The sequence below is a fragment of the Cetorhinus maximus genome, chromosome 1, assembly GCF_964194155.1.
Source record: "Cetorhinus maximus chromosome 1, sCetMax3.hap1.1, whole genome shotgun sequence".
NCBI classification, from domain to species: Eukaryota; Metazoa; Chordata; class Chondrichthyes; order Lamniformes; family Cetorhinidae; genus Cetorhinus; species Cetorhinus maximus.
In genome coordinates this window covers 151,839,180-151,911,268 of record NC_135879.1, presented here as the reverse complement: position 1 = coordinate 151,911,268, position 72,089 = coordinate 151,839,180, and positions in this window count along the sequence as shown.

Genomic DNA, 72,089 nt, shown 5'->3' with positions numbered 1-72,089 from the left:
CAGCACCACCCCCTGAACCTTCCAGTCCTCAGGACAGCGAATCAATGGAGGAGGAGGCAGCAGTGGAAAAGCAGCAGGGGGAGTGGCGGACGGTGAAGAACAAGAAAAGTAAGAGGGAGCGAAGAAGAAGCAAAGGCGTTTCCCAGAGAAGCGGCAAGAGGCGTCTCCCATCCGACACGGATGACAAGGGCAGCAGCTCTTCGGATGAGGAAGTGCCAGAGCGGCACCGACAGAAGAGGCGGCAAAGCTCCAGGGCGTTGGAGGACGAGACACCCGAGCTCCAGAAAATTGGAGACAACAAGGAGACCAACGCACCCCAACTTTGCCTGCAACCTGAGGAGGCCAGTGCACCACAGCCCCTGGAATCTGGGAGCAGTGAGGCAATCATCGCACCCCAGCTCCAGGAAGCCGGGAACAGCAACCCCCCAGAGGGGGTGAGTTTTGGAGAAGCTTCTCCAGCAAAGGTCATCTCAAAATCCGCTCACTACGTGAACCTCCAGATGCCACCGGAGCAGAACACGGCCAAGGAGATCTACCTCAGCCCATCCAAAGTGAAGGAATTTGAGCTCACTACGGGTATGAAGGAGCAGACTAAAGGTCTGGGACTCTCAGAGACAGTGGGTTTGGTAGGAGAATAAATGCTTTAATATGGGTTTAAAGATTGTATCCATAAATGTGCGTAGCATTAAATCTACTACGCGATGTGTTGCGACCTTGGACTACCTAGCCAAGGTCAAAGCTGACCTGTTGTTTCTGCAGGAGTGTGCGATACCGCACCTCAGCTCCTACAGGCAATGGTCACGATGGTGGTCCCACGGGCCATCGATCTGGTCGGGCGGAAACGACTCTCGTTCCTCCGGCCTGGGTATTCTGCTGCGGGGAGGCAACTTCACCGTCTCCGAGGTCAAGGAGGTGGTGGGCGGGCGACTCCTGGTAGCAGACGTAATGTACAAGAACGCTCCACTCCGGTTAATTAACGTGTACGGCCCGGCACAAGGGGCTGAGCGGCTGGAGGTTTTTCAGCAGCTCCCACTGCTGCTGGCGACCTCCAGGCCGGTCATTCTGGGCGGGGACTTCAACTGCATCATCGATGCGGCTGGACGATCCGGCAGGGCCGGAAGCAGATTGGACGCTACGTCCAGATCCCTGATGGAAACAGTTAAGGATGCCAAGCTGCACGACGTCTTCAGCAACCCTGCAGACGGAGCGCAGCGTAGATACACCTGGTCGCGGCCAGACGGGTCCATTCGTTCCAGGATAGACTTCCTGTTTGTGTCCCGTGCATTCACAGTCAGATCCACCGAGGTCAAGCCGGTGTTCTTCTCTGACCACTGCCTCCTACTGGCGGACTGCCACTTGGAGGAAGACCTGAGGGTGGGCAGGGGGGCATGGAAGCTAAATGTGCAACTGCTGACCCCAGAGAACATTGAGGAGCTCAAGAGGGATTACAAAGGTTGGAGAACCGTGAAACCCCTCTTTGAGTCCCTGACACACTGGTGGGAAGTGATCAAGGGAAGCATCAAGAGGTTTTTCATCCTCAAAGGCACCCAGAAAGCTAGAAAGGAACAGAGGGAAATGTCCCGACTCCAGGAAAAGATGCAGAATCTGCTCCGGCTGCAGTCGATGGGGGTCGATGTCAAGGAGGAGCTCCAAGAGGTGAAGGGCCAGCAAGCCTCGCACTTTGCCTCGGAGGCCTCCAAGATCATCTTCCGTTCCAGAGTCCGCTCCGTGGAGCAGGATGAGACGTGCTCACGTTTCTTCTTCCAAAAGGTACACAGAGAGCGCTCTGTGATCAGCAGCCTGAAGGAAGAAGACGGCTCAGTAAGGTCATCACGGTCCGACATTCTGAGGATCAGCAAATCCTTTTATGCCGGTCTGTATGACGTGAAGCCCACGGACAGCACGGCCTCCCAGTCCTTCCTGTCCTCTATCACGGAGGTCTTAGACCACAGTACGCGGGAGAGCCTAGACAAACCGCTAACTCCTGACGAACTGACTAAGGCCCTCGAGTCCTTCGAGAAGAGTAAAACCCCCGGAAGCGACGGCCTGCCGGCGGAGTTGTATTCGGCTCTGTGGGACTTGATCGGCCCAGACCTGCTAGAAGTGTACGAGAGTATGCTCCTGGCCGGCAGCATGTCAGAATCCATGAGGAAAGGCATCATCACCCTCATCTACAAGCACAAGGGGGAAAGGGAGGAAATTAGAAATTGGCGACCCATTTCACTGTTGAATTTGGACTATAAGATTCTGTCCAAGGTCATCGCCAATCGGGTCAAATCCGCTCTGGAATTGGTGATTCACCCTGACCAGACCTGCTCTGTGCCAGGCAGGAAGATCTCTGACAGCCTGGCGCTGCTCAGGGATACGATTGCCTATGTACAGGACAGGGGTGTGGATACCTGCCTCATCAGCTTGGATCAGGAGAAGGCCTTTGACAGAATATCGCACACCTACATGGGGGATGTGCTCTCCAAAATGGGCTTTGGGGAGGGAATTCGAAATTGGATCCAACTGCTCTACACTAACATCAGTAGTGCAGTCTCAATCAATGGGTGGGAAACAGATAGCTTTCCGATTAAATCTGGAGTCAGGCAGGGCTGCCCTCTCTCGCCTGTCCTTTTTGTGTGCTGCATAGAACCCTTTGCCGAGTCCATCAGGAAGGATCCGGGCATAAGAGGAGTGACGATCCCAGGCAGTGGAGGCACTCAGGTAAAAGCCTCCCTGTACATGGACGACGTCGCCGTCTTCTGCTCGGATCCGCTGTCGGTGCGCAGACTGATGCACGTCTGCGACCAGTTCGAACTGGCCTCGGGAGCCAAGGTAAATCGTGGGAAGAGCGAGGCCATGTTCTTTGGGAACTGGGCTGACCGATCCTTTGTCCCCTTCACTGTCAGGGCTGACGGCCTGAAGGTGCTGGGGATATGGTTCGGAGGGACCGGGGCATGCGTCAGAAACTGGAAGGAGCGAGTGGCTATGGTGAAAAGGAAACTGGGCATGTGGGAGCGACGCTCCCTCTCCATTGCGGGTAAGAACCTGGTCATCAGGTGTGAGGTACTCTCGCTGTTGCTGTACGTGGCGCAGGTCTGGCCCATTCCACACTCCTGCGCGATGGCGATCACTCGAGCCATCTTCCGCTTTATCTGGAGGTCGAAAATGGATCGTGTCCGCAGGGACGCGATGTACAAGCCTCTAGATAAAGGGGGAAAAAACGTGCCCAACATCGCCCTCATACTGATGGCCACCTTTGTGTGCGGCTGCATCAAGCGGTGCGTAGACCCTCAGTACGCAAACACCAAGTGTCACTACGTGCTGAGGTTCTACCTGTCCCCGGTGTTGCGAAGGATGGGTCTGGCCACGCTGCCGCGGAACGCTCCAAGTAGTTGGACCGTGCCGTACCACCTGTCCCTGGTGGAAAAATTTATGCAGAAAAACACCTTTGACCACAAGTCCATCAGGCAGTGGTCAGCACGTAACGTCCTAGAGGCCCTGAGGGATAAGGAGAGGGTGGACCCTGTGGGATGGTTCCCCGAGCAGACTGTCAAAGTCATTTGGCAGAATGCCTCATCGCCAGAACTTTCCAACAAGCACCAAGACGTAGCTTGGCTGGTGGTGAGAAAGGCCCTCCCCGTCAGATCCTTCCTACACGCCAGGAGTCTCACCCCCTCTGCACGATGCCCTCGAGGGGGCTGTGGTGGGGAAGAGACCGTTGTTCACCTCCTTGTGGATTGTGCCTTTGCAAAGAAAGTCTGGAGAGAGATGCAGTGGTTGCTGTCGAGGTTCATCCCGAGCAGTTCTGTGACACAGGACTCTGTGCTCTACGGGCTGTTCCCAGGGACACACACCGAGACAAACATCAACTGCAGCTGGAGGATCATCAACTCGGTGAAAGACGCGCTTTGGTCTGCCCGAAACTTGTTGGTCTTCCAGCACAAAGATTTGTCCCCGACCGATTGTTGCGGACTGGCACAATCCAAAGTCCAGGACTACGTGCTGAGGGACGCACTAAAGCTTGGGGCAGCTGCCGCAAAGGCGCAATGGGGAAGGGTCGCTGTCTAAGACCTTTCTACCACAGCGCACCGAGAGACTAGGAACTGTTTAGAGCCCCTCGGGCTGTACAGATCAAAATGAAAGGCTGTAAATGACTGTAATATTGTTTGTACTGATGCACCTGGTGATACATTTTGTAAAAGTTTAACCTGGATTGTACCCTTGTAATGTTGTTTTTGAAATGGTTTTGAATGTGATTGAAGATTTTTATGAATAAAGTATATTTTTACAAAAAAAAAAAAAAAAAAAAAAATGTGTCAGTAATTGGCTCTGTCTTCCCAGCTTTCATGTTGAATAAGGAATAAATGTCAGAATTGATTGTTTTTGGCTCTTCCACACTATATACTTCATTGGACTTTGTTTGTTGCCTGGAAGACTGTTTTAATCTCGCATTGCAATGTTTCAATATGTGCCCACTTTTGTGACAAAAATAACACTCCACCTTTTTAAATTGCCAATCGTTAGGAGTATGATTGTTTCCCCGTCGACAAAAATTAGTTTTCAAATTTTCTGCTAAGCTGTTACCTTTAAATTTTTGGTTAGCGGGGACTGTTTCCTGCTTCGTGGCGGAGTCCCAGCTTTTCACACCACTTCCAGCTGACCGTTCCCGCCCACTTAGGAAAACGGCGCCATTTTGTGCACCTTGACTCGCTTGTGCGTCCCTTGCAGCGCTTTCCATTGCAAGCATTATTTCTAACGCTTTCTTAAAATCAAGATTCACTTCAGCCAGCAATCTTCACTGGATAGCATCCTCTTGCACGCTACAGACCAAATGATCCCTGAGCATATCATTCAGGATTTCACCGAAATCACAATATTCTGTTGGTTGTTTTAATTTCGCCACATAGGTAGCAAAGGTCTCCCACGGGGCTCTATTCTGTGAATTCAACTTGAACCTCTGCATTGTGACTGAAGGCTTGGGTTGAAAATGTCGCTTAATGAGGTCCACTAATTCAGCGAATGTCTTTGAATCAGAGGCACTGGGGGCTGCCTAGCTTAGAATTAAACTGTAGGTTTTTCTCCCATAAGTACTCAGGAGGATCGCTCTCCTCTTCCTCCCCATGAATTTGTTGGCTTGAAAGTGGAATGCAAGACATTCTATATATTGAGACCAGTCATCTGTGGATGGCTCATAGGGGTTGTTCTGTCAAACTGTGGCATCTCGGATGACTATATCATCCTTTCTTTTTTAATTACCTTAGATACACACAATCACTGGGTAAGGGACTGCATTGGATCTGATTTATCCTCATCACCAGTTTGTTATAGAGTTGATTTTCAAGCAACTTTTATTGGTAGAAACATTGAACATTGGGGAGGCAATGGTGTAATGGTATTGTCACTGGACTAGTAATCCAGTGACCCAGGGTAATGATCTGGGGACCTTGGTTCAAATCTGCCATGACAGGTGGTAGAATTTGAGTTCGATAAAAATATGAAATTCAAAGTCTAGTGATGACCATGAAACTATTGTTGATTGTTATAGAAATCCATCTGGTTCACTAATGTCATTTAGGGAAGGAAATCTGCTGTCCTTACCTGGTCTGAGAATGTGACTCCAGACCTGCAGCAATGTGACTCTTAAATGTCCTTGCCTAGCCAGCAATGCCCACATCCCATGAATGAATTTTTAAAAAATTTACAAGGCAGCAGCTACATGTGTGCATCCAGCTCTATAACTAAAGAATTCTCTCTTCAAGATTCCCCACGCTGCTAACTGATTGGTTTACACAGATCATGTGATCTTACAACACAGGATTGTTCCTAAAAGCTGCAGTCCTACATTTATCAAAACTACACTTACCTAGATTTTTTTACTTCACTTCTAATCTTTTCATTTTCTCCTTATTGGGCACTCCTTTGCTGCCTATGTGCTTAATGCATGTGTCTTTCCTAACCTTCAATTGTTCTCTTATGTCTTTATTCATCCATGTAATGTCACTAGTGTTTAATTTGTTCTTTGCTTATGGTGGAATATATTTTTCCTGCACTCTGTTGAACACTTTTTTCAATGTTTTCCATTGTTGTTGCCAATATAGTTGCCCATTTTATTTTCCTACATTCTATTCTCAGACCCTCAAAAGCAGCATTGTTCTGATCTATTAACCTGGTTTTTGTCATACTTATGTCCTTCTCTATTATTATCTTAAAGCTTATTATGTTATGGTCACTATTGCCCTAGATGTTCCCTTCTTTTACTTATCTCCTCTGCTCTGGTTCATTCCCCATTCCATGATCTAATAGTGAATACTGTAGTGGTAATTATAAGCCTTTTCAGTAATTTCTCCTATTGACAGGTTAGTAGTGCAGGGGAGAACCACCTACCCAAGTAACTCTGCCACTAGCTCACTGCTTTTTCTTCACACGGCCTTCAGCTTCAATCCAGGGTGAGCTAAGAGTAGTAACAATACTATTCATTGGATTACCACCACTGTTAGAGGGAAGTTGAGTGTGGTCACAGAGTGCACCATACAGCACTGGAAAAGGTCAATGACTTCAGAAAGCTGGCTAAGGTAATTCAATTCACATCTTGTATTACTGACGTGGCACCCACTCTCCTCACTACCTCTAATACATTTTCTTCTTTCAATTAGGTGACATAGAAACCTGCTCCTGGAATTCTGTGCCTAACATCATCGTGGGAGCACCATCACCACAAGGAGCACAGCAGCACCACCACCTTCTGAGGTCAACCTGGGGTGGACAATAAATGAAACATTGCCCTCATCAACTACATACTTGAGAATTATTTTTTTCTAAAAAGCCCCCTTAATGCAAGTGACTACCTTTGTAAATACTCAAACATCATCTTAACCCACAAACACTCAGTAAATTCACATAGGCTGTCACAAGGGATCCTGCTAGTTTTGAAGAGTAATTATTTAAAGAGATAATGCACTTTAACCTCTCACCATCATGAAGGCAAGCACTGAAATGAAAAAAAACAAGACTCCCTGCCTTGAAGAACATCTTCTGCCCCACAAACATAAAAGCATTGTTCAACAACTGACAGAGAACTACAACTAGGAGAAAAACAGTACGCCCAGAATTTTAAGGGTAAACATTTGCCTTCAACACATCCTTGCTAATGTGATGCAGTGGACCACCTGCCCCTTATAGAACCTATCTGATTTCCTAAGCATTAACCAGGAGCATCTCTAGGTCTGTGTCTTTTCCAGCAGGTTTTCAAAGTATGTTATTTCCTTAAGGCTCCTGCTAATACCTACACATGAGGAATTTTAATACACCGACCCTTGATACTGCACGAAGAAGAGTCTTTGGCTCTGATAAGCTTAACATTGTCAACTCTGGTTGGATGTATTCCAGATGTTCTGATCACATGATCTACTGCCTCCAACAGCCTTGCATTCACATTCAGGCCTTGTTGCCCAACACATCCATCACCTTTGAAAGCGAACACACACCTGTTCCTGATTAATTTGCCTTACTCCCCATCTCCAATACCTTTATAACTAAAAAATTGTTACGAATGTAAAATTTTATAAGGTGATTATGTTTTGGACTGTCTCTTTAAATTCAATGTAAAATAATAAAATGATAAGGGACATGTGATCTCCAGCTAACTCTGCCTAGCAACAGATCAGGTAATGGTTATCAGAGGTACAGGGGCCCAGGTTAAGACTTACTGAATCCATGTGTCATATTTCACAAAAAACAGAAGCTGCTGTTTTGCCTTGTGTAAACTTACAGACTCCCAGGCATTCTGATTGATAAACTCTAGGCAGTGAGAGGGAGAGAGAGAGAGGGAAAACAACAAGGAACAGCAGCCATTGTGGACTGCAGGGGCAAAAAGACTGTTTTCCCTATTAGCTACTGGACAGAATGTAGGGGGAAGCTTGACAACTGATCATAGGGAAAGAACCACAGTGATTTATGGCCACTGGAAGATTTGCCCTGGCGAGGCAGGGTGAAGTAGTCACCGGAATGCGCCTCACCGCTGAAAGCTAGTTCAGGAATTCTCAGAAGTCTGAGGAAGATGAGCTTCTATGGTCACTGGACATTAAAACTCAATGAAATGGGAGAAGTGAACATGTTGGAAGCTGGGAATAAATTTATACTGTAATTCTGTGAAAAGTATGATGTAAAGTATATAAGTAGTGTGAGGTTTCAGCCGTGTTCACACATTAACAAGGATTATTTTCTCTGTAGTTCAGAGTATTAGTTGCCTACTAAGTAATGTTTTGCTTTTAGTTTATTTGTTACAGTAAAAGCCTTAAACCTTGAAATCTTGTTGTGCAATTCCTTTCAGTTGGTCAATGGGAATTCAAATACCTTTTAAAAGTTATTGGTCTTTGCAGGGATCATAACAAAATAAAAATGGGCAAAGAAAATGAAAAAGATATTTAACCACCCCACTGCTTCACCTCCCAGGTTGCTTGCAGCAGTGTCCAGGAGATTATTTTTTAATTCCTGGAGGCTCCAGGAAAATCCAGGCAAGTGGGCAACTCTATACAGCAACTTTGCTGAGACAAATGCCACCTGAAGCATTCCAGAATCCAAGGGAACCATAATATAAAAGCAAAAGACCACAAATGCTCAGCGTTTCCAATATTTTCTGTGTTTATTCCAAGGGAGCTGTTACATATTGAGAGGCACTTGCAAAAAAGACAGACAACCAAGATGGCCAGGTCATGTGTTTAATGTGGTCATTGTGCACTCACATCACACTGCTTCCTTGTTTTAAAGAATATATAAACTTCTGTTTCACTAGTTGTACAGCATCAAAAGCAAAAGGCACATGAATAAATCTTTGTGAAAATGCTTATTGGCATGATTACAACTGTTTTTCCCTTCTTTTAAAGCATGGCCTGCAACTCAAGTTTAGTATCTGGTTTATGAAGTCTTTCTGATCACCTCACAAGTTTTGGTGTAGAGTCAGGTTTTGGACTGTTTGACCTCAATTCAATAGCCACATAAGATCCTGTTTCTTTTATTTCAGACATTCCTTCCTTTCTCTTTCAATTTTTCCCACGTTGCATGAGATCACCACAATGCTGGTTGATCATTACTTCATCTCAACCACCATTTTTGGATTGGGCGGGTGGTTTTGTAGCCAGGTGCCCTTCTCGCCACTAATGCCCATTTATCTGGCCATTATTTATGCCCATTCACAGAAATGCCATGAGGCTGTGCCCCTTTATTTTTGAAAATGTGATTTTTCATCTTTCAAATGACTGGAAATTTTACAATTTAAAATGAGACAGGACAAACTGCTTAAAAATGCAAGGCCACCTTCCACGGTAAAGGTGAAAAACAAACAAGTTACCCTCAGGGGAGTGTGAAGACAGAGATATTTCCTATAATTCAAAGACTGCCTAAAGAACAGATAATAAAATGCAAAGTGCTGGATATTTAAACAATGGCTGCCACAGACAAACCCACCCAAAACCTCTTGAAAATACACAATGGGTGAAGTATTTCAAGCCAGGTGGCAGCCACTGCAGAGACAGATTACAAGAAAGTTTTCAGCAGAGGAAACAGGCTAAAATCTGGGTTCTCTTTTTCTCTCTCTCTTTCTTTTGAAACAAGTGTATTACCCAATTCAGACACCAATGTTACTGGAAATCTACCAGCGAACCGAGATCTTGTAATAATTACAACATCTTCTACATCTGACCGCATCCACAAAATAAACTAATCCAAATTGGCCGCAATGTTTAAAAACCTATGCCTCAAGGACAATCAAAGGCCACTTAACTGCACATTCTTTTAACTTTTTTTTATTGGACTCTAACTTCCCTTATCTCTGATAAATGTGTGTGTGTGTGTGTGTGTGTGTGTGTGTTGGGGGGGTGGGGGACATGGGGCGGAATGACTGTATGAGGGCCGAATGCTCGAATGCTTGACGTCGCGTTTTTATTATTTTTTAGCTGGTTTCGTCGTTAATAAATTTTGGAAAAGGTATATCCTCATTAAAAATAAACTTAAACCTTTGTTGTGACCAACGGTGGAGGGTGAATAGAGGGGAGCCAGTTCACCCCTTCTCACCTGGTCATACCAGAAGGCTACATGAGCTCTGCTGGTAGAGCACTGCGAGCCAGCTGACCTTGTTCATAAAAGTCTCTACTGCTGTTTGCTGCAAATATTCTTGTACTTTGATTCCATCTCATTGCCATAATCTGATACATATTGAGAGGCACTTACAAAGAAAGACAGACACCAGATCACATGCTTGGTGACACATTGCCACACTGCGCATGTTCGTAACAGATGAATGTATTGCAGGAACCATCCCAGCTTTTTACTGCTCAACCTTGTTCCACTCAGTGAGGCTTCTCACAGAAGTAGGGGACTAGGGATTTCAGTAAGTAACAATGTTGACACAAAGGGTGGAATCGTCCCAGATTTGCACTGAGTGCGATAGTGGGCGGGTAAAACGCCGTTTTACCCGTTGGCCACAACAAAGGGTTTTCACGCCGTATCATCCCAAACCCACCACTTAATTATGAATTCCTGTGAAACATGCCGTTTCCATGGTGAGCAAGCCCCCATTCTCTGCCACGCCATCATCTTGTTGCTTTATCATGCCGGGTGTCATATTTAAAGTGCAGCCGCGTGCACACTTCTCAGTGCTCCCAGCCCAGGACTGCTGCACAGAAGATAGAATGGCCCCGAAAGGCAAAAAGACTGCAGCCACCCCCCGCTTCAGTGATGCGTCCCTCGAGCGCCTTTTGAATGCCGAGGAGGCTCGTTGTGATGTCCTCTACCCCCGTTCTGGCTGCAGAATGGGCAGCTGCACCACCAATCCATCATGGGAGGCGGTGGCAGCAGTGAACAACAAAGAACAAAGAAAAATACAGCACAGGAACAGGCCGTTCGGCCCTCCAAGCCTGCGCCGATCATATTGCTCATCAACTAAAACATTTTGCACTTCCGGGATCCGTATCCTTCTTTTCCCATCCTAGTCATGTATTTGTCACGCTGCCTCTTAAACACCACTATCGTACCTGCTTCCACCACCTCCTCTACTAGGGGGAAAGGTGTCCAAAGGGGTGGTTGTCCAGGTGAACGTGCAAGGGAGGGCTCTGATGAATCTATGACTGCCTCCTGGAGTGCGTGGAATGAAGGATTGGTGAGAATGACCAAGGGCAGAGTGAGGTGGGAGGTTGGGAAGCTGAGGGTTCGACAGTAGCGGTAGAAGGGATGGTGAGGGTGGTTGGTGGGGACTCGGATGCAGACATGGACCCTGGAGGTGGGAAGGAGGAAGTTGAGGGGGTCAATATGGATGGGGGTGGGATTTTCAGGGAGGAACGGAATGTGCACATTCACCTAGACATCCCTGATGGAAAAGGTTTGTGGTTGGTAGGTCATGGAGGGGAGGTGGAAGGTGATGCTGGTGGGGGTCAACAGTGATGGGGGAAAGGAAATGGGTGACTGGGGGAGGTGAAGAGGTGGGGGAGTGCACGAAAAACTGAATTACGATCACGCTGTTTAAATCGACAGTGAAGTGAGCGCCAAGGAGGGCGAGACCAGGTGCTGCATGGGAGTGTGGTCAATGGATGGGCGGAGATACAGGTCAGCTCAGATGGGGAAGGAGCACCTGGCGGGACATCAAGATGCCCTATTTCCCTCTTGTGTTGCCACTGCAGGAACTTACCCGTGGCTATCTTGATGGAGTGCAGGTCTGTGTGCATCTCCACGTTCTGCTGGACCACAGTCTCCATGGCATCTGTCATCCTTCCCATGGAGACCTCCATATGCACACATGTGGGCACCACTTCATCAGAGAGCAGGCAGATGCAATCCTCCAACTCATGTGCCACTCTGTTGAAGGCTTCCAACAGCTCTGTGTGATGTTCCCCCGCCTTCTGCTGACTCTCCACAATGAGTTGGAAGACCGAATCCAGAGGCTCGTCATCTGACTCGGACCCCACAAATGCCTCTTCCCCAGAAGCCCTCTGAGTGCTGGGGAGTTCAGCTGAACCTGCCTCCTCCTGCTGCAGACACGTGTTCATGCGGCGACCACCAGATTGTGAACCCGAGCCTGCTCTAGATCTAGGTCCCACCGAGGTGTGTGTCTCTCTGCTGGTGGAGGGTGTGGGTAAGCACTGTGACAGGTCTTCCAGACTGCTTATTTCCAGCTCTTCAATGGAGGGGGTGTCCTCTTGGCTGGAGATGAGGAACTCCAGATGGAGATGAAGGTGCTGAAGGGCTGGCTGGCTGAGGGTATCAGTCGCTTAGCAGAGCGCCCTGTGAACCAAAGTATAATTACTTCATGGTAGCAGAGTCAAAAGCAGGAGAGACAGCACTCACAGCTGTATTGAGAGAGGGATGAGGTGCTGCAGGATCCTCACATGGGTGTTCTCCGCATATCTCATTGTAGCCACAGGCATGGCCTACATCCTCCCAAGTCAGCGCGATGGCACTCTCCTCAAAGTGAGTGATGGGGCTAATGTGGGCTACTCCACCCCTGCCCTGAGACCTCTCCCTGCTGCTATCAGCCAGCTTCTCCTGCATGAAAACGGATGGAGAGAGTGTGAGCAGGACACATGGCACTGTGTGGAATGTTTGTGTGCTGAGCGGAGCCATGGACAGGATGAGGATGCGAGCTCGAGAGGATATGATCCTGATGGAGATGTGAGGGTGTGTGTGAGAGTTAGTGGTGTTGTCCCTTGAGGTGTGATATCCATGTGGATGTGTGATGGGTTTGTGAGGGTGTGAGTTGAGAGCACTGAGAAGAGTGACTTACCCTGGTGGAACAGATGAGGCCATTCATTCTCTTCCTGCACTGGGTGGCTGTCCTCTTTTGCAGGGCGTTGGCGCTGACCACAGCCTCCCTGGATTGGTGACCTTGCTTTCTGTTCTTCGCCCAGTGTGGGGGTAGAGGTCATTGTGGCAGGTCCCGCTGCATCCAGTAGGCGCTCGAGGGAGGCGTCACTAAATCGGGAGGCAGCATGTTTCCACCATTTGACAGCCATTGGTTCCCAGCAGCTTCCTATCCCTTGAAGAGTGCTAGGGCTTTTCAAAGGCAGCCTTTAAATACGGCACCCAGTTTATTGAAGGCCTGAGGTGACAACAGGACAGGCAAAACAAAGGGCGCCCCGTCAGCGACGTAGCATGTTTTCTGGGCGTGCATAATTAATGAAGCGGGAATGGGATGATATCACACTAAAACCTACCTTTTTGGCCGGTGGGTAAAACGCCATTTTTCCCGCCCACTACTGCACTTAGTGCAAATCTGGGACGATTCCAGCGGCGGTCTCACCCTCTTTATTCCTGTACTCCAATCCCCTTGCAATAAAGGCCAACATGCCATTTGTCCTCATAATTGCTTGCTTAACCTGCAAGTTGCTGCATTCATCCAAGTCTCTTTGAACATCAACATTTATAAGTTTCACACCCTTTAAAAATATTCTGTTTTTCTAATTTTCTATGCTTATGACCAAAGTGAATAGCTTAACACTTCCCTATATTATACTCCATTTGCCATCTTGTTGCCCACTCACTTTCAGACCACATTTGGAATATTGTGAGCAATTTTGGGACCCGTATCTCAGGAAGGATGTGCTGGCCCTGGAGAGGGTCCAGAGAAGGTTCATGAGAACGATCCCAGGAATGAAAGGCTTAACATATGAGGAACATTTGAGGACTCTGGGTCTATACTCGATGGAGTTTAGAAGGATGAGGGGGGATCTGATTGAAACTTACAGAATACTGAAAGGCCTGAATAGAGTGGACGTGGGGAAGATATTTCTATTAGTAGGAGAGACTAGGACCTGAGGGCACAGCCTCAGAGTAAAGGGAAGACCTTTTAGAACAGAGATGAGGAGAAACTTCTTTAGCCAGAGAGTGGTGAATCTATGGAATTCATTGCCACAGAAGGCCGTGGAGACCAGGTCATTGAGTGTATTTAAGACCGAGATAGATGGGTTTTTGATTGGTAAGGAATCAAGGGTTACGGGGAGAAGACGGGAGAATGGTGTTAGAAACTTATCAGCCATGATTGAATAGCGGAGCAGACTCAATGGGCCGAATGGCCTAATTTCTGCTCCTAGGTCTTATGGTTTTATGGTCTTAACCTGTCCATATGCCTTTGCAGCCTTTCTGTGCTCTCCCCACAGTTCACCTTTCCAGCTAGTTTTGTATCATCAGCAAATGCAGATGCAATACCCCCTGTCTCTTCATCTAAGTCATTAATATGGATTATAAATAGCTGAGACCCCAACACTAATCCTTGCAGCATTCCTCTATTCACTGTCTGCCATGTTCAAAAACTGTGCTTATGCCCACTCTTTGCTTTCTATCCATTGACCAATCCTCTATCCATGCTAAAATATTACCCCCAACTCCATGGGTTCTTAAAATGCCTATTAACCATGTGTTGCTCCTTATCAAATGCTTTTTAGAAATCCAGGTACACTACATCTACTGGTTTACACTTCAGGTAAGACTTCAGGTTGCGTTCCCGGCATCATCAAGCCAGTCTGGGATAACATGGTTAGTGGGAAGGTCTGGAAACCTGGAGTCTGCCCGTGCTATGCAAATTGAAGGTAATAGGCTAGCTGTGCTCATTAAAAAGGCAATTAACTGCCGTAATATGTGAAGAATGGAATAAAACGCTTTCAGAGTGGGATTTACGCCAGCCTCTTTCCCCACTTTTTCATGAGACAGGCTGCAACGGTGGGTTAAGTGAAGGCAGAGTTAAATCTTGCATGTTCAGTGTTCTTTGACCACTGGAAGTGCTTCGTGGAAGAAATTGATGTACACTGACTTAAATTCATGATTTAAGAACCTGAGACCTCATGCAGAGAGGTCCATTTCTGCATTGTGCTACTAAAGAGGCCAGAGTGGTTCTTTAAATTACAGGCCGTGACCTTGCTCCAGGTCATGACCGATGAGCTCCAATGGTGGATATTCCACCCTACTGCTCTGATTGGGCAGGATACTCAGTCTGTGGCCCAGAGCCCGCCCATCACTGTCAATTGGCCCAACTGATGCTTTAATCATCATCTTTGGGCAGCGAACTCAGAAGCCTCAATGCCAGCTGCTTCCCCGTGCACGGCCCAAGCCCCATGTTGACTTATTCAAATCATACTATGCCTTTCTAAATGTATTAAGAAATGTATTTCCTAATAATAGATTCCAGCAATTTTCCCAACAACTGATGTTCGGCTAACTTGCCTGTAGTTCACTATTTTCTCTCTCTCCCTCCTTCCTTAAAAAGCCATGTAACATTTGCCAACTTCCAATCTAATGAGGCCATTCCTGAATCTAAGGAATTTTGGGAAATCGTAGCTAGCACATCCACTATCTCTACAGCTGCCTCTTTTAGAACCCATGGCTTAGGCCATCAGGTCCCAGGGATTTGTCAGAATTTAGTCCCTTAACTATCTCCAGTACTTTTTTCTGCTGATATTAATTTCTTCGCTCTTTTTAGGCCCTAAGTTATTGTTTATTTCTAGTATGGAACTTGTGTCTTCTACTATGAAGACAGACATAAAATATTTGTTCAGTACCTCTGCTATTTCCTCATTCCCTGTAATAATTTCTCCTGTCTCTGCTTCTAAGGGACTGACATTTACTTTAGCTACTCTCTTCCTTTTTATATACTTATAAAAGCTCTTACAATCTGTTTTTATATCTCTGGAAAGTTTACTCTCATTCTATTTTTGTTGGCCCTTTGCTAGCTTCTAAAACACTCCCAATTCTCAGACTTGCTACAGCTTTTTGCAACTTTGTCAGCCTTTTCTTTTAATCTAATACTATCCTTAATTTCCTTAGTGAGCCACAAATGGTCTTGTTGAGTTTTTGTTTTCCAATGGAATGTATTTTGTTGAACATTTTGAATATTTTAAAAATGTTTCCCACTGTTCATTTACTTCCATACCTTTGAGCTTATTTATTCAATTAACCCTAGACAGTTCTCTCCTCGTACCTAAGAAATTGGCTTTGTTTAATTTTAAGATTCTTATTTGTGATTGGAATATGGCACTTTCAAATTTAACATGGAATTGGCTGGTATTATGATCACTATTTGCCAATGGATCTTTTACTATGACATTACTAATTAACCCTGTTTCATTAGATAATACTAGATCTTAAGATAGTTTTATCTCCAGTTCGTTCCTTAATGTATTGTTCTAAGAAACTGTCAGAAAATCATTCTATAAACTCATCTTCCAGGCCACTCCTGCCAATTTGATTGTCTCAGTGTATATGAAAATTAAAGTCCCCCACAATTATTACATTTCCTTTGTTACAGGTTCCAATAATTTCTTTAATGCTCTTCCCAATGGAATAACTACTATTAGTGGGCATATAAATTATTCCCACCAATGTTTTCTGACTCTTGCTATTCCTAATTTCCGCCCACACTGATTCTACTTCATGATCTTCTGAGGCCCAATCCTTTCTCACTAACATCCTTTTGTCATCCTTTATTATTAGGGCTGCCTATTCTCCTTTGTAATGCTATCTGTCTTCCCAAAATATTGTATACTTTAAAATGTTTATATCCCAACCTTGATCACCTTGTATCCATGTGTCTGTAATGGGCAATTAGATTAAACTCATTTACTTCTATTTGTGCCACTAATTCAGCTACCTTATTGCAGATGTTTCATTTTTTCAGATAAAAAATGCTTAATTTTGCATGTTTACTTCTATTCCTTGTAATTATCTTATTCATTAATGTACAATTTAATGTTAAACTCTGTCTCTTCCTGACCCACTCTGCTTTTCTTTACCCACATCACTATATTGTTCCTTTGCATCGATCTTCCTCTTTGGATTTCTAAATCTCCCTTCGCCCAAACTGCCCCCTTTTAGTTTAAAGCCCTGTCCACAGCCCTAGTTTTACAATTGACCAAGATGGAGGTTCCAACATGGTTCAAGTGGAGCCCATCCAAATGAAATGGCTCACTGTTCCCTGAGTGCTAATGCCAGTGCCCCCTGGCACTGAGAAGGCTGGGAGGAGATTTGATGGAGGTATTAAAAATCATGAGGGGCCTGGACAGAGTAGATAGAGAGAAACTGTTATCACTCATGGAAGCATCAAGAAGGCATAGATTTAAAGTAAATTGAAATGGGAAGGTATAACATTTCACCTGCTCTGCTATCTTTATTGCATGTTAACTAATTTATTACTTAATTAAATTATAATTAATAAGCCCTACTACTCCCAATGAGGCTTTATTGCTGCTAGTAAACCTTACTACTATGAATAAAAACATCACAATTACTCATAAATTACATGAGTCTCGAAAGATAAATGGGCAAAAAACTCAACTAATCACTTACTTGGTTCCCTGTGACATCACACTTAGAGTTTCCTCTGAACGCAGTCAGTCCACAGACTGAGACCCCACCCCAAACCTCACTGATTTTTGCTCCGAGGTCTCGCTGTTCTCTCTCCCCTTCTCATGTTGATTTATGCTCCGAGGTCTCTGTAAATCCAGTTCAATGTACGGTTGCTCAATTTGCTGATGACACAAAGGTCGGTAGGGCAGTAAGTTGTCAAGAGGACATAAGGAGTTTGCAAAGGGATATAGATAGGTTAAGTAAATGGGTAAAAAATTGATAGATGGAGTATAATGTGGGATAATGTGAACTTGTCCACTTTGGCAGGAAGAATAGAAAAGCAGCAGATAATTTAAATGGTGAAACACTGCAGAACTCTGTAGTACAGATGGATCTGGGTGTCCTGGTACATAAATTACAAAAAAAGGCCAAGTGATTCAGAAGGCAATTGAAATGATGTTGTTTATTGCAGGGGGAATGGAATATAAAAGTAGGGAAGTTTTGCCACAGTTGTACAGGGTGTTGCTGAGATCACATCTGGAGCACTATGTACAGTTTTGGCCTCCTTACTAGGATATAATTGCATTAGAAGCAGTTCAGAGAAGGTTCACTCCATTGATACCTGGGGCAGAATTTTACGCCTCGCGGGCAGACGAGTGCCCAATCTAATTGGGCATAAAATAGCAGAATAAGACATCGGGCGGGTGTCCCGACATCATCCCACATGTGGGCAATCTTCAGGTCGGCGGGCATGCGCAGGTACTAGAGCCGTGCCCACCATTAATTAAAAGTCCACTTAAGGCCATTAAAAACCTAATTGAACCCAATTTTATGTCGCTTGTGTGATTTAACACTCGTCGCACGGGCAAAACGGGCAGCCCACATTTTGCAAAACCTCATCCAAGGTTGGAATAAAAAGGATCAGAAGCATTGCCATTGTGAGTAGTGAGGAGTTTAGGAGATAGTTTGCTGCTGGTTGCTTATTTGGACTTGACAGCTTCATCTCCACTCTGAGCTTCATTATTATCATTTCTGGCTTCATTTCAGGATTCATTGGTGTTTCCAAGGTCCCTAGAGGATTTTGACTGTGTGAACCCTTCCAGGTATCAGACAGCCTTCCCTTACCCTGGTAATGGGGATTGTGCTCTCCGCTGGAGGCACCTCCTCCTCTGAGGAAGAGAGGGCCAGAAGGGAGAGGAGGCCGGGAACCTCAATGCAGCTTCCGGGGGAGGGACCTGTGGGAGGGGAGGCGCAGGCACAGGGGGCGCAGGGCCAGTAGGTAGTCCAAGGTGGAAGGGGCCACAGAGGACGCCATATCCTGCTGCCAGGGTTTACAGGCGGCGATGCAGCTGCCTCAATATGTCTGAGGTGCAATGACGAAGGAGGCTCCGCCTGTCCAGGGAGAATGTGACCTCCATTTGTCATTCGATTGGGCCTGAGATCAACTCCAACTGTGCGGGTGGACACCCCATGCCAGTGGCTCTGAAGGTCACAGTGGCCCTGAACTTCTATGCCTCCAGCTCATTCCAGGGGTCAGTGGGGGATCTTTGTGGAGTGTCCCGATCAGCTGTCCAAAGTTGCATCAAGCTGGTGACAGAAGCTCTGTTCAAGCGGGTAATGACATTTATTCATTTCTGTATGAATGAGGCCAGCCAGGCTGAGCGAGCCAGAGGATTTGTATCGGTTGCTGGGTTCCCCGCATCTAGGGTGCAATCGACTGCACACATGTGGTCATCAAGGCACCATTGGGTGAGCCGGGTGCCTTCGTCAACAGGAAGGGATTCCACTCGATGAACATCCAGATAGTTTGTGACCACAGGATGCAAGTCTGTGCAGCTCCCATGGCGCTAACATCCTAAGACACTCAAAGGTGCTGAAGTTATTCAGTGCTCTGGGCCGACTGGATGGATGGCTGCTGGGTGACAAGGGCTATCCGTTGAATAGGTGGTTTATGACGCCTCCCTGCCACCCAAGAACAGAGGCAGAGCAGTGTTATAATAGGAGCCATGCCTCCACAGGGGCGGTGATAGAGAGGACCATAGGACTTCTGAAGATATGCTTTCAATGCCTGGACCGTTCAGGGATTGCACTACAATACACCCCAGAGCTGGTGTCACTGATAGTGGTTGCATGCTGCCCTCTCCACAATCTGGCACTGGAAAGGGTGGACCAACTGGAGGAAGCAGATGTTGACACAGCTCCACAGGACACAGAGGATGAATCCAGTAATGAGTTGGAAGAGGAGCACGGTGAGGAGAATGCTGAGGGCGTGGAGGCAGACATCGGTAACCTCCAGGGAGGCAGGGACACCAGGGATGCCTTGATCCAATGGTCCTTCAGCTAGGCTGCCAAAGATCTGCTTCCACCTCATGGCAGAGCTGCCGCCTCCATCTCGGATGTCATAAATGACCCTTTCATTTAAAACCAAAGTCCACTCAGTTCCTGTGCAATAAAGTTTAGAGCCATTCACGTCCAGCATTACATTCAGGGGTACACTGCAGCAAAAAGGTGAAGCATACTCAGGCCATTATAACAAAAACAAAATTTATGTCATTTCACAATCCAAACAAATTAACATAACCTCCTCTGGCCTTCATTCCCAGGCTAGTAAGCATATATAAAACATTACAGAACAGAAGGTGACCCATGACCAGTCCCTCTTGTGCTCATGGTACCTTAAACTTAAGTTTGTCAGTGCTATGTCTTGGTGCCCCCCCTCTTTGGCACTAGCATTGGAGGCAGCCTGCTGACTCTGGTATCTTCTGGTATATCTTCTGACTATCTGGTATCTGGCATCTGCCCTCACACCTTCCTCTCCCTCCCAGAACCATGATAGGGTCCCCCTTGTCCTCACTTATCACCCCACCGGCTCCACATTCAAAGAATCATCCTCCGTCATTTCTGCCAACTCAGCATGATGCCACCACCAAACACATCTTTCCTTCACGCCCCCGGCGGCTTTCTGCAGGGATCGTTCCCTCCGTGACACCCTGGCCCAATCCTCCATCACCCCCTACACCTCAACCCCCTCCCACGGCACCTTCCCATGCAACCGCAGAAGGTGCAACACCTGCCCCTTTACTTCCCCTCTCCTCACCGTCCAAGGGCCCAAACACTCCTTTCAAGTGAAGCAGCATTTCACTTGCACTTCCCTCAATTTAGTCTACTGCATTCGCTGCTCCCAATGTGGTTTCCTCTATACTGGAGAGACCAAACGCAGACTGGGTGACCGCTTTGCAGAAAACCTTCGGTCTTTCCGCAAGCATTACCCAGACCTCCCTGTCGCTTGCCATTTCAACACACCACCCTGCTCTCATGTCCACATGTCCGTCCTTGGCCTGCTGCATTGTTCCAGTGAAGCTCAACGCAAACTGGAGGAACAGCACCTCATCTTCCGACCAGGCACTTTACAGCCTTCCGGACTGAATATTGAGTTCAACAATTTTAGATCATGAACTCTCTCCTCCATCCCCACTCCCTTTCCGATGCCACCCCCCCTCCCCTTTTCTCCAATAATTTATATAGATTTTTCTTTTCCCACCTATTTCCATTATTTTTAAATGTATTTGCATCCATTGTTTTATCTCTAACTTTCAGCCTATTTCGATTCCTTCCCTTTCCCCCACTCCACCCCCACTAGGACTATAATGTACCTTGCTTGTCCTGCTTTCTACTCTTAATTAGCACATTCCTTAGATAGTATCACCACTTTCAACGCATCTTTGTCCTTTTGTCTATGACATCTTTTGGCTATCTCCACCTATCACTGGCCCTCTATCCAGCTCTACCTGTCCCACCCCCTCCCTTAAACCAGCTTATATTTCACCTCTTTTCTATTTTTACTTAGTTCTGTTGAAGAGTCATATGGACTCAAAACGTTAACTGTGTTCCTCTCCGCAGATGCTGCCAGACTTGCTGAGTTTTTCCAGGTATTTTTATTTTTGTTTTGGATTTCCAGCATCCGCAGTTTTTTGCTTTTATTTTGACTCTGGTGTCTTGTTGGCCGTGGTGACCTTGGCAGTCGTCCTCTGGCCAGTGGAGCCTGTGCTGGCCCCGCCTGGAAGGGAGCGGCCAGTGACATGGCTGATATCTCCCCAGTCAGCACAGCTTCATCAATTGCCACAGTCACTGGCAGCTGAGCAGAGGAGCTGCTGCCGTCATCCAGAGCATCCTGAGAGGAACCTGCAGACAACAGGCAGCTCGTGCACCAGCTTGAGGTCGCTTTGGACCTCCGTGCTGCCCATTAATGAATGGGCACCTAGCTGGAATACTGGGTGCCTCATCTATCTCCCACACTGGCAGGTCCGAGCACAATCCCAAGAACCCCTGATTCTGTCCCTGCAGCTGCCTTTCCATGAGAGTCGCCACTCTGTCAACGGAGGTGGCATTCTGCTCAGCCATGAGGGGCAACGCAGTGCTGTTGCTCCGCATGGACTCCTCCACAACAGAGACCATGGCACGCATACCCTCATGGATATCTGCTGGATCCTCCCGCACATCCCACTGGACATCCAGCATCTGCCGCCTAATGGACAACTCCAGAGGCTCATCATCTGCCTTTGACTCCGCATGATCCTGGTCCCTAGCAGTCCTCCGGCTGCCAGCGCACTGGGCACTCTCTGCCTCTGCCTGTTCCTCAAGCAAGTGTGAAATGCCCTCAACGCTGTGCTCCGAGGTGCTGGTATCTGTGTTGGTGCCTGGTTCAGAAAGTGAGTGTGACGGAGTTGCAGCTGAAGCCCAGCGGTCCTCTGGCTTCAGGATGGCTCTTCGGGGTCCAGAGAGTGAGTGCCTGCTGGCAAATCTAAGGGAGAACAAGGACATGTCATTAATTAAAGTCATCACACTGTCACTGTGCATGGAAGGCACCCTAGTGAGACAATGGAGATCTGCATCATGGTGCCATCGTCTTTCAATGATCAATGAGGTCTCCAGTTTTGAGGTTCCCATCAATGAAGAGACTATACAAGAATATTTGCACCATTTGAAACTCTCAGCTCTGTGCACTGCACTTTGACCTTCGTCTGACACCCCAGCCTCTCCGTGGCCAGTTAACCGAGGTGCGTGGCGCCTATCCAGCTCCAAGGCGTCCTGCTCGAATCTGTTTAGGATTAGGAGGTTTGGGCGGCCTCTGCCTGCCTGCGACTTCTCTATGTTGTTATGGCTTGTCTTCTCCTGAAAGGACAGAACTACTCTCTACCTGCAGCACCATTGCAGCTTGGCCAGCTGAGCAGCATCTCGCAGGGCACATCCGAGTTGTGGTCCTCGAGCTGCAAGGCACTCAGTCCAAGCAACCAGGGCTCACCCCCTTGGCCAGCTCCTGCGTCATTGACAGTTGGCACTCAGACTCTAACACCCCTGAGCTCCACGGTGTGGTGGCTGGTCCATAACACTTCAACACACTGGTCCACGCCAACACCATACTCACCGAGCGCAGTAGGTCATTGAACTTTTTGTGGTACTGTTTGCGGCACTGCACCCATGTGCACTGCACAATGCCGTGGCTGCTGACCTGGGCTGCCACCTCCTTCCAAGCTCTTGTTGTTAGGTGCAGTGGCCTCCTCCTTCCAGCTCTGGCAATAAGAGTGCCCCTCCTGACAGACACCTCCTCTAGGAGGACTGCGAGGCACTCATCCGAAAAGCCGGGGGCCGTGCCTCAACCTGCCCTCCCACCAGCCACACTCGAGGCCATAGCTTCAGTTTTCAGCACGCAGGAGCTATGTTCTTCCCTGGCAGCCTGTGCCATTTTTAAACCGTCCGCCAGGTCGCCATTGGACTCGGCGGTCAACTGGCCCCTTCCCCCGCCCCGTCTTTCCCAACCATTGGAAAGATGCGTTTCACGTTGGGCGGGCAGGTTGAGCCTGTATCCATTGGAGTCCAGAAGAATGAGAGGTGACCTGATTGAAATATATAAAATCCTGAGGGGCTTGACAGGATGCTGAAAAGATGTTTCCCCTTTTGGGAGAAACTAGAACTAGGGGACACAGTTTTAAAAAAAGGAGCCTCCCTTTTAAAACTGAGGTGATGTGAAGAATTTTTTTCTCTCAGGGCTTGTTAGTCTATGGAATTCTGTTCCCCCAGAAAGCAGTAGAGACAGGGTAATTGAATATTTTTAAGGCTGTGTTAGATAGATTTTTGACTGAAAAGGGAGTCAAAGGTAAAGCAGGTAGACACAAAAGTAAAGACCACAATCGGAGCAGCCATGATCGTATCAAATGGAGCAGGATCGAGTGGCCAAATGGTCTACTGCTGCTCCTAATTTTGTGTGTTTGTATCCTTTGTGAATGAGCCAAAATTTTATCCATGGTTGGAATTTTTTTAATTCTGTGGAGACTACAGTCAGGAGCATCTGCACTACCAATATATTTAAATTATTTCACTCACTTTTCCAGAACCGCTTCATCCAATTCAGGGTCTCAGGGAGTCGGAGCCTATCCAGGCAGGCAATGGGCACTAGGCAGGGTACACCCAGGATAGCATGCCAGTCCATCACAGAGCACACAGTCGCACACACTGGGGGACAATTTACTGTATCCAATCCACCTAACCAGCACATCTTTGAACAGCAGGAGAGAACCAGAGCACCCAGTGGAAACCCATACAGACAAGGGGAGAATGTGCAAACTCCACACAGACACCTGAGGTCAGGATTGAACCCAGGTCCCTGGAGCTGTGAGGCAGCAGTGCTAACCACTGCACCACATACATTAATTTAAATTAGCTCTGTGTAAATTTAAAATGTTTCTACTGGAAACCCAGTAGTCCTTTTTTGAAAAAAAGGAACTGACATTACAGACTGTCTTTCCATGGATTTGCCTACCACTCATTTTGAAATCAGGCTTTCTTAGCAGATGGTGCACCTCCTCCTCATTGCTATTTCTAAAATTTTAAAACTGAACAAAGATCTTTAAAGAGACTAAATCTATGTCTGCCTGTGACCCCCAAACAAAAGAAGCTACCTGCCAGTTTCAGGAAACTCGCCCCTTGTTATCTCTAAGGAGCCACTAATGACCACCTGTGGACTGTACAGCCCAAGTTCAAAGAGAGTTACACAAAGACTATCTACATTTCGTAACCTAAATCAGATGACAGACTCACATCGGATTTATACTATCACCACCATTGCGGCATAGTGATTTCTACTTTCAAGCAACACCAATGCTACCGTATAAACATACCCTTCCTTGCATTTTCTAAAATGGAAGCTCTCTAGACCTCACAGCTGTGAGCACTTTGTAAAAAATAATTCTGAGCCCCTGATGTACAGTGAATCTGATGAGCTGGACTGTGAGGAACTGAGGGTAATAGAAAAACTGATCAATTTAAATCAAGTTCAGGAAATATACTATTTCATCATGTCAAAAATGGATTTCTATTGCAATATTAGTACTTCCAGTAAAAGCTGCAGTAGAAAAATCCATTTTGGTGAGTATGAGTAGCATTGATCCAACTGGAAACAATAATTGATGTTTTTATTTCTTTTTCTTTTTTCACATGGTTGCCCTTCTTAGCAGCAAGCCTGCTCACAACTCTGAGCAAGTCGGAATGCAAGTGCATAGGTCTTCTAAAATTCACCTGTAACAGTTGGACACATGCCCATTGAGCCAGCAAATTGAATTGAGCTGTAAAGTACAAGATGTTCCATGTTGATAACCATATGGTTTGATTACTGCGTAGCTTAATTGATTCCGGTCCACATTTGATAGACTGCAAAGAACTCATAATTACCGCATCGTTAATTTTAGCTGGTGTTAGCCGGAAAGAATTTACCTGGGGCATAGATAGATGGCAGATGTCTAAAGCACCTACAAGTCTCATTACTATAGAAACTCACTAAGCCATTAGTTTCATTAATATTCATTTCATTATTCATAAACATAGTTATAATGAAGTGAGCTGTAAGCTGCCAAGATGACATTACGTGCACTATTCAGCTTAATTAAGAAAAAAAATGCTGAGGTTGCAAAATTCAGCTCTGTAGCACCCGTAGCCTTGACGCACAGACTTGGGTGCTGCTTCCTTACTCAAATGGAGTCCACTCCCACTAGTTAGGAGCTGTTGCTTGCCATTGTGCATCACTTTGCCCTACAGCTGTAGTGAGAGTGTCAGTGAGCGCGGTGCAATGCGCTTGGGTGATGTGCTGTGAGATGTGAGTGAGGTTTGCAGCAGTGCTAAATATGTGAGGGTGAGATGAGGCTAGGAATGTGAGGTGAGTTGTGACTGGTGGATATTATTGGTAGATGAGTGAAGCAGGTGTGGTGAATGGAGTAGTTTTATGAGGCTAGTGCTTCATTTGTATGGCATGTGAAGATGACCTTGACTACTTATGTGAAGCCATTAAACTTCTTGCGGCATTGCATCCAGGTCCTTGGAGCTAGACAGCTGACATTTACGGTGATGTTCCAACTGCCTTCTTAGTGTCTGCCTGGACGCCCTCCAGGCTCCCTGAGGGAAGAGGATCTCTCTCCTCCTGTTCATTCTAGCACCAAAGTCAACACTGTTCTATCAAAGAGCCTTGGAACATACTCAATGGCCTATTACACCATTTTCCTTCTCCTTCTGCTCATAAACTCTTACACGACTTTCATTACCTGCTGCAGCCAGAATGCATATTGTGTTTAAGTGTTGTAGGCTGCCTTTAAGCAGTGCTTGGGGTTTTTAATGCTTCTAGCGTTTCATGAATTTGGGGCTCCTGCTGAGATGTGCAGCCACTTAAATTAGTGAGCAGCATATAGTTTACATGCTGCCTGTACTACTTTGAACAGGTGGTGGGTAATAACAACGTGATCTTCACACTCGTTTTAGGGGCTATTGAATTTCTAGCCATAATAGTTTTGTTAACACATTTGCATCTTGGAGTCTACTTGGAATCTTGATTTTTGAAGAAGCAAAAAACTCTCAGAATTTGCTGGAACATGGCATTTTGTGGCATCCCTGTTTGTTAGATTTCTGCCCTTGTCCTTCAGTGTGCAAGTTATTTGTGTTGTTGGGAGTGCAAGGTAATAATGGGGCAACGGGACCAAAAGTCTAAATAATTAACCAGTTAGATTTAAGGATTGAAAAAGAAACAAAGGAGTGGTGGACAAAGAAGTACAGGGAATTAGGGTCAAACTTTGCGATGAAATTAATATCTTTGGGTGGAATAATCCAGGGGGGTGGGGGGGGCAGGTGGAGGATGGCATGCCGCCCCAGAAACTGCGTTGGCGTGAAGCCAGCCAGCTCCACACCGACCAGCCCCGCAACAATAACGCGTTGCAGGGCTCATTAACGAGGGCTGATTGGGACTTTCGCCCCTGTTTGGGGCAGAAGACCCACCCTCTGTCATCCCAGACATCCCACCATCATTCCCAGCAGCGCCAGTAAGGCATCAGTGGCAGCTGCCAGGACTGCAGCTGAAGTGAGGATCCCAAGGCCTTGGGTCCCGGGAGCAGGTAAGCCCGGGGTCATGGGTGAGGAGGATTTGGGAGCATTAGGGAGAGGGGGAGTGGAGGGGTGGGGGGTGTGGGGAGAGGTTGGGTTTAAGAGAGGGAGTGGGTAAGAAGGAAGGGCAACCCCCAAAGAGTGACTCCCCCCTTCCTTCCCGCCCTTTAACCATTTGAGGTTAAAAATTGGATTTCCCACTCCTGCCCTGCTCCCCACGCCAAACATATTATGATGTGGGCAGCATATTATTAGGGTCAATAGGCTTGATAACAAGCCTAATTGTCCCTTAAATAGTAATTTTAATATGTTGATTTTGGAGTATACGTTGGGGGGTGGGAGTGGAAGTGAGAGTGTTTTCCGCTGGCAGGGTGAGGGATGGCTGGCCATGTGTGAACTAGCACTGTTCAGCTTATTACAAAAGCATGTGTCAGGAGCACGGAGAATCTCATGGTAGGAGGGGCAGGGAGTCACCAATTCTACCTTTACATCATAGGGTCAAGGGTCCTGGAATTATATTTTAAGGGATCCAAACAGCCATTCACTCATTGCAAGCCAGAACCGCCAGCTTGTCATGCAAGATTCTGCATCAAACAGAATGTTCCAGAGAAGACAACATGTGACCACATTGTTCAGCAAAGCCTTCCTGCAGGTCCTCTTCCAGGCTGTCCATGAAAGGCAGGAAGTCCTTTTTCCCAGAGATGGCAGCAGGAGACCCTCCTGTCTGACCACGGCAGCCTGGACGGAGGTCACAGAACAGGTTAGGTCCCGTGCAGCCCACAGGAGAACAGCCCAGCAGTGTAGAAAAGGATGAATGGTCTGCTGCACTCTGCCAGGGTAAATGGCACAGTCTACTCACTACAAAGTGACACTCACAAGGGCATCAGGAGGTATAAGTGTACGAGTGTACAGGGATGTCAGACAGAAGGTTGGGTTGCAGGACTCAGCAGCCGATGGGACGTGTGCACTGAATGTGTGGCAGTCACTTTATGCTCTCAATGTTCTCAGTTGTAGGACATCCTGCTTGTTAATCACTTACTGGGGAGGGCTCAGGAGCTGCCATAGGCACACATGCTCCTAAACTGCTCAGGCACCCATTGGGATGACAATCAATCTTTTTGTCTGTCTGCAGGCCAAGAACGCGCACAACCGGAGGGAGAATGCCAAAACTTTTGGCGGCCTGCCAGATATTTGAATCTCCACTCCATCGGAGGAGGAGGCCACAGGACTAGCCGGGGAGGAGCTGAAGGCAAGATAGAGCTCTCCCAGGAAGCCAGTGAGGATGCCTCCAGTCTACAGCTGTGAGTTGCTCCCACAGAGTGCAACATTGTTTAGATAGGGGAGCCTGCTTAGGCATCCACTAAATCTTTATTTTCTCCATTCCAGGTACCAGCAGGAAAAGGAGGAAGGAAAGAAGGCAGCCCACCCACAGCTCCAGCTGCAACCCCACCTCTGAGGATGATGCCTCAAAATCCTCAGATGACACACCATTATGGCATTTACCTGCACCCTCCACAAGTGCAGACATTACCTCGGTGGGTGCACGTTGTAAGTAGGCTTGGGATCACAATCTGGTAAGCACCTCACAGACACAGGTCCACAGCTGGTGGAGGAAATGCCAGCTGAGGCCTCTGACACTCGGAGGACTGCTGGAGACTAGGTCTCTGCATAGCCCCACACAGATGATGAGCCTCTGGGCTCAGCCATAAGTAACATGTTAGATATGCAGAGACAGGCAGGGAGCATCAGGCGGAGATGCCAGAGGTCATGCGCGCACTGCATCGAAAGCTGGAGGAGTCTGTCCACATTCTGTCTGCTGTCATGGCTCTGGAATGTGAGTGCTTGATTGTCTCCATGAAAAGGGTGGCGGCTGTATTGGAGGCCCAGGTCCAGCAGAACACAAAGTGGCTGCCGAATATGTGCTCGGACCTGCACTCCAAAGCTCTAGCCATGGGCTCTATTCAGTGGTGGCTAAGCAAGAGGGGGACAGGGCACCTCAGCCTCCCTCCAGGTGCCCCTTCTCCTCAAGGAGTCAGGCATCCACAGGGAGGAGGAATACCAGCCAGGCACCCCAGGACATCCTTCTAACATGCCCAGGACAGTCTGGGATCCTTCCCAGGCACCCTTGTAACATGCCTGGGACAGTCTGGGATCCTTCCCCAGACAACCTTGTAACAAGCCCTAGACAGTCTGTCTTCCTTTCCAGGAGAGCCTCCGAACATGTCCGGACAGTCTCCCACTCTTCCCCTGCTGGTCCTCTCTCCCCTGTCCGGCTTCCACTCCAACATTCCCCGCTTAGCCTGCCTCCCCTGCCCAGACTCTGTGCAGCTTGGCCGACCAGCACTCGATCTCAAACAAGAGGCTAACGTTTCTGAGTGATCCCCAAGAAGATCAAAGCTGCAAGAACTCATTTCAAAGTCATGGAAAAAGTCAACCTCACCAGGTGCACGCCACTTATATACAGTCATAAATGTGAGGGTTCTCATTTCTGACTGGCTGGGAACTTAATTTGATGGGGAAACTTAATCTTGATGAGCTGCCCTTTTAATAAGCATGCATGACATGCTAATATATGCAAAAGGACTTCCCGGCATTGTTCGTCGGGAAGCTCGACCTGCCTTTAAAGTCCTGAGAACATAATTGCTAAAGTCTGTCCCACCGTCGGGAAACTAATTTTTGGCCTCCTGCCAAATTTCCACTGCCCGCTAAGCTTCCTACCGCAGGCGGGTCCGGAAGATTCTGGCCTAAGTCCACATTTGACCTGTTGTTTGAAACATATGTACTTAATGGCTTGTAATTGGTGGCTTTTTGTGGAAGCATATGGGCTGTTGGGATATTTTGCGGGGAGCTCTCCAGCATATCCAGTCAATGTTTATTGGGTTAAGGGATGTATTAGTCGGTCCCAAAAACATTATTATATCTTAGCTCAGAAACAGATAACAATGTTGATCAGGTTGTTATAGAAAGCATGAAATAAGTCAGTGTCAGTGCCTGATACCCATATTTTTTGGGTGCACATCCAGTCGGGGTAGAGTTTAAGAAGCTCTATTATTTTTGATTAATGCAGTTTACATGAAATTTCTGGTTGAGATTTTCAAAATCCATTCAACGTAGTGATGGTTCCAATAACATGCAAAGTGCTTTTTGCTTTAGGCAGTTGTCAGGCTGTTTTTGTTTTACAGAGCAGTAAGATAATTGGTCTGTGATGTAAAACAACACATTCAGGCTACAGAATGATGGGCAAGAGGCCCATAGGTGGTGAAACCAACAAACAGCCATACTTCAAAGCTATGTTTTGCTTTGATGCAAAGTTAGAAACTTTATGTTTCGGTAATTCTGCTAAGAAATAAAACTGGGCATAAAGGACAGGGAGTCATGCTGTCTGCTGGGGCGGGGTGGAGGGGGGTGCATTATAAAACAGGACTATAGAGATTTTGCTAATCTAAATGGTGAGAAAGCTACAGAAACTGACACAGCTAAAATTGAATAATAATGTCAGGGCTTCTTAAATGTAAGGAGATTCAGCTACTTGTGTTTCTCTGTGCCTCCTAGTATTAGACAAACTTTGGCCCGAATCTTCTGATGTCCAGAGCAGCAAAATCTGCTACCTGTAGGAGTGAGACTCCATAGCTGAATTGCTCCCCTTTCTGGGTTGGAGAGGTTGAGTAGCATTGCAGGAATACAAATCTCATCATTAAAAGGACCCGTATATCATTAGGTACCAACCTTAACTTTCTGTACTTAGTTTTAATTGATTCAGTGCATAAATGCAGCAATTTCTCAAACGTCACACTCCTTAAAACCTATCTCTTTGACAGCAAAGTCTTGTTTTTATGGTGGAGCGGAACAAATATCCCAGCAACTTGTGGCAATTTGCAACTCTTCCTCGCCATAAATTGCTGGATTAGTTACACATTAACAACACCATGCATATTAAATCACCGCTATTTGCCCAGCAAATTCTGGCCATTTATACATGATTCTGCTGTGTAAAAAATGGTCTGCTCTTAGATTGCGTTACACTTTAGTGTAACAGTAAAAATAAACCTCAAAATTATTACCATTATATATTATAAAACAAATTACCAGAGTTTCTGCAAACTGTAAGTTTATGTTAGTTGTCATAATTGAAAAATGGATTTAGAACAGCAGGCAATAAATGTTTTATACACAAGCTAATAGTGTTTTTAATATCCCTATGTGTAAGTGAAATTTCCTTCTTCAAGCAAGCTGATAATTCACACACTTATGGTTTATAACTGACCACAAGCAAAAGCTTAAGCCCAGAATTTAGCGTTTCACAAGTTGTAGATATGATCCAATATATTGTTCCATGCACACTGATACTTCACAGGTAGGGGGGAGTGCATGGAATGGTGAATAGGAATAAACTAGTCTAACAAAATAAGTGATTGTACAAGGGAACTCTTTCGTACCTATGTATCAGCTTGAATTATATCCCAAACAGATAGTAGGAGGAGTCAAAAATAAATATACAGACATTCAGGCTTGCTTAAATGTGTCATTTTTCAAAATTGCCTCCCAATATATACAGAGAGAGAGAGAAGAAAATATATTGCCATTATTAAATATTACCATTATTTAAAATCCCAATTTTCTCATCTCCAGAGAGCCGACATCTAGCCTGTCAAGAACAACCTACAATTTCAATGAATTGAAGTTGAATTAAAGGAAAAGATAAACAATTATAAAGAGACTCAAATAAATGTAGGTTATAAGCAACTAACGTTTTACAAAATCAGTGGGCTGGATTTTATGGGACGCCATGTGCCCTGCATGCCTCCCCCCCTTGACTAAAACGTCAATTCAGAGCCAGCCCACGAAAAAGGCAGCTGACCAGCAGCCATTTTATGCTCAGTGGGTGTTAATTGGCACAAGGTGAGTCTGAGGAGGAAGCCTTGCCATAGAGAGCTGCCAGTCAATTGGATTGGCCAGCAGCTCTGTAGTCCTAGCAGCACCAGGGTCGAATGGTAGTCAGTGCTAGGACTACAGCCAGAACTCAAAGAAGATGAGATGATGGAAACTGGATCGAAGTTAAGTCCAGTGCATTGGTGGCTGCCAGATTCCAGCAAGCGGGGTGAGGTTGGTGGGGGGGCCAGGTCTGAGAGGCTGGTACGGTGGGGAAGGGTTAAAGCAGGGGCATGACCTCGCGGGTGCGGGGGGAAATGTCTATGATGGGAACAGGGCACCCCTCAAAGGAAGTCCTCTGCTTCCTTCCCAACACCAGCTACCCCAGTAAAAGCTGCCAGGCTACGCTTTTGGCATGGGCCTTCCTCTGTCCCAGGTAAAATAACAACAGGGTGAAATAAGGCACTTAAGTGGCCTCAGTAGGCCCAAGGGTGAGCGGTAGGCCCAATGCCTCCATCGCCATCCCCTCACCCCATAATGCAGGGGACAGCTGAGTGGAGGGGCGAAGGCATTGGGCAGGCCATGCACTGCATTTCACAGACCACCCCGCCTTCAAACATGCCCATGGAGGGCCATAAAATCTAGCCCAGTGTGTTTGTATATATTCTTGTTCTGAAATTGTCTTAAATTTTGTTATTTGAGGTTCACATCAAATCAATTTTTAGTTGAGAAATCTGTATTCACCATGGGCCTGCAGAATGATTTGAGTTCTAAATTAATGCTCCAATTAATTCTCAGGTGAGACCTGGAGATCTCGCTACTATCATGTGGTTGGTTCGTTTGAGTTTCTCTTGATTAGTTCAGAGTAGCATTCAAAATGTGCTTTCAATAACCAATTTCATGCATCTCATTTTATCTATGCTCCCCAGGAGTTTGTAATGTTCCAGGATACATTCTGTTGAAGGGTCATGAGGACTCGAAACGTCAACTCTTTTCTTCTCCGCCGATGCTGCCAGACCTGCTCAGTTTTTCCAGGTAATTCTGTTTTTGTTTTACATAACTATAATTACTAGGAGAGTGATTAGGAAGGACTTGAGAAATGGGAACAATTTCTATTGATGCAAAAAAGGACATCTGATAGAAATTTTAGAATTCTGCAGGGCTTTCATATAACAAACAGAAAAAAAGACTAGGTTTGTGACATAAAACGGGCATAGATCAAACCAATTTAGCAATGGCATAGTCTAATCTGTGCTAGAATGTGACAGGTCCATTGTTAAAATTGTGGGAGTTTTTGTTTAGGCAGCCCAGGTTAACACCTAAACCAAATTTCTTAAATAATCGAATTAAGGACCCTATTTCAAAATTAGCTGTTTATAAACTCATGCTTCTTCATCAGCCCCTGTAGCTGCCAGCTCCAAGCAAGTTTAAAAAAAGGTCCGATGAAGCATGGTTCAACTCTATAAGATTCAATACTTTACCCAATAACACCCTCCAAACTCTCCTCCCAGGGCTTTGTCCCTATTTCAGTTCATCTGCTGCTGAAACCCTCATTCCTGCCTTTTTTACTTCTAGACTTGATTATTCCAACACAGTCCTGGCTGGAGTGGCTCCATAAACTTGAGGTCATCCAAAACTCTACTGTCCATGGCCTAAGTTGCACCAAGTCCCATTCACCCATCACCCCTGTATTCTCTGACCTACATTAGCTTCCATTCAAGCAACGTCCCAATTTTAAAATTCTCATCCTTGTTTTCAAACCCTTCCACGGCCTCTCCCCTTCCTAACTCTGTAATATCCTCCAGCCCCACAACCCGCCAAGATATCTAAACTCATCTAACTCCTGCCTTTAAAGCGTCTCCAATTTTAATTGCTCTGCCATTGTGGTAGTTTCCTCAATTGACTAGGCCCCAAGCTCTCGAATTCCCTCCTATCCTCTCCACCTTTCTACCTCACTTATCTCCTTTAAGACACTCCTTAAAACCAACCTCTTTGACTAAGCTCTTTGTCATCTGACCTAATATTTCCTTATGCAGCTGAGTGTCATATTTTGTTTCATAGTGATCCTGAGATGTGTGTCGGGATGTTTCATTACGTCAAAAGCACTATATAAATGTAAATTGTTGTGTTGTTGTTGTTAACTGAGGGTTGTGTCTGTGAGGCAGGTTGCTATAATTGAGCGATTTAAAATTTGGTATAATAGTGGAAAGAAATTTCTTCTGAAAACAATTAATAATATATTAATTAATCTGCTTTATACTGCTGATGAGCCCAGTAATGTTATGCACTCTTTCTAAACAAGGATAGGTTATCATCACTATCCAGTTTACCAGTAAATGCTCTTTAAATTGGCTAGCTCCTAAACAGAGCTGACAGTTCTTAAAATTAAGACTTTTGCATAATAGAATAACAAAATTTATTTCTCAGGTGATGATAGAATGTCTCTAAGTGGTGTTGTGGACTAAAGAAAAATCAATGAACATTGTTTTTTTAAAATTTTTGTATGTTGGACAGTTGTATGCACTTTATGCCAGCAACAATAAGTTCACGTTTTCAGCAGAAATATTACATTTTTTATCTAGTTGAGGCAATCAACCACTTTATTAAAGATCAAATTTATACTCAGCCTTTGGTGCATGCTGACATTTTGTAACCTTTACCTCCAAGTGGGCTACAATAAGTGACATAAGTTTAGATACCCCATTATTTTACACTCTATTCTAAAGATAAGTATTAAAGGATAAGAAATGGAGGCATAAGGATTCCACAACTCCTTAGCACATACAAGTTAATCTATGCTTTTTCCTTTTCCTTCAACTCACAATACCAAGAAGAGGCGTTTTCAACATCTCCTGAAAAAAGCCTAATTAGTGTGCAACACAAAGCTCATGGCAATTTTTAATGGTAGTTTTTTTTAGCACACACCAATTAATAGATAGATAAATATCTATTTAGAAATGTTAATAAAAGTGGTGAAGCAGATGTGTGAGAAAATAGAAAAAAATCTAGTCATTATTACATTGCTGTTTCTGGGGTCTAGCTGTATACAAATTGGCTGCCAAGTTTCAGACATTAAAACAATGACAACATTTCAAAAATACTTCATTACCTGTTAAGTTCTTTAGGTCATTGTGAGATTATGAATGGGTCTAAGTATATGCAAGTCTTCCTTTTTTAAGTGGCATAGCATTATTTTGTAACTGATTTTAAAGTAATGCAGCAAAAACTACAAGCGTTGGGTTCTATTGATTGAGAAGAATGAATCACAGCTACGCTATTGGTGGCACTTTACTATCTCTGAGAGTTTTGCTTTTTCTTGGAAAAGGCACTTATGGATAGGAAAAACTGGCACTTAGTCAACTGAGTCGAGCACGTCTCTTGTTGACACAGAGTCCATGCGCAGTTGTGCTTTTTGAATTCCAAAGACATCCGATTGCTAATGATTGAACAGGTTTGTTAGAACAATTTGATTCCTTTCACTGTGTTAGATAGAGAGGAGGGTATGCACCTCTGTGGTGAACCTGCATGTATCCAATCGTGACAATGCATTCACTGAAGGGGTTAGTCACTTACCATTAAGATTAATTGGAGGGTAATTTTCACCTTCACTGCTTGGCAGTTGCTGATGGAGCTGATCATCCAGACGTTACAGAAACTGCTTAATTATTCCATTATTTTCAGTAGCTACAGGATGAATGTTTATGAACTAAATAGAGAGACATATATAAAATGCAGGCAATGGTTTCAGATATGCATATTAACCAGGGCGCAGGAGCTCCCTCCTAGGATTAATCCTACTTTAAATATGCCAAAGTATCAATTTGTATTTGGAACTTGTATGAAATGTAAGTGATAATGAATCACCAGTTTCCACCACAGAAATTTAGGTTACAATATTAGGCTTTTATCAAAATCTATTTTAGATTTCTCAAAATCACTGATGCCATGACTGTCTGCTCGGGTGCCATATTTATCCATCAAATCCTATGCACCGTTCTTTAATTGTGTAGTTAGACAATCATAATGCACTGCCCGGTGAAGATTAAGTCAAAAATTAAATCAGTTATTAACAAATGATTCTAACTAAAATAAGCCAACCAGTGATGTTGTACAATTTGAGGAATGATTGATTATGTTTATGCATTTTTTTAAACAAAAATAGTATATTTTCCATAGCTTTGTTCACAAGTCATCCAGGATATGAAATGGGATATTCAACGTTTAACACATTTCTAATGTAGCCTAAATTTAATTGCAGTTCACCTATCATACTAATATACTTGTAGCAAATTTATTTGAAAAATAGCCAAAAATAGCTGTCAAAATAACAGTGTATCTTAATAACACACACCGCTACTTACATGCAAATACCACAGCAACTTCAGGTGAAGGCAGACACTTGATTTAATTCTGCAAGACTCTTAACCAGAGGGTCCCACTACCCTCTAAGGTTGCCACCCCGTACTTTGGTATCAACGGCATGAAACAAGCTATGGATACAATTTCCACTTTATGTGGAAAACCTTTATGAATCCACTAAGCAGTAGTATATAGTTACAACACCAGTTGTTTAGTAAGACCCATGTGCAGGAGCTCATCCACTGGTGGTCAGTACACTGAACAAATTCTTCCACACAACTTCCCATGACTGACCTGGTTGCAACCTCCATGTCCTTGGAAACTGTGGCTTTATACCCCTTTTTGACCCTGGTCTCTCAGCATATAAAGTCGTGTTTTAATTCGAGTCATCCGATTGGATTATCAATCCCACCCTGGCCATGCAAAGACAACCTGCACATGGCCATTTCCTGCTTTCAGCAGGGGGATGTCTCCGGGTACCTGCCAGCAATGGATGTGATTTCTGTATCTTGGGAAGGCAGGAAGAGAGTCACTCACACAAACCCGGGAGGCCATTGTCTAGGTCAGTCTCTGTAATCAGGGTGCCTGGTTGTTAGCCACCGCCCCAGTGACATGTCCTGACACCTCTGTGCCTGTGTGCATGTATATCTTTGTCACGTCTTTATTTTTTTAACATGTTCCATATAAGCTTCAAAGTTGATGGCTTCGGTCAAAAATCTTCTCCCTTCGTCCGATGTCCTCCGCACTCCGTGTTCCTACCAGTTCTCAGCTCAGGACGTTGGTCCACCTCGCAACTGATTACATTTTAAAACAAGTGTAAAGATAAAACATGTTAAAAAGAAGCAAAGTACAGCATCACAGAAATACACAAAATATCAAAATGCCTTACAATGCTGAAATAGAAATGTTGCTGTCAGAGATGTAGCAGTTTGCCATTAGTTTCATAAAATAGGCATCTCCCCATTCAAATGCATTGAGCAGTGTGAAGTTCCTGTACTAGCACACTAGACACATAGCAAACTCACCACAGATGTTTATGTCAATTAATTCCAACTCCTTTTAATAATGTTGTAAGTGTTAAAAACTGCCAGTTAACTTATCTGGCACTGAAAATTAATTAATATATGTGTGAGTAATTAGTACAGATGCCTTCGGCCAACCATCTTCAGCTGCTTCATCAATAACCTTCCTTCCATCATAAGGTCAGAAGTGAGGATGTTTGCTGATGACTGGACAATGTTCAGCACCATTTGCAACTCCTCAGATACTGAAGCAGTCCATGTCCAAATGCAGCAAGACATGGACAATATGCAGGCTTGGGCTGACAAGTGACAAGAAACATTTGCTCCACATAAGTGTCAGGCAATGACCATTTCCAACAAGAGAGAGTCCAACCATCGCCCTTTGATGTTCAGTGGCATTATCATCACTGGATTTCCCCACTATCAACATCCTGGGGGTTACCACTGACCAGAAACTGAACTGGACTAGCTATATAAATACTGTGGCTACAAGAGCAGATCAGAGGCTAGGAATCGTGTGGCGAGTAACTCACCTCCTGACTCCCAAAACCTGTCCACCATCTATAAGGCACAAGCCAGGAGATTGATGGAATACTCCCCACTTGCCTGGATGAGTGCAGCTCCCACAACACTCCCCCCCAAGTCAATCACCATCCTGAGTTAGAAATATATTGATGTTCCTTCACTGTCGCTGGGTCAAAATCCTGGAACTCCCTTACTAACAGCACTGTGGGTGTACCTACACCACATGGACTGCAGCAGTTCAAGAAGGCAGTTCACCACCACTTTGTCAATGGCAACTAGGGGTGGGCAATAAATTCTGGCCCAGCCAGCGAAGCCCACATCCCGTAAATGAATAATTAAAAAAATACTCTCAATCCTTCAGGTTTTAACTGTTGTTGGTGATTTAAAAAACATTTTTTTTTACTTTTCCTTACTCTTTTTCTCTCTCCCTTAATAAAATCTTTCTTTACCTTCCTGTCTCTCTCTTTCTGTGCCTAATTTATCCTTGAATTCACCCATGCTAATTGAATACCTCATTTTCAGCCTTTGCACTGTTAATTTCACAACCCTTCACTCTGATTGGCTAAGGAAATATCAGATGCCGGGGCAGAATTTTACAACCCACTGCGGGCATGTGTGCAAGTGGAGGCCCGGTAAATTTCTGCAGGTGTTTTTTCTGCTGCCTACTCGCCCACCCTTGAGTTTACCACAACTTTAATGGTGGAAACCTGCCCTTGCCCCAGTTGTGGAGGTTGAGGACATGGGGAGAAGCCTGGAAGGGGAGCCTGCTCAGGTGTAGGGTGGAAAAGGGTGCCTCCTTCATGGTTTCCTCTGCAATAGGGAGACCCCCACCCTCCCATCCCCGCATCTTCCCCGTCTGGCCTTTGTAACCCATTCCCCACCCTCCTCAGACCCCTCCCCTTCTGGAGACTCTTGTCCTGGATCTGCCAAGAACCTCCATACATACCTTGCATCTGGCTCCTTGTTCTTGCAGTCCTAGCAGTGGCCACCGCTCCCACTGGCGCTGCTGGAGCCAGAGAGCTGCCAGCCAATCAGATGCAGGTGGAAGACCCATGTCTAGCCAATTAACGCTCCTCAAAGCGCTATTTGGGTGAGGGGCTGCTGTGCAAAGTGGGGGAGTTCCCCGCCAACTTTTTTGGTAGAGAGGCATGAAATGCCATCATCCATTAAATGCTGCCCCAGGTGTCCTATAGAGGGCACCGCGACACTTCATTCTCACATTTCCAGCAACTTGTAGCACAAAATATTATCAACACTAAAAGGGCAAGAGCAAGTGCTTTTCATTGCCTTGTCACAGCACATTTTGGCCCATCAGATCACATAACAAAGTCAAAGTCAGAATTTTACTGGTGCTGAAAGATGCAGCACCTCACAAATGTAACTTTTGCATTACTATTTTCTCCTCAATTTACAAACTTGCTTAAAGTACAATTAACTTTGTTCTTACCTCCCTACATTTAAAACATGTGTGTTAGATAGGTGTGTGTGTGTGCGTAAAATGAAATACATAAGCAGATCTCACATGGTGCTGCTCACAATGAATTCAAGGTTACGCTGTTGTGAGGAGAAGGGTCGGGTCGAGGACAGGAGGTAGGCGTAAGTTTATGTAGGAAGAAGACGGCTGACTGGGAAGGAGGAGGAGATCATGGTCATGTGGTTACATAATTGTTTTGCTCATAGAATGAAAGCTCTTAAAGGACAAATTAGTTTAAGCAAGCAGATAATGCTATTCTAAAAGTGGCAGTGGTATATTACAGATCACTAAGGGGGTCTGAGTTGCTGCAGCAACATGCTCTAGCTTTTGCACTCTAGGGCTATGGACAGTGATCGTAGAGGCTCCAACTTTCTTCCCATCTCCTGGCTGACCAGGAATCTCTCCCACCTGCCATTGGCATGTGTTGGAAGGTTGATAATCAACCTGTTTGGCTGCATTATGAACTCAGCTTTCTTGGCTATCAAGACCTGGGGTGGGTCATGAATCTAGAGTGTCTGCCTGAGGGGCAGGAACCCTACCCATTGTGCCACAAGACTACCTCAAAGGTAGGCATTCACAATCAAAATAAATTAAGTAGAGAACACAATAAGCAAATTGGTGGGTAGTCAGAATTCCACATCTGATCCAACACAGTTATTATTCCCTTTCTCTGCTTGCTTTCATTTTCAATTAGTAAGAGCTTTCCCCGTTTCTGTAGGGTCCCATAGCTAAAGAAATTAAGAGGATGTTTGGTGAGAATGTTCAACTTGTTACCAGATGAAACTGCTCAGGTGAATAGTACTGATGCATTTAAGGGAAACTAGATAAGTACATAAGGGAGAATGGAATAGAAGGATAGGTTGACATGGTGAGATGAAGTAACAGGAAGAGGCTCAACTAGAGCCTAAACCCTGGCATTGATCTGTTTGGCCCAATAGCCTGTTTCTATGGTGCAGCATTCTATGTTATTCCATATAATACTGAATTCAGATATCACTGTTAGAATAATGAAACAACACATTTTCTAATTTCCTAAAACTCCTACAAATGCAAATACATGCCAACCAGAAGAAGCAGACTTGTCATTAGGAAAACAGCTGAGAATCAATTTAGCTAAGCTTCACAGGTATCATAAGAAGTCATCTATTTTTGTAGTTCATTTAAATCTGAGGGCACTCACTGAATTAATAGAACCATGCACCAGCTCTTTGTTAGAGCAATCCAAAACCAAATTTACTATCCTGCTATCTCTCCCCAAAGCCCTGTATCTTCCTCTGCTCCAAATATTTACCAAGCTTTGTCTTAAAAGATGCAATGATCCTTGCCTTAACCAATCCCTGTCGCATTCCATACTCCAACAGTCCTCTGCATAAGGATATTTTTCTCACTTCTCTTTTCTTTTTAATGACAATTTTGAACTAATAGCCCCTTGTCTCTGACTCCCCAACCATTGGAAATCGGCCTAGAAATTAGCCTGGGTTCATTTTTTGGTTTTAGCATTACCCTTGTAGTGATACTCTAAGTATAGAGAAAATATAGCAGACTTAGATTTTTTTTGATAAAGAGACAGATATGACATTCCAAAGTGTGAATTTCTTGTTTCGTTAAATTAAATATCATTTTATGTTTAAAATTTTTAAAAATCAAGGAGGCAATTGCATTGGTTTAATTTACAGATGGTCCCTGTTGTCCAAAAATGTTAACCTAGGAATTGGATGATACCAAAACCTGGGTGTTATCTCAATGCAGTGCACACTAAATACACCTAATCACGCTGGAGACAGAATCTTGGGAAATTGGTCTCCTGGCCTCATTTATTTTTTACCGGCAAACTGTATGCAACAGTTGTGGTCCCAGAAATAGCTCAGTAGCCCCAGGAAGACTCAGTGCCAGAAGGAGCAATCAGGAGGTTGGGCCAAGTGCTGACTGGCAGTGGTCCACAACTTTAAAATGGAGCCTGGAAGAGCACTGCAGCTCCTTACAGCTCCACAAAAAACTAAATTGAAAAAAGGATAAGCTTACCTTTCAAAGGCAGCCTCCACTAATCCCTTTAAGGTCTGCCGGTTTGGCTGCCAAATTCCTGAGAATGCTGACTGCAGCAAGCATGAAGTCTAGATTACGTGCTGGAGTCTTTGGAGTGTGACACAAATCCAGTCCCTTCTGACTCAGAGGCAAGAGTGCTACCACTGAGGCAAGGCAGACACGCTAGTGATCTAAAACCTGATGATTATCCACATTGAAATAACCAAGTGGTTTCAGAAATACTATGAAAGTCCACAATGTCTTTTACACAGACTTTCAAAAGGCATTTGATAAAATCCAATATTAAAAATTTCAAATTCAAAACTGTGTGACGTAAAGTTAAATCTTGAAAATGCACAATAAATTGGCTAGTGGGAGGAAATGATGAGCACTATTAGAGAAGATGGATGCAAAAATTTGCAAGGCTGACACCCTGGCATAAGTATGGGGATGTGCCTCTGGGAGCCACTGGCATTGACCCCAATGGAGAACACAGGATCAGTGGGAAGGTTCCCTGGTTAGAATATGAATTAAGAGTGCAACTGAGTCACCTGCTGGTTGGAGGAGGCCGCAAGACATGGCAAAGTTGTCTGCTCTAAAGGAGGTGCCAGGCTTCCCCAAAGATATTGCTTTCAGTGCCTTCTTAGGTATCACACTTCAAAGTAATAAAGAATTGGTTCAAATGTTCAGGGGTTCAGACCATCTTTTAGGCTTGGAGTCTCAGGTAGACGCCATGGGCCACATTTTCATCTCCCGATAGAGGCAGGAGTGGGGTCGGCACACTTGAACTCTTGAAGTTCTTGACAGAAAAAATAATTTCCTCTCCCTTCGCAACCCCATGCTATTTTCATGTGGCATTTTCACGAGTCTTTTGTTGCAACGCCACAGGCACTTCTTCTGAGGTTGGGATCAGCATTATGAGCTCCATAGAAAATTTGAAATTACTCACCTCAACCCCCACTCCACTATTTTCATGTGCTGGTGCGGGTTTTGGAAGCGCTAAAAGAACTACCTTGTTGGCGAGTTCGTGACCACTTGGGGAAACCTGCTGAAGGATAAGGAACATTCTGATAGGTAAGTGTTAAATGATTTGACAACTTCAAATGTCACTATTAGATACAGCATTCTAATGTAGATGTGTTTTAACTGCGGTGATTCATCAACGGGCTCTGTCCTGAAAAGATAAGTTGACAATTACATTGACCAAAATTGTTTAAGTGCTCAGATGTGTTAAAGTACTTTTCCCATTCGGAAGAGTGCTCTTATGCATTAAGAACTGAAAATGACACTGCTTGGAATCTCTATCATAATAATATGAAGTGAGGTAAATGCCCAGAGTGCTTTAAATTGAAAAAAAATAACCTTCATCAGCTGTCACTTAGAGAGAAAAAAAGTCATCTGCTCCTGGACTGCTTTAATTGACAGGATATCTTCTACAACAGATTGACCACTTGAGAGGATTTACTTTTTTTGAATGGCTTTTATGAATGTGAGTTTTTTTCAGCACCAAGTGTGTTTGAATGACAGCTCTATTAGGCTGTTAGAAGTTTATTTTTTTAAATGTCCATTTCAAAGGTCTAAGGTCAGCCCAAAATGGATACTAGGTGAATGGCTATGGAGGATACATTGGGGCATAGATGGAGCATGAGGAGTATGAGGTGCATGGGGGATATGATGGGGGCATGGGGGTTCTGTGGGTGTGAAGGGGTGTGGATGAGGAATAGGGAGCATAAAAATAATGTTGGGAGCTGGGCTGCTGTCAAGAACTGAGACAAACCTTCTAACCAGCCGAACTCCATTCTCCTCCCGCACTGCATTTTGGCTCACAAAACCCAACCTCTCCCATATGGCAAAGATGAGCATTAGAGTCGGATTCTCATTTCAGAAGCTGCAAAATGGCCCAACTTGTGATTTCCCATCTCTGCACAAAACCCAGCCCCATAAATGCATCACAATCCTCCAGACAGAGTACTGCAAGGGGTGTGGAATTTCAGTGTTCTTCTGTCTGGGAAGGGTGTAGTATTTGTTGAGTGTTCCACGGAATATTGTTATGATCAGTGCTATTTCTAATTACATCAGTGGTTTGGGTTCATAAATTCAATGCAAGCTGGTGAAAGTTGTGAATGATACCAAACTAGGAGGGCTGACAGGTTCAGAGGAGGTAGCTCAGAAATTACAGATTAAACAAAACATGTAGGTGGGTAGAACAATGGTGAAAGGAGTTCAGTGTTGACATGTATAATTTGCTGCATAGAGGAAACAAAAATGGTTGACACACATATTTCAACGAGGGGTTGTATTTTATGGGGGTCAAGATTGGGACTTCCATCCCCCCAGTGGGAGTCAATCTGATTGGTTGGCAGCTCTAGTAGCCCCAGCAGCACCAGAACTAAGTAGTGGCCACTGCTGGGACTGCAAGGATGCCCACACACAACTTCGATGGGTCCTAAAACCAGATAAGCCCCTTGCTTTTAGGTTAGGGAGGGATCAAGCAACCTAGGGAGGGGGTGAGGGAATTGGTGGGTTGTGGGTTTTCAGAGGGTAGGCAGGAAGGAACAAAGGGAGGTAATATATTGAGGGAGGGTGTTCCCAATCCCCACAGAGCATCCCCTGAAGCACGTTCTCCCACCATCCTTCCCACCTTTTTACAACTTGTAAAAATGGCCTAACCTCACCTACCTGCTTGCCCACTACAACTGTATCATGGCATGGACATTGTTGTAATATGCCTTTAAGGGGGTAGGAGCATGACATCACTAGAAGGGAAGTGTGTCATGTGATCCTTTTCAACAGTGCACACACACACACACACAGACAGCTCTGCAGCTCTGATGCTGCCAAGTTTCCTATCCATGTACATCTGTTCCCATGTGCCTAGTCTCAATAATTGAACCCACAACATGTTTACCAAATCCCTTCTGAGTAATTGGTAATTTTATATCATTATAACAACCACAACATAGTGTGCAGCATTTGCCCCTTCTAAACAACATGGTGCTCAGCTTGGCAGCAAGATTCAGTAGTGGTAAAACAAGGTGAACGGTTTTAGATTGTGCTACATGGCATGAGATGATCCTTGAATTTCTGGTCAGACCACAACAAAGCTTCAGCATCAGAGAGTGTTGAACTTGCAACATGGTGACTGCACAGAAAAGACACAGTGCAGAGATTGTGCTCAAGTAAAAAGCTAGTGAGCGGACAGATCCCTCATGGTGAGATTGCAGCATATAGCCTGTCAGTTCCATGAGTGGGACAGCGCGTCGGCACTGGGTTAGCTCAGTCAGGAAAGGCAAGTAACCAGGGTGTGGGCTAGATATAGTGAGCAAGGGAGAGTTCAACAAAACAAAAATAAAAATTGTCATAAAAATCAGGCCAGAGAAGGTTGTGATTATAATGGGCAGAGATTTGGAAAAGTGTGCAAAAGCAGCTACAGTGACACTCATCCCAGCCGCTATAGGAGAAGGATGGTCAAAGGGGTATTGTCAAAATGCCCACAAAATTCCCCAATTTCAGTTGGAATTAGTATCAGAATTCAAAATGTATAAACAACACACAGGGATATGGGGCAGAATTTTAAAGGCCTGTTGCTGTGGGAATAAGGCTGTAAAATGCGGCAAGCTGTTCAAACGTCCATTGACTTCGGCTGGACTATAAAATCCCCCCATGGTTTCTCGATTCAGGTGTGTCTGAACCAGACAAGCAAGCCATAATAATTCACTTAGCAATTGGGCATGAAGGTCTACATAGGCTGAACACCTCAGAATTAACAGCAGAAGAGCTTTAGTATCCCCAAAAGAAATGGATTACATTGGAAGACTGGTTCAGAATTCGGTTAAACTTCCATATTCATCCACTAGAGTTCATGCTATTTCAACAACAGCATACAGAATTCATAGGCCACTTGTCAGCAGATATAGAGAAAAGGGTACATACCGTGATTTTTCAAATGCAGAGCTAACAGACAGAATTGTTATAAAAATATAAAAACAAAAAACTGCGGATGCTGGAAATCCAAAACAAAAACAGAAATACCTGGAAAAACTCAGCAGGTCTGGCAGCATCGGCGGAGAAGAACAAAGTTGACGTTTCGAGTCCTCATGACCCTTCAACAGAACTAAGTAAAAATAGGAGAGGGGTGAAATATAAGCTAGTTTAAGGTGGGGTGGTGGAGGGAGAAGTGGGGGGTGGGGTGGTTGTAGGGACAAGCAAGCAGTGATAGAAGCATATAATCAAAAGATGTCACAGACAAAAGAACAAAGAGGTGTTGAAGGTGGTGATGTTATCTAAAAGAATGTTGTTGAGTTGGTGATCGCATCCACTCCTATGGAAGAATTCCAGAGAGATCTGCTAGAAAATCCCAAAATGTACGGCATCGAAGAACTACTCAAGGATGGACACAAGTACGAAGTGTTCCTCGCAGGTCAACAAAGCTTACAGGTGCTAAGCACAACCCCAATTGTTGACACACTTACTACAACATCCAAACCTAGCAAGACATGTGGAGGGTGTGGCTTTCTGCATGCAAGAAGGAAATAACCAGCTTTTCAACAATTCTGCAAGGCATATGATAGAAAAGGCCATTGGCAGTGGTAGTGCATGAGAGCAAAGGCTGATGCAGCTACAAAGAGCCGTGCATTGATCCAATCAGACTTCACAAGGCAAATCAACCTCAGAAACTACTCCAATCACCACAATTCACAACCTAACATCAAAATATCAAGAATGTTTTGACAAAATTAGCAGTTTCAAGGGAGCTGCAATATTCCCCTTGCAGGAGAATGCAAGTCTGTCAATTGATCTGGTACATTTTGTACAACGCAAATGCCAGCACTTACAAGAAGAAACAATGAAAGATCCTACACTACAGAAACTGATTCTCCATGAAATTCCTACCCACTCTTGGTCCAAAATCGCATCCAACCTCTTTCATGTCCATGGCTTGACTTCATTGTTGATTACTTTACCAAGTATCCCATTATTCAAAAAGGTGTTCCTCTCCAAGTCACTCACCATCCTGACTTGGAAATATTTTACTGTTCCTTCATTGTTGCTGGTTCAAAATGCTGGAACTTCCTCCCTAACAGCACTGTGGGTATACCTACACCACATGGGCTGCAGCAGTTCAAGAAGGCAGCTCACTACCATCTTCTTAAGGGCAACTAGGGATGGGCAATAAATGCTGGCTCAGCCAGCGAAGCCCGCATCCCATGAATGAATTTAAAAAAAACATCAAGCACAACTGTTGTGCACACTCTAAGTGCTAGTTTCAATTTAGTTGGCATACTTAGAAAGATCATTATTGATAACAGCCCGTAATTTATTGGTAAGCCATTTCAGGATATGTCTGCAAAGTGACATATCAATCACACTACTTCTTTTTTGCATTACCATAGATCTAATGGCCTAGCTGAAAGAATTATTCACACAGTGAAATCCTAATTCTCAAATGTAGATAGACAAAGCAAAATCTACACATTACAGTGTTACATCTGAGATGGGCACCTTTAAGTGTAACTATTACATCACTGGCAGAGCTCAATGTTTGGCAGACCAGTGCATACCAATTCACCTATGCTTAGCCATTCTACTCTCTCAGGAATGAGAGAGCAACTTTTAAATCTGTAAGAGAAAATGACCAACATGCACAGTGAAAATGCAAGTAGGGAATTGCCAAGTTTACAGTTGGGACAAGTTTACACCCAGGATCCCACGAGTGTTACTTGGCAACCAGCTGAGGTGACAAGGATTTGTTCAAAACCAAGGTCCTGTGAAGTCAATACACATAAAGGCCCGATGGTAAGGCATAGCCAAGGACAAATCAGATCCACTCCAGCTCCTCAGCCACCATGGAGTCCTATTGCATCGAGGACAAGATCCCAAATGCAACCAGGAACAACACTGAAGAATGACAATCCCACAGATCACTGTGAGCAATTAAAGAAACTTCCAGACAAGGTTACCATTACATGTTCCTGGCATACCAGCAGATTACCTATACACTTTAGAGGCTCATAGAATCACCAGTCCTATACACTTATGTAACATTAACTAAACACGAGAATGTATTGTAAACAGTTATACTTCTTTGGAAGGGGGGAAGTATCTTTAAAAAGGGGGATGTTATAATGTGTCTTTAAGGGATAGCAGCATGCCATCATTTTAGAGGAAGTGTGTCATGTGACCTGGCCTCAGTTTCACTTTAGCCTAGAACAGAACACAGACACACAGGTCTGCAGCTCTGATGTTCTGAAGTTTTCTATCTATGTAAATCTATTCACAGGTGCCTAGAATTAATACATGGCACCCCAGTGAGTTTGCACAATCCCTTATGAGAGATTGATGTCTTTATTTTATTATTAACACACACAACAATTTGCATCTTTCACTGAGGAAGTTTCAAATCTGTGACTTTAGCCTTAATTCACATAACAAATAGTCATAATGAACACAGGACATGTGCAGGTTTTATATGCTGCAAGTGATTTATAATTGCATTAACATCATGGGGCACTCTGTAGACCTCAGGCCTACTTTACAGCACCACGATAGGAGAAATCACGTTATTAGCTCCTTGGTTTCAGGTCAATAATGATTTGCAGCCTGATATGCTCACTATGTTGAAAGATCAAATTTTTCTCATTTGTTGATTGACGCCTAAATTGTTATTGATCAATTTAGCTTTGTATGTAAAATTGTCCCCAACAAGGTAACTTAAAGCATATATCTTGGATCAATTATATCAATGATAAAGATAATTTTAAAAATTTCATTATCCAAGATCTCAAAAAGATTAGTAACTCGTATGACAGCAAGGTCAATTAAATAAAATGAGACATAATCCTAACAATACTTGTTTATCCATCTGGAGTTTATATTTTGCTCAGCATGCTTCCAATATCCTGAGAAGCTGAGCTGTCACTTGCCTCAGGCTCGAACTGATAGGGATGAACAGACAATGTTTCCACTGAATTTTGTCCTACATTGTTAGTCTCACATTCCCAAATGATGTAGAAAATGTTGTTTCAGAGACACTGATGAATCTTGCATCTGACTCTGCCCTCTCAACCAATTACGCTATTATTGACAGATTGACCATTTCCAGTTAAAGAAACCATAGTGGTTGGAAGATAATGCAAGTCAATGATAGGCTCAGAAAGGATAAGCAAAACATTGCACAATCCAAAACGTGCTGGAAAAATAATTAGCAAACATAACATTAAGTTATTAAGGTAAAAGATAAATGAATTGTGCATAATTTTAAATGGGTAGAAAGAAACTAATTTTGTTAATAATTCAGTGTTATTTCTTGCATTCAAGCTGCAAGTTTACCACCAGTCCAAAGTGGTTTCAGTATTACCTTGGCACTGCAATGTAAATTGGATCTGATGCCAGAACTTGAAGTGGGGTCGAGTGAGATTCCTTAGAAGTGAGAGTCTCTTCACTCTAATTTCAGGTTAGATTTTGGCTCAGGATTAAGGTTGCATTCACATTGTAAATGTCAGCCTTGGCTCATGGCATTCTTGTCTCTTAATCAGAAGGTTGTGGGTTCAAGCCTAACTTTATAGGTTGACTCTTCAGTACAATGCTGAGGAATTTCTGTTTGAGACAGGAGCCGGGATTTTCCGCTTCCCTTTGTGGCAGGCGTCATGGTGGGGGTGGGGGGGGAGGATTCAGTAGGAGGGATAGAAATCAGTTTCGTGCCAGCATGAAATCAAAGCAGAATCATCCAATGGTTCCCATCACGGCAAATCGCAAATCCCACAGAAGGTCAGCATAAAACTGATTTGCATCCCAAGGTAAAGTCCAACCGGAATTGTTCCCCCACACCCAATTTATTGTCATGCCAGCGGGAAAACACACCAGTCCTGAACACGTCTGGACAAGCGTGACGTGCAAAAGTCAGGACTTACCTTTAGGGCTATGCTCAGCTCGCAGAGATCCGAGGAGAAGGAGGTGTTGGAGCCCTAGAGGTAACAGACCGTGGAGGGACACATGCATCACATGATGTGTGGATCCTCATGCACATGGCTCCACCACAAAGCAACTCATGGAAGGGCAGCAGCTATGACTGTGGTGAGGCTTCAGATCTTCGTGGACTTTGCTAATGCTTTGGACCTCCTTCAGAACTTCAGGGACTTCGCTGTGGACGCGCACCATCTTCCAGGGACTTCACTATGGGCTCGCACCATCTTCCAAGGTATTTGGCATGGGCAGGCACAGATAAGCGGCAAAGGGGGTTGGGGGACAGCAAGGTTCGGCTGTGAGTGGGAGAGGAATGTGCACTGGGGTGGGCGGGGATTAGGTTGGTTGGGGGGAAAGTGTTAAGGGGGTTAAGTTAGGAGGAGGGAGCAAAGGTGTTGGGGGAGTGAGGTTGGGAGGAGGGCAATGAAGGTGTTGTGCGGGTGAAGTTGGGAGTGGGGTAATGCAAGTGTTGGGGGGGATGAATTTGTGAGGAGGAGGAAGGTGTAAGGTGGAAGAAAATGTATGGATTGGGGAAGGTGTATGGAGGGGGGAAGGTGTACGGAGGGGGGAAGGTGTACAGAGGGGGGAAGGTGTATGGAGGGGGGATGTGTAAGGGGGTGGAAGGTGTAAGGGGAGGGGAAGGTGTTGGGGGATGGGTGGAATGTCCAGGTGAACGGTCAAGCTAGGGGTCTGTGAAGTCAATGACTGCCTCCTGGGTGCAAAGTCAGGGTGGGCATGGTAGGAGGAAATGGTGAGTGTGAGAAGGGGCAGAGAGAGCTGGTAGTGTGGGAGGGTGAGGGTGCGCTGGTAATGATAGAAGGAATGGTGAGGGTGGTTGATGGGGACACAGAGGCAGACATGGACCCTGAGGTGGGAAGGAGGAGGTCGTGGAGGTCAATGTGGATGGGGTTCGGATTTTCATGACAGTTGGGGACGCACATGTTCACCTGGACATTCCTGAATGATAAGGGTTCGGGCTGTAAGCTAATGGTGGGGATGTGGAAGATAATGCCTGGGAGGGGGTCCACTTTGATAGGGGAAAGAACATGGGAAAGAACGGGGGAGGAGAAAGGACGGGGGAGCTTATGAGAAGCTTAAGGACTACCATATCACACAAATCAAACATGAGCAGAGCCTCTGGTTAGATGGGCACAGATGCTGCATGGGAGTGTGATCAGTGGGTGGGCGGAGATTCAGCTCAGCTCAGATGGACAACTGAAAGTGAACCCCAGCAGGAAGCACTAAAAATGCTCAGGATAGTGAGATCAGTGTGAAGGCTGAATGTCCGGCATGTGTAGGAGAGTGCTTGAACGTGGCTCCAATAGGCCCTGCCACACACATGTTGCTCCCTCCAGAATCACTCTGGTCTGGTTGTGTACAGCTGAACAGCTAGTGGAGGCATATGCAATAGGAGGACTCACAAAGCCTGTAAATGAAGCTGAAAGACAATGTTACACAATATTCAGATAAAGTGAACATATTTTCAGATTATAAAGTGACAAAATATGCAACGACTTGTGAACATAATTTCTTGACTTTTCTAGGCCTACCACTTCTTCTAGGTGCTGCCCTGACATCTGCAGCAGGGGTGGAGACAGCCTGTGCAGTGGTTGGCCCTGTTATTTGTGATGACTTTGGTGTGTATCCAATGGAAAACCGAGGCCTGGAGGGCCCCGGCTTGCTTTGGTTGTCCTCCTGTGGACCAGCTGCTCTCTCTGCGGTGACAGAGGACAATGTTGAGGGGCCCACATGCAAAGGGATCTAGGAGGGAGTGGACAGCCTCTGAGATTCATGAGTGGATGTCCCAGTCATGTCCAGCTGCTGCTCATCCGGGTGCCCAAGGCCCCCAGCCTGACTCCTTGAGGGTAAGGAGCACCAAGAGGGATGTCGAGGTACCCCGTTTCCCTCTCGCATTGCCACTGGAGGAACTCACCCATGGCTACTGCGATGGAGTGCAGGTCCGAGTGCATCTCCATGCTTTGTTGGACTAGGGTCTCCATGGCATCCACCATCCTTCCCATGGAGACCTCCATGCATGCATACCTGGGCACCACTTCATCAGAGAGCAGGTGGACGCACACGTCCGATTCACGTGTCACTCTGTTGAGGGCTTCCAACAGCTCTGGGTGATGTTCCCCCTTCTGCTGACTTTCCACAATGAGTTGGAAGGCCAAATATACATATGCCTCTTCCCCAGCAACCATCTTCAGCTACTTCATCAATGACCTTCCTTCCATCATAAGGTCAGAAGCAAGGATGTTTGCTGATGATTGCACAATGTTCAGCACCATTCGTGACTCCTCAGATACTGAAGCAGCCCATGTCCAAACAGAACAAGATCTGGACAATATCCAGGCTTGGGCTGACAAGTGGCAAGTAACATCCTCTCCACAAAAGTGTCAGCCAATGACCATCTCCTACAAGAAAGAATCCAACCATCACCCCTTGATTTTCAATGGCTTTACCATCACTAATTCCCCATTATCAACATCCTGGGGTTACCATTGACTGGAAACTGAACTGGACTAGCCACATAACTACTGTGGCTACAAGAGCAGGTCAGAGGCTAGGGATCCTGCAATGAGTAACTCACCTCCTGAATCCCCAAAGCCTGTCCATCATCTACAAGGCACAAGCTAGGAGATTGATGGAATACTCCCCACTTGCCTGGATGAGTGCAGCTCCCACAACACTCAAGAAGCTGGACACCATCCAGGACAAAGCAGCGCGTTTGATTGGCACCCCAGCCACAAACATTCACTCCCCCACCCACCGACGCACAGTGGCAGCGGTGTGTACCATCTACAGCTTGCACTGCAGGAATTCAACAAGGCTCTTTAGACAACACCTTCCAAACCCATGACCACTACCACCTAGAAGGACAAGGGCAGCAGATAGATGGGAACACAACCACCTGGAAGTTCCACTCCAAGTCAATCACCATCCTAACTTGGAAATATATCACCGTTCCTTCACTGTCGCTGGGTCAAAATCCTGGAACTTCCCCCCTAACAGCACCATGTGTATACCTACACCACATGGATTGCAATGGTTCAAGAAGGCAACTCACCACCACCTTCTCAAGGGCAACTAGGGATAGGCAATTAATGGTGGCCCAGCCAGCAAAGCTCACATCCCATGAATGAATAAGCAAAAACGCTGTCCTCTGAGTGCTGGGGAGCTTGGCTGAACCTGCCTCCACCTGCTGCGTACATATGTCCGTGCAGTGACCACCAAATTGTGAACCCGAACCTGCTCTAGATCTAGGTCCCATCGGGGTGCATGTCTCTGTGCTGGTGGAGGGTGTGGGTAAGCGCTGTGATGGGTCTTCCAGGCTGCTTATTTCCAGCTTTTCAATAGAGGAAGAGTCCTCTTGGCTGGAGGTGAGGATGTGGATGGAGCTGAGGGACTGGCTGGCTGAGGGTGTCGGTCGCTTGGCAGAGCTCCCTGTGAATCAAAATAGAGATAATTAGTGCATGGCAGCAGAGTCAAAAGCAGGAGAGAAAGAGCACTCACAGTTGCATTGAGAGAGGGATGATGTGGTGCAGGATCCTCATGTGGGTTTGCGCAGCCCACTTCACCGTCACCATAGGCATGGTCCACGTCCTTACCAGTCAGCATGATGGCATGCTCCTCAAAGTGAGTGAGGGTCCTAATGCGGACCACTCCACCTCGGTCTGGGACCTCTCCTTGCTGTTGTGAGCCAACCTCTCCTCCCTGCAAACAAATGGAAAGAGTGTGAGCAGGACGCATGGCATTCGAGTTGATAAGGATGCATTGAATGTTTGTATGGTGTGCGGAGCCATGGACAGGAAGTGACGTGAGCTCAGAGGATGTAAGCCAGATGGAGATGTGAGGGTGTGTGTGAGAGTTAGTGGTGTTGTCCCTTGAGGTGTGAGATCCCTGTGGATGTGTGGTGGGTTTGGGAGTATGAGTTGAGAGCGATGAGGTGGTTGACTTATCTGGCCGCACGGATGAGATCATTCATTCTCTTCCTACACTGGATGGCTGATATCCTCTGTGCTCAGGTGGCTCTGACCGCTACTTCCAATGCCTCCTAGGCTGGATTGGTGACTCTGGTGGATCCCCTGCAGCCAGAGTGGGCGTAGAGGGCATCGCAGTGGGTCTTAACGACATCCAAAAGTTGCTCAAGTGGGCCGTTATTTTGGGGGCTGCCATCTTCCTGGCTTTTGGGGCCAGCTGTCTCCTGGAACAGTCCTGGTCTATAGACATGAAGTAGGCTGTGCTCTGGTGCGCTTTACATATGGTGCCTGGAGTGCAGAAGCACTGATGTGACGGCGTGGCGGACAAATCTGAGGCCGCCCTCCAACAATCTGACATGTTCCCCGTGAATGCATTATTAATGTGGTGGGACATGCCAGGAAGCGGACAATACGACACAAAAACCCGCCATTGCAAAAAGCAGGAAAAACATTGTTTTTCATGCTCGCCAATATACTTAGTGCAATTCAGGGAAAGTTCCACCCAGGGTCTTTTGGATGGAATTTTAAACCAATCTATCTGCCATCTTAGAGAGTTGCTTTATTTTTAAAAATTTATTCATGGGATGTAGGCTTCACTGGCTGGGCCAGCATTTATTGCCCATCCCTAGTTACCCTTGAGAAGGATACTACATGATACTACAAAAAAAGCAGGGGAGCTCTCCAAGTATCCCAGCCAACATTTATCCCTCAGCCAACACCACTAAGAGAACCAAATTTGGGCAGAAATCGCTTATATATTATGTCAATTTGCTGATTGCAGAATGGATGCAAATAACACTGGCTTGGCAATGGGATGTGATAAACAAATTTGCTTGAGTCTTTGCCTGTAGCACCAGAGTAATGAGATTTGAAAAATAATTCCTTTAGATGAATTTCATGCCACCCCAAAACTCCCACCCCACCGGTGGTGGGTGGAGAGGGGTGGGGGGGGTGGCATGTAGAATAACAAAGGTGGCTAGCCCACAGTCTTCCCACCTGAACTGTCCTCTATATTATGGTGGGTGGATGAGGTATCAGGTAGCCTGCCCGCCCTTGGGCCTATTGATGCCCTTAAGTTGCAAATTAAAGTCCAATTAAAGGCATCTATCTGTCTCCAAGGCCATAATACCGTAGCCGGTGGAAGGAGGGAGGGAAGTGCCCAGCCCAGCACTTTCCCAGCTCAGGGTAAAAGACAGGAAGGAAGGATGGGTACCTCCTTTGGGAAAAGCTCTGTGCTCATTGGGGACACTCCACTAAAGAAGGTACCCCTCTTTGTGCCACCCACCCCCATGGCCTCTCTAACCTGAACCCCAACCCCCTTGCCCAAGTCCCTTATTCCTCCCTCACCAACAGCCCTGGACTTCCCTTTGAGTTTGGGATCTGTGGATCTCCTTCTTGTAGTCCCAGCAGTGGCCACTACTGCGTTCTGGCGCTGCTAGGACTACTCAGCTGCTGGCCGATCAGAATGGCCAGCAAGCTTTCGAGGGCGGGACTTCTGTCTCTGAGGCACAACCCTTTTTAAAGTCAGCAATCTGTCAACTGACTTTTGTACTAGGATTGTGTGCAATACGCCCAACCCCTGTAAAAGTCATTCCTTTGTGTAGGATCTGCAGTGATATGTTTGGTGAGACCAGATGTATGAGCCCACTGATAGGTGCATGTGACTTGACAGCTTGAAGAAAAGGGATAGTTTTTCCAATATTACTGCCTTGTAAATGGAGCTAATGGGAGCATTTTTAGCTTCTTTTCATGCTAACTAGAGAATATTTCCCTCACGCCGGAAAGTCCACCAGTGTCAACTTTGGATGCTTTCAGCTGGTTGAACAAAGAACAAAGAACAGCACTGATCCCTGTGGAACTCCACTAGTCACAGCTCTCCATTCAGAAAAGCACTCTTCCACTGCTACCCTCTGTCTTCTATGACCAAGCCAATTCTGTATCCATCTTGCCAGCTCACCTCTGATTCCGTGCGACTTTACCTTCTGTACCAGTCTGCCATGAGGGACCTTGTCAAAGGCCTTACTGAAATCCATGTATATAACATCCACTGCCCTTCCATCGTCGATCATCTTTGTCACTTCCTCGAAAAACTCGATCAAGTTAGTGAGACACAACCTCCTCTTCACAAAACCATGCTGCCTCTCACAAATACACCCATTTGCTTCCAAATGGTAGTAAATCCTGTCACGAAGAATCTTCTCCTATAATTTCCCTACCACTGAAGTTGATTTCTGTACTAATTCCCGAATCACAGACATGTGCATTTTCAGGGCCAAAGAGGCATATAGAAGAAGAATTGCAATTAGTTTATTCGAAAGTATCTCCACTTTTGCAACAAATGAGTTGCAATTATATGGCTAAAAATTTCCCTGTCTTGGTATGTCTCTTTTGGGCAGTTTCTGGGGGACCAGTGGCAAAGCTGCATAATTAATATAGCAGTCCCACTCATCAAGTTCACCATTGCAAACTTTCACCGGAAGTAACAGCAGAATAAAACAAGAGGGTAGTCCCAAAGATCTGAGATTGGTGTTCATGCAGAGAAAAAGACTGAAGAGGATATGATGGATTTATTCATATTAACAGGGTGTTTGGAATGTAGAGGAACAGTTCAGGAAATTTGCTTTGGTATAGGATAGCAGAATTAAGGGACATGAGTATAAACTGAAAAGTGGTAGGTTCAGGCAGGATAATGAAAGCAATGGGAGGGTGGTCAGTTTTTGTAATAGCTTATTGAAGGATGTTGTAGCTGAAAGTAGCCTCTTCCCTTAAGTCATCAAGAGGCTTGAAGAGAAAAAGTCACTGATGGCAGCCACAGTAAAATTCACCTTCTCAATGTCTACAATATTTACATAAAAGATGAGTTTAATTATTTTGATTCTTTGGTGATGTGAATGCTTTCCTGGTCAAAATTTAGTGGTTTCTAGCACTATTGCCTCGATATCTTTTTTCTTGTGTTGATCAGCTCCAATCCAACCATGTCAATTATGTGAGCCGAAATTAAATCATCAACCATCAATGCCTTCCAATTGAACAGATAAGCTCTTCAATGCCAAGTTGTTTCCTGACATATTGAGCTTTACATCTCAGGTTCTCATCCAATAACAACAGTTTGCATTTATATAGTGCCATTGACATAATATAACATCCCAAGGCACTTTACAGGAACATTATGGAACAAAATCTGAGCCACAAAAGAAGAATTGGAACAGTTGAGTCAAAAAGGTAGGTTTTAAGGAGTGTCTTAAAGGAGGAAAGAGAGGAAGAGAGGTGGAGAGATATAAGGGGGGAATTCCAAAGCTTAGGGCCTAGGCAACTGAGGGCATGTTAACAATGATGAGGTGCTTAAAATCAGGAATGTGCAAAAGGCCAGAGTTGGCAGAGCACAGAGGTCTGGAGGGTGTTAAAGCATTGAAGGAGATTAGTGAAATAGGATAGCCAAGTCCATTGAGTATTTTGAAAACAAGGATGGAAATTTTAAAATCAGGACATTACTTGACCTGGAACCAATCTAAACCAGCAAACATAGGGGAAATGGCTGAGTGGGACCTGGCACTAGTTCAGATGTGCATAACGGAGTTTTGAAAGACCTCAAAATTGTTGAGAGTAGAATGTAGGAGATCAGCTAGGAGTGTGTTGGAATGATCAGGTCCAGAGGTAACAAAGCCATGTATGATGGTTTCAGCAGCAGATAACTGAGGCAAATTTGAAGCTGGATGATGATATGGAGATGGAAATCGGTGGTCTTAATAATGTTGCAGATGTGTGGTGGGAGCTCAGCTCAGGATCAAACACAACTCCAAGGTTGCAAACCATCTGGTTCTGCCTCAGAACGGGAAAGGGATGGAGTCCTTGGTGAGAGAATGGAGTTTTGACAGGGCTGAAGACAATGGCTTCTGCCTTCTCAAAATTTAATCGGAGGAAGTTTCTGCTCATCCATTACTGGATGGCAAATAAACAGTCAGAAAATTCACAGACAGAGGAAGGGCCAAGGGAAATGGAGGAGAGATAGAGGTGGGTATCATCATCATGCATATTAAAATTGATAGCACGATTTTAGATGATACCATCAAGGGGCAGCATATAGGTGAAAAAAGGAAGGTGCCAAGGATAGATGTCCTTGGGGACACCAGAGGTAATCGTGCAGAAGAGAAACCATTGTAAATTATTCTCTGGCAACAATATGATAGATATGAATGAAGCCAAGGAAGTACAATCCTACCTAGATAGGCGCTGGAGCAGGATTTCATGATCAACAATGCCAAAGGCTACAGATAGGTCAGGGAGGACAAAGAGAACAAAGAACGAAGAACAAAGGAAAGCACAGCACAGGAACAGGTCCTTCGGCCCTCCAAGCCTGCGCCGATCATATTGCCTGACAACTAAAACATTTTGCACTTCCGGGGTCCGTACCCCTCTATTCCCATCCTATTCATGTTTTTGTCAAGCTGCCTCTTAAACACCACTATCGTACCTGCTTCCACCACCTCCTCTGGCAGCGAATTCCAGACACTCACTACCCTCTGCGTAAAAAAACCTGCCCCGCACATCTCCTCTATAGTTTTCTCCTCTCACCTTAAATCTATGTCCCCTAGTAATTGACGCTTCCACTTTGGGAAAAAGCTTCTGACTATCTACTCTGTCCATGCCACTCATAATTTTGTAAACTCCTATCAAGTCGCCCCTCAATCTCTGTCGTTCTAGTGAGAACAATCCGAGTTTCTCCAGCTCTCCTCATAGCTAATAACCTCCAGACCAGGCAGCATCCTAGTAAACCTCCTCTGCACCCTCTCCAACGCCTCCATATCCTTCTGGTAATGTGGCGACCAGAATTGCACGCAATATTCCAAGTGTGGCCTAACCAAGGTTCTATACAGCTGCAGCATGACTTCCCAGCTTTTATATTCAATACCCCTACCAATGAAGGCAAGCATGCCATATGCCTTCCTGACTACCTTATCCACCTGCGTTGCCACTTTCAGTGACCTGTGGACCTGTACACCCAGATCCCTCTGCCCGTCAATGTACTTAAGGGTTCTGCCATTTACTGTATAATTCTTGCCTGTATTAGACCTTCCAAAATGCATTACCTCGCATTTGTCCAGATTAAACTCCATCTGCCATTTCTCCGCCCAAGTCTCCAACCGATCTATATCCCGTTGTATCCTTTGACAATCCTCTTCACTATCTGCAACTCCTCCAACCTTAGTATCATCTGCAAACTTACTAATTAGCCCAGTTACATTTTCCTTCAAGTCATTTATATATACTACAAACAGCAAAGGTCCCAGCACTGATCCCTGCGGAACTCCATTAGTCACAGCTCTCCATTCAGAAAAGCACTCTTCCACTGCTACCCTCTGTCTTCTATGACCCAGCCAATTCTGTATACATCTTGCCAGCTCACCTCTGATCCTGTGCGACTTTACCTTCTGTACCAGTCTGCCATGAGGGACCTTGTCAAAGACCTTACTGAAATCCATGTATATAACATCCACTGCCCTTCCATCGTCGATCATCTTTGTCACTTCCTCGAAAAACTCGATCAAGTTAGTGAGACATGACCTCCCCTTCACCAAACCATGCTGCCTCTCACTAATACGCCCATTTGCTTCCATAAGGTAGTAAATCCTGTCACGAAGAATCTTCTCCAATAATTTCCCTACCACTGACGTAAGGCTCACCAGCCTGTAGTTTCCTGGATTATCGCTGCTAACCTTCTTAAACAATGGAACAACATTGGCCATTCTCCAGTCCTCTGGGACCTCACCCATAGCCAGTGAGGATACAAAGATTTCTGTCAAGGCCCCAGCAATCTCCTCCCTTGCCTCCCTCAGTACTCTGGGGTAGATCCCATCTGGCCATGGGGACTTATCCACCTTAATATTCTTCAAGATGCCTAACACCTCCTCTTTTTTGATCTCAACATGATCCAGGCTATCTACACACTCTTCCCTAGACAAATCGACCGCTAAGTCCTCCTCTTTGGTGAATACTGATGAGAAGTATTCATTTAGTATCTCTCCCATTTCTTCTGGCTCCATACACAGATTCCCACCTCTGTCCCTGAGTGGGCCCACCCATTCCCTGGCTACCCTCTTGCTTTTTACATATGTATAAAAGGCCTTGGGATTTTCATTAATCATGGTTGCCAGTGACTTTTCATGACCCCTTTTAGCCCTCCTGACTCCTGGCTAAAGAGGGATAATTTATCTTTCTCACAGCCAACTAGGATGTCATTAGTTTTGATAAGAGCCATTTTGCTGTCATGACAGAACAGGAAACCGATTGAAGGGATTCAAGCAAAGAGTTACAAGAAAGATGGGCACAGATGTGATCGGTGATAACACTTTCAAGGACATAGGAGGGGAGGGAATAAGGTTCATGATGTGACGGTAATTTCCAAGAGCTGAAGTCAAGGGTTGTTTTTTGAGTAGATGAGTGATGATGGTAGATTTGAAGAAGATGGGGACAGCAGCTGAGGAAAGAGAACCATTCAGAATGTCAGCTAATATATTCACCAGTATGGAAAGTTGAGTGGTCAGCAGTTTAGTAAGAATAGTGTCTAGAAAGCAGGAAGCAGGTCTCATGGACATGGGGGGGCAGGAGGGGAGATAGAAGAGAAACTAGAGAAAGATTGGAGTTTAGGTTTAGGTTGGCTGGGGACACTTAATTGAATGGGAGGAAAATGTCAGCTTCCAGACAGCGGAATGAAAGTTGATTATTAAGTTGGCAACGGATTGAGGGCAGATTGTGCTTCCTGATGGCAAGCAGTGGGAATCCCTTTTTAGTACATGAACATGTCATGCATGCTCAGTAAAGCACAACTTCTCCAGATTACTTTGCACCTTTAGAATTAAGTATGCAGCAAACAAGAAACATGTGCCATTAGATTCACGACTAATTAAAGGTGGCGTGCAGCAGGCGAGGCAGTCTTCCTGGTGGTTTTGGACTGAAGTAGTTTACACAATTATGAGTGGCATGGACAGAGTAGATAGTCAGAAGCTTTTTCCCAGGGTGGAAGAGTCAATTCCTAGGGGACATAGATTTAAGGTGAGAGGAGAAAACTATAAAGGTGATGTGCGGGGCAAGTTTTTTACGCAGAGGGTAGTAAGTGTCTGGAATTCGCTGCCAGAAGAGGTGGTGGAAGCAGGTACGATAGTGGTGTTTAAGAGGCAGCTTGACAATTACATGAATAGGATGGGAATAGAGGGATACGGACCCCGGAAGTGCAAAATGTTTTAGTTGACGAGCAATATGATCGGCGCAGGCTTGGAGGGCCGAAAGGCCTGTTCCTGTGCTGTACTTTTCTTTGTTCTTTGTTCTTTGTTCTTTGAATAGGAGCTACTTTTCTTGCATGGGGAGTTTTGTCAGACCAGGAGAGAGGAAGGTTTGATGCACTGAGATCAGGCAGTGGCTGTGTCAGGGGAATGGGGCACAGCTGACTGAGGGAGGTGGCAGCCCCAGGAAGGCTCATGGGGGACAGAGGGAGGAAGCTAGACAACACAGGGAAGGTCAATGTCAACAGACAGTTGGTCAAGCCTGATTGTGAGAGATCAAGGGCTATACAGGAAAGGTCAATGTTGAGGCCCTGAGAGTCAACGGTAATAGAGGGCAGGTCAAACGTATGGTCAAGGATGATGATGGCACGTCGAGAGTAATGGGGGCAGTTCCAGTGTGCTGGGGGGCCTATCAATGGTGATGGGGGGGGGCGGCGTCGGGGAGCTCTAGGGTGAATGATAGTTGGTCAAGGGTGATGAGTGGTGGATCAGGAGTCACCAAAGGTATGGCAAGGATGAATGAGGGTCAAGGATGATAGAGGGAAGGTCAAAGGAGACTGAGGGAGATTGCAGGGTGATGGTTTCCAGTTCCAGGGATCTGGGTTGTGACAGATTCCGAGCAGGGATTGGCCATTGCAGCAGTTCCAAGAATTACAACCTCCTCACAACAGGGATTGTAGCCTGTATAGTGCCCGTATCTTTGACCCCATGAGGTAATGGCAGGGATGGTGACTTTCTGCCCATCCATGTTGCATGATTGTTCCTTGTCTCTGCACATCTGATTGGTTTTGGCCATCGCATGGTTGCACATGGCCAGCCACTCTGCCTCCGAGCGGAAGTGTATGGCATTCCCAGTCCTACCATCAGGCCCCTTGACCCAAGATGATTTTGTACTGTGAATCAATAGTTGTTGAGATATCATGATGAATTAAATACCAAAGACTGAATTGTTGGGAATTTGATAGTACTCTATCTCAGTGGCTCGTAAGAAAATTAAAGAGTCAACTTCTACATGTTTGACCAACCTTTTATTTTTCCCATATTCCCAGCTGAAGTCATTTCATATTTTGCTGAAGCTATCGTCAGTTGTTCTTTTTATAGGCACATTATTTTTCCTGGCAAATGAACTTAGAACGCTCTTATCCAAATACAGAGAAATAGTTTTAAGCTGTAATATGGAAATAGGCCATTCAGTTTATCAGCTCGTGTTAGTGATTTCCCTCTTCACGAACAAATAGTCCTATATCACATATTTCAAATAATATGACATTACAAAAATCATATTCACCCTGTTCATGTATCAATTCACTTTCTTTTCCTTTGTCAACCTAGCGGATAAAATGAGCCGTAACTTCCCACCTCCAGGTCAGTGTAAATGGAGGGTACATCAGAGATGCCCTGGGGAACCCTCCTCACAGAAGTTCTCAGGTAAGGATTGAACTCCCCCGCTGCAGGAATCCCTCAATCCCACAGAACTTCCCCCACCCCTGGGGACACTTCCTCCACAAAGCCCGACTCCCGATTCTTACACCTCCAGAAAAACCCGACTCCCAAATCTCACCCCCACCCCGAGGCCCAACCCCCAATACAAGGCCCAAACCAACACCCCCGCTCACCCCCCGCCACCCCCAAGGCTCAACATGACTCTCCCTCCGAGGCCTACCTGACTAACCCACCTCTGAGGCCCAGCTCGACTCCACCCCGAGGCCCGACCTGATTCCCCCACCTAGGTCTCACCCGAAAGCCTCATGCCACCCCGAGTCCTGACCTGACTCTCCCTGCTCTGAGGCCAGACCCAACCCTCCTCTCTAGAGGCCTAACCTGACCCCACCCGAGGCCCAACCCGATCCAACCCACTGTACCCCCCAAGTGGCCTGAAATGAGCCACCACCCTTCAACCGAAGCCAGGCCCGACCCAACTCCCCCTCCCCCATGGCCCGACCTGATACCACAACCCTCCACCCCCCGCCCCCCCTGCCTCCGTGACCCAAAACAAATCCCCCACCTACCGGAAGCCCCTACAGGCTCCCCCCACGCCCCGAGCTGTGACCCAACTTCCTCCCAGAGGCCTGACCTGCTTACACAACCAACCCCCCAAATCCTAACCCTCCCCACATCCCCCGAAAACCCTACTCTCTGACCTTAGACACTTACCTTCTCCCTGGCCCTCAAATACCTCTAAACATGGCTTGACTTTTAAGTTACCTGGTTTACGGCAGCTAGTGCTCTAAAAATGTGGTGTAGCCTCCTTTCACCTAACTCTGCAGCGCCTGACTGAAGGTCTCAGGAGTGCGCTGCGCTGTACTGGTCTCGCCAAGCCCGAGTTATAAGGTCGGGCGAGATAAAATCGAAAAATATTTCAGATAAGAAAATAGGAGCGGAGTGGCAATCAGAGTCGGGTTGCCTTTGTGGAAGTTCAGGCCCAACATGAACGTTGACAATCTCTACCTCCAGTCAATCTTTAACCCTGAATTGAATTAAAGAGCCTCACAAGAAGTTTACCCTGTCCTCTTTTCTCAGTGTATTACAGTTGATTTTGTGTCAATGACCCCTCATTCCTGGTCCTTCAGCTACTGGAACTGATCTCCTTCCATCTACCCTGCCCCATCCTTTCATAATTTTAAACATTTCTACCATATTGGGGAGAATTTTCTCCCCATCGGGGGGTTGGGCGGGAGTGGGCGTGGGTGGGCGTGCATCCAACCATCACCCGTGATCGGCTGGGCGCCGTCATTTTACATGGACGAGCCAATTAAGGCCCGGCCAGCGTGATGCGTGCCCAGAAGCACTAAGTGCTCCCTGTGCGGGCAGAGGTGGGGGGGGTTGCCTGAGTTGGGGAATGCGCTCTCTCACGCATGCGCTGCACAGAGCTGCCTCAGGGAGATTAGTTGAAGTTCTGAAAATTTTAATAAAGAAAAAAATTTTAAGACATGTCCCCTCATGTGAAAGTGTCACATGAGCTGGGACATGTCTATGAATGTTATTAAAAATTTTAATAAAACTTTAAATACCTTCATGAAACCTCATCCCGTCCATGGATGAGATTCCATGATAAATGCAAAGGCCGCTTGGGTTCTTCTCCTGCCCGTCAACCTTAAGGTTGGATGGGCAGTTCCATTAAGTGTTTTAATTGATATTTAAATGGCCTTAATAGGCCTTTGACTGTTCAGCGTGCGCGCAGCCGACTCGGGTACCCGCCTGCCAAACTGAAAATCTGAAGGGCATGCGGTGACATCGGGACGCGTGCCCAACGTCACTGTGCATTATTTTACGTGTCGGTAAGTGGGCCCCACTCCTGCTCGCTGACCCGGAAATTCTGGCCATCATTCCATAACATGCATTGCCTTAGTGAAAAATAATTAAAGTTTCCTTTTGTATATGTGCTTCATTCTACCAGGCAGCATCCAAGTGATTCAGAACCGTAGGCCTGAATTTTCAGCTCGGTGGGCGGGCGTAATCGGCGAGCCCGGGATCAGCTGGGAAACGGACCCTCGACCACGACCGGCCCCTGACCGCTATTTCATGCTGGCTGGCAAATTAACAGTCAGCCAGCGTGATGCGTGTGCTGAAAAGTTCAGCACTGCCGGAGTGGTGGCAGGAAGAGGGTGGGCAGTGACATTTCCACAGGCGCAAGCGAGTGCTGAGGGAAAGCTCCCTGAAAAGAGAGAGCTGCCTCAGGGAGCTGCAGACCCAAAAACTGTGAAATAACGTTTTGGAAATTAGGAAAAATATGTCCAAGCATCATTATCAGGTATCTGAACATATAGGTGATAAAAATGCTGCCCACAGAGTTTTATTTTTATTTTATTTAATAACAGAAACCTCATCCCACCCTTGGATGAGGCTTGATGAAAAATGTAAAGGCCGCCTGGCCGATTCTCCCATCCGCCAACCGTAAGGTTGGACAGGCTACATAAAATGACAGACAATTGCATCATTAATGGGCTTAATGGGCCTCCTAATTGTCTGCGGGCGTGTTTCCGACTTTTGCGTGCACCCACCGAGCGAAATATCACTCGAGCGTGGGATGATGTTGGGACGCTCACCCGATGTCATCTTACAAGATTTTATGTCCGGTTGGGTTGGGTGCATGCCCACCTGTGGGACATAAAATTCAGCCCGTAATCTCGCTAAAACGATGTACAGCCCAATATCTATTCAATAATATAACTGAGGTGCTATTAAGGTTTTATAGTTGCTCATCATTACCTCAAAGTTTTTGTATTCTATACCCCTTGAGATAAAAACTAAAATCCTATTAGCTTTTTTACAGCTTTAACAACATGACTCGCTGCCTTTAATATGCAGTGAATACATTCTTGCACAATGAGTCTACCTCTATTCAGCGAATAATTACTGCTGTTGCTTGATTCACCAAAGTGCATCACTTCAAACTTACTGACAATGCATTTCACCTGCCACATTTTAGCCCAATCCCCTACATTTCCAAAATACCCTTTGCAGCTTTGTTCAACCCTCTAAAAGATGAACTATCCGCTTTGGTATCATCTGCAAATTTCAATATCACTCTCTCTAGATCCTATCCAAGTCATTAATATACGCAGTGAACTAGAAGGGCCCCAAAATTGAATTCTGTAGGACACAATTACTTATTCCCAGCATTCTGAGAACCTGCCCTTATCTCCTCTCCGTTTTCTTCCCTCTAACCAATCTTTAATCAAGTTTTCTATGTGTGGTAATGATCTGCCTAAGGGAAGGTCCTCTGATTATTTCTCCATGTGTTGCAGTCTTGCAGCTTTCCTCTCCAGTTGCCCGTAAGAGCCTCTCATTTTCAATTTCAGTGATAATGAGCAGTATGATTATAGAAAGAATGCTTGAGGTGGTTACCCGTTGCCTTCCTCATGTGCTGAAAAGAAGCTCAAGTCCTCTTCCCAAAGAATCCTCCACCTGTAAGCAGCCATTGTCCCTCAAGGTGCTAGCTCGTCCACCATCACCGCCAAAAAATTATTGGTTCTGCTGCAGGTGACCATGGCTCATGACCCTTACCTTGGCCTGGATCCATTTGCTAAAGAGTCAGCACGACAATCAATTGAGGCCTCAAATGACTCTGCTATGCTTGATTTTCTATCGTCCACCTAATTTCATACCCTTTATGCTGCCCTAATAATCCCAAATCTATATGCTACATTTCCTCCATTTACCATGTATGTTACTTCCTCAAAGAGTTCCACAAGGTTTTTCAGAAATGAGCTTCACTTTTGAAATATGTATTAGCCATTTTAACTAATTTTCTTTATCTAGCTAGGTGATGATTTCATCCTTAACTAAAAAATCTAAGGGCTAGATTTTCATTGAGGAGACTGGAAGGTCATTTCAGGAAACGTCCCAATGCGACAGACCCATCTCCTTTAAAGATGGCCCCACCAGCCATATTTTCAGTCAGTGGAAGCAGAGTTGGGATGGAGTTGGGCCCACTGCCTCTGGAGGCAGGCCCAAGGTGACAACACAGATGGGCAGATGGCCAGGCCAGCAGGCTGGAACACCTGTCTCCATTTACTGGGACATTGGCTCAGTTTTAATTATGTCTGTCAGGCTCCTCAACCCTCACCCTCCATGCACTCATACCCTGATGCCAACTCCATGCCCCCTCATATTCCCCATGCCACCTCAATACCCCATAACCCCCATGTCCCATCATATTCCCCATGCCACCTCCATGCCCCCATAACCCCCATGTCACCTCCATGCTCTCTCATATTCTGCATGCCTCCATACACTCATGTCCCCTCAATGCCCCCGTGTATCCTCCATTGCCTCTCATCCTGTATCTAATATGAGCAGAACTCAGGAGCCAAGAGATAAAAAAAAATTAACCTTCTAACAACCTAATAGTGATCTCACACAAATACACTTAATACTAAGAAGACCTTTCATTCATAACACCTATCCAAAAAATGTAATTCCCCTCATGTGGTCAATCTGTTGTAAAAACAAACATCTATTTCACTAACCACATCAAAGACACAAAATCTTTTAATAACCTCTTAACATAGTCAATCAAAATGTGAACACCATCCCCTGCTGAGATTAGTGGTTCTTCACCTTTTGAAATTTAGCCAAGCATTCATAATGGGCTCAGCTATAATAACAAACCCTGTGAAATATAAACAATGGAGTCTGTTGAAACCGAAAAACTTCTTTTTGCTTTTTTTTTCTCAGCTACACCAACTGTCTTGTCAAACAAACCAATCCACGAGCAAGTGGGGGCTCTGTTCCCCTGATAGCTGCTGAAGTTTTTTTTTTCATTTTAACAGAACTCTGGGCATTTAAATCACTTCAGATTATTACACCAGAGATCCTAATCACTGCAATAAAAACAGATCTAAATTACAATAAAGCATCTAACTATTGAAACTGAAAGAACATTATTTTTAGAATTTAAAGCCTGTCACTGAAAGAATTTCAGGAGCAGGTGAGTGCTATATTTTGTTCCTCATTTGGGTCTGGGTTTCCCCATAGTCAGTGAAAATCTGGGCCTACGGATTCCCCTTCCATAGATGTTAAGCTAACTTGGATGCAGTATGCTGTTGATTTAAAAACTTGTGGTGAAACAAGTTGCTTCTAAACATGGGTGGCCTGGTAGGCCTTTCTCTTAGACTTGAACATAACTGGGAGAATGAAGACAGGCCACATGGAGGGAAGGCAAGCTGCTGGAAACAGGAGCGGGTGGGGAGAAGAGGATTCCCAGCAGGATGCCATATCTGAAGAGAGACCCAGATTTTCGTCCCCAGGTCAAGCACACAGATTTGGGAGATTTCCCGGATCAGCGAACCAACCTTTAAAATGTCCACCTGCAAGTCGCATTATCAGTTGGGGGCCAGGGAGGTGGGGGGAGGTCGGTGGGGGGTGGGGGGGGGGGTGGGGAGCGGTGGCAATGAAGGGGTTGGGGTGGTGCAGGCTGAAATAGAAGTCAGGGCTGGTGACTCCAGAACGAGTGCAGAGGCTGCCAGGTGCAGAGGTGGGCTGGGCTGAAAGCCTGCCTCTGTGTTTCGGTGCTATGTTTGAATAAACTTTAAACAAGAATAAAGCAAAATAAAGCACTCCTTCCCTCACCCCTCAACCCACCGCTCAGACCTCACACTCTCCGTATGCCTCATCCATACCAAACCATGCCCTCCACCCAGCCCCATGGCCCCTCATACTCCCTATGCCAACCTATGTTCCTCTACTCAACCCCATCTCCACTCATGGCCCCAATACCAACTTAGTGACAACTTATCCCAACCCATGCCCCTTCAACCACCACCCTTTTCCCTTTATCCCCTCTATGACAACTCATCGAGTATCGTTGGACATTTCCTTGACATATTTGACAGTTCCTTGACAGCTTTGGCATCTGGACAGTTCCAATGAGTTTGTGTGGAAAAATTACATAATAATGTTCACTTTCACCCAAAGGATGCTTTATCTCTCCCAAAGGGGTCCCAGGACCATATCCAAAGGGATACCTTAGCTCTCCAAAGGGGAACCCTGGCTATCCAAATGACTCCACCAAGTTCAGACCTCCTCTTACCTATTCTAATCTGCACACTCTGAGTTTCACACTCTTGGCCTACCAAAATCCAGCTTCAATGGGGGCAGCTGGTGATTTAAATAGCCAGCTGCCTCTGCAAACCGCACATGTACAAACCTTGACCCAACGACACTCAGGCCCCCGCAGAGATGGGAAATGTCAGGTTTGGGGTACAGGACTTAGACATGTAGCCATTTCCAGGATTTGCACCATGATGCTGAAAATTTGGGCCAGAATCTTTGAAGAACAATGTTCTTACTTCAGTTTCAGCAATGACAAATGCTTAAAATGTCTTTGCTTTACAAAAGAATCAAAGCTAAAATCTGACAGCTGCTGCAGTCACAAATGCAACTTCAGGTTACCTAGATTAGCTCTGTCTTCATTTTTAAAACACTATAACTCCTAACGCCATACCCCCTTGCCACCCCTCTTCTGAGCCCTCGCAGCCTCCTGCTGGCCGCCCCTCCCCTGAGCCCTCGCAGCCTCCCATTGGCTGCCCTTCTCTTGAATCCTCGCCACCTCCTGTTCACCACCCCTCTTGTGAGTCACAGCTAATACAAGAACTCAAGAAATAGGAGCAGGAGTTGACCATATGGCCCATTGAGCCTGCTCCGCCATTCAATACGATCATGACTGATCTTAGCTTCAGCTCCATTTTCCCACACACTCCTCAGATCCCTTGATTCCAGAGAGCCCAAAGATCTGTCTATCCCAGCCTTAAATTAATTCAATGGTGGAGTAACCACAAACTACAAAGGTAAAGAATTCCAAACATTCACAACCCTTTGAGTGAAGAAATTTCTCCTCATCTCAGCCCTAAATGATCGGCCCCTTATCCTGAGACTGTGCCCAGATTCCCCGACCAGTGTGAACAATCTGTCAGGCCCCACCATTTCAAGCCCTTTCAAAATCTTGTATGTTTCAATGAGACTGCCTCTCATTCTACTAAACTCCAAAGAATAGAAGCCCAGTTTACTCAGCTTCTCATTATAAGTCTGCCCCCTTGTCCCAGGAACAAATTTCGTGTACCTTCACTGTACCATCTCCATTGCAAGTTTATCCTTTCTTAAATGTGGAGACCAAACCTGCCCATAGTATTCCAGGTGTGGTCTCACCAAAACCTTGTACAATTGTAGCAGGACTTCTTTATTCTTGTAATCCAATCCTCTTGAAATAAAGGCCAATATGCCATTTGCCTTCCTAATTGCTTGCTGTACCTGCAGGCTGACTTTCTGCATTCCTGTACAAGCGCACCCAGGTCTCTCAGCATTTAAAAGTTTCATTCCTATCAAAAAAATCTGCTTTTCTATTTTTACAACCCAAGTGAATAACTTCACACTTCCCCACATTATACTCTATTTGCCATCTTGTTGCCCACTCACATAACCTTTCTACATCTCTTTGCAGTCTTTCCATGTCCTCCCATAACTTACTTTCCTACCTAGCTTTGCACTATCAGCAGACTTAGATACATTACTCGCTGTCTCTTCATCTAAGTCATTAATATAGATTATAAATAGCTGAGGTCCCAGCACTGATCCTTGTGGCCCTCCACTAGTCACAGCTTGCTAACTTGAAAATGCTCTGTTTATGCCCACTCTCTGCTTCCTGCCCATTAACCAACTTCTATCCAACTTCTGTCTTAGCAAAAGCCTTTTGGAAATCAAGGTATACTTCCACCTACTGGTTCCCCTTTATCTACCTCAAATTTTTCAATAAATTTGTCAACTAATTTAATAAATTTGTCAAACTTTAATAAAACCATATTGACTGGTTCTAATAATCTATGCTTTTCCAAGTGCATTGTAAAGACTTTCTTAATAAAAGATTCTGGCATTTCCCCAACAACTGATATTAGCCTAACTGGCCTGTAGTTCACTGTTTTCTCTTTCCCTCTTTTTTTAAAAAGTGGTGCACATTTGCCAACTTCCAATCCGATGGGACTGTTTCTGGATCTAAGAAATTTTGGAAAATGATAGACAGCACATCCACTATCTCTGCAGCTATCTCTTTTAGAACGCCAGGGTGCAGGCCATCAGGTCCCGGGGATTTGTCAGATTTTAGTCCCTTAATTTTCTCCAATACATTTTCTCTGCTGATATTAACTTCCTTGATTTCCTCGCTCTTTTTAGCCCCTAAGTTACCCTTTATTTCTAGTTTGAAACTTGTTTCTTCTACTGTGAAGACAGACACAAAATATTTGTTCAACGCCTCTGCCATTTCCTCATTTCCTATGATTATTTCTCATCCCTGCTTCTAAGGGACCACCATTAACTTTAGCTACTCTTTCCCTTTTTATATACTTATGAAAGCGCTTACGATCTGTTTTTATATCTATTGCTAGTTTACTCTCATATCCTATTTTTTCCCTTTTTATCAACTTTTTGTTGGCCCTTTGCTGTTTTTTAAAACACTCCCAATTTTCAGACAGCTACAGTTTTTTGAAAGATTGTAAGCCTCTTGTTTTAATCAAATACTATCCTTAACGTCCTGAGTGAGCTATGTACGGATGGGTCTTTCTTGCCGAGTTTTTGTTTTTCAATGGTGTGTATTTTTGTTGATCATTTTGAATTGTTTCTTTAAATGTTTCCGACTGTTCATTTATCGCCATCCCTTTCAGTTTGTTTATCCAATTAACCTTAGCCAGTTCTCTCTCATACCAATGTTTAAGTTTAAGATTCTTGTTAGCGATTGAAGTATGTCACTTTCAAACTTAACATGCCTTGCCACCTCTCACTCGCTGCCCCTCCCCCGAGCCCCAACAGCCTCTTGCTCAGCATCCCACTCTCAAGCCCTCACTGCCTCTCTTAAAGGCTACATCTATTGACACCATCTATTGACAACACTAGGGGAGCACTTTCTGCACATGTGTAGACTGTCCGTGACATTTTCAGCAACATCCTGTCAGCACCAAAAATGGCACTGATCATCACAGAGACTAAGAGGAGAAGGCACTTCCTTATGGTGGAGAGAGGGAGACTGGCAGAGAGAGACAGACTGTGGGGAGAAAGAGCTTTGAAGTTACATTGCGTGAATATGTGCATGCAAATGGTTGATGTTTTAATGCGCATTGTCTTTTCCCACTATTTTTATGGAGGCATGAGATCATTTAAGTATCAGTTCAACCAGTGAATAAGACAGGAAGCATGTGTATAATAATCCCAACAACAAAGCTTCAAAGAGCTCAGCATTCCAGTTGCCAACAATCTTGGTATTTTTCAAAATTTGGCATCGCTGAATCATTACTTCAGGATATGTCTTCTCAACTTTGCAATCTTGTAGTTTACCTGTAGCTGTGAACTGTACTTTTCCTGTTCCTGTTCCACCAGAAGCCAGAATTTTGCCAAAAGTGTGGAGAAAACCACATAAATGGGGTTTCTGCCAAAGGTATGTTTAAACAACGGGGGCAGCTTGAAAGAACTTCACGGCCAATAATTTATATAGTCATACAGGCACTGGTGGTAAGAAAGGTATGATGCTAATGAAACTAAACATTTATTTTTACGAAGTGCTCTCTCCCCAGTGCTTTTACTAATAGCAGTTCACTGTTGGTCTGTGCTTTAAGTGGGTCATTAACTTGACATCAATACACCCATGCGCAGACCGACCTTGAAGCTGGTAACATCCTCAAAAAAGTCCAACAGGTTTGGCAAACATGATTTCCCATTCATAAATCCATATTGACTGCCCAATCAGATCATTATTATCCTAGTGACTATTTATCACATCCTTTATAATAGATTCTGGCATTTCTCCTACTACTGATGTAAGGCTAACATATCTGTAGTTCCCTGGTTTCTCTCTCCCTCCTTTCTTAAATAGTGGGGTGAAATTTGCTACCTTACAATCTGCAGGAACCGTTCCAGAATCTATAGAATTTTGGATGATGATTACCAATGCATCCACTGTCTCCATAGCTACCTCTTTCAACACTCTGGAATGTAAAATATCACGTCCCAAGGGCTTATCAACCTACAGTCCCATTAATTTCTCCAATACAGCCTTCTTACTAATACAATTCCTCACTCTCCCTAGTCCCTTAGATCTCTAATCCTCTGAGATTTCTTGTACCTTCCTCAATGAAGGCAGACACAGAGTGATTATTTAGTTTCTCTACCATTTCTCTATTCCCCATTATAAATTATCCTGACTTTGCCTGTAATGGAGCCACATTTGTCTTAGCCAAACTTTTCCTTTTTACATACCTATAGAAGCTTTTACAGTCCATTTTCATGTTTTTTGCTAGTTCATATTCATATTCTATTCTCCCTTCATCAGTTTCTTGGTTCCCCTTTGCTGTCTTCTAAAATGATCCCATTATATCAAAGTATTTAATAG